Source organism: Taudactylus pleione, unplaced genomic scaffold (assembly GCF_031769625.1).
Source record: "Taudactylus pleione unplaced genomic scaffold, aTauple2 ptg000162l, whole genome shotgun sequence".
Classification (NCBI taxonomy): domain Eukaryota; kingdom Metazoa; phylum Chordata; class Amphibia; order Anura; family Myobatrachidae; genus Taudactylus; species Taudactylus pleione.
The window spans coordinates 1,284,111-1,356,199 of NW_028284564.1; the positions used below are offsets into that span (position 1 = coordinate 1,284,111).

Here is a 72,089-nt window from a genome sequence, read left to right on the forward strand (position 1 = left end):
CTGCTGTCTCACTGTTACATCGTAACAGTCTACGTGCTCAAATCAGACTGAGCAGTGGGGTTTTAACACACATTTGCACTGTTTCCAATGCTGCATGCAGCAGAGGAGGCCAGGAAGCAGTTTAAAACCATGCAGATCACCAGAGTAGAGCTGGGAGGCGAGGTCTGCGGTCCTCAAACATAGTTGCTACATTATCTTCTCTTCTGCCCAGCAGTATGTGGTGTGTGGCACATGCTGCAGCTGTCATCACAAGGTGGTGATTCCAGCATGGGGGGTATCTAGGTACCCCAAAAAAGTATACCACCGAATAGGGGCAATGCAGTCACATAGAAGCAAACAGCTGTGCATATTAGTGAATGAGTAAATAATCAAATTTTTGTCTGTGCATACAATCCAGGTGCACTTGCGGCAGACTTGTGTGCAACTGTAAATCAGTCCGAGAAATTTACTAAGAATCGTGTTCGATCAATTTGGCCGAATTCTAAAATTTACTATTGGTCAAATCACATTGATATCACACGTCAAACACGACTTTGCAAACCAAATCGTGTCAAATCACCATCGAAACAAATGTGTCAAATAACATATAGTAGGTACCAATGCAAATTACAAATTTATTAAGAATCGTGTTTACCAAATTGATGAGACTCTCACCCAAATCGCCTCTCAATGCACAAAATCAATGCACTTGTTTTTAAAATCATGTTAACATGTGTAAATCATTTTAATTAGCCCCAACTCAATCAGCATGCTTATAAAATCCCACAAATTCAGCTGCAGCACTCTCTTTCTGCTCATAAGCATGGCTGAGACAGAAAATTTAGTTGTCTGTGCACAGGCACTTATTTCATGTGGTCTGCACCAGTTGACTTATAAGGCCCAAGAGCTAGAAACAGAACAGAGAAAGCAGCAGGTAGGGGTGCTGCAGATCCTTCATAGGCCTAGGTTCGTCCATGGGTGGTTAAACCTCAATGCAGTGTTTGATGATGATATCTTACAGATGTTCTGCCTCAACTGCAACAACTTAATGAAGCTGCATGACCTCGTCAAAGCTCAGCTAAAGCCAGACACTGCACAGTCACAAGCCATATCAGGCCTATACAAACTTCTGACTGTTCTGCACTTCTTTGCTACTGGGAACTTTCAGTCAGTGAAGGGGTGGGTGGTAGGCATATTGCAAGCCACCTTCTCCCGCTACCTGGGCAAAGTCCTTGCCACACTCAAGACCCTCTCCTATATCTGCTTCTCTAGCCAGGAGTCACAGTGGCATGATGTCAGGTTAGCTTTTGATAGGATCGCAAACATGCCCAATGTCCTGGGGCTATATGCTGCACACACATTAAGCTGACACTACCTAGGGTGCGTGCACATGTATATTTGAACAGACATTACAGCCATTCCACCAACTTTCAGGTGGTTTGTGATGCAAACCTTAGAATCATGAGTGTTGTGGTCGGCTATCCTGACTCATGCCATGATTCCTCTATCCTCAGTCAGGCATCACTGTGTGCTAAGTTTGAGGCAGGCCAAATGCCAGATGGATGGTTGCTTGGTAAGTACACATTCCTCTGGTTACTTCCTCACTACACAGCTATAAATGTTGGTATGTTAACCTTCAAATACCTTTATTTTTTTGCTTCACAGGTGATTCAGGGTATGGGTGTTTCTCCTGGCTTCTGACTCCATTTTCGCTTCCTTATAGTCCTGCTGAATGCAAGTATAATGAAGCACATAAGTCAAATAGATCAGTGATAGAACATACATTTGGCCTATTAAAATATAGGTTCCGCACTCTAGATAAATCTGGAGGGACTTTGTTGTATTCCGAAGATAAGTTCTCCAATATTGGGCTCTGCTGCTGTGTGTTGCAAAATCTTTACCTTAATCAAACTTCCCCACCACACTATGCAATGCACAGTCAGTAGGCAGGGCTACTGGTTTTATCTGGTGACTTTGAAAGCACAGAAGTTGGAGGCAGATTAGGGCTTCAGTGATTGGCAACTATTTCAGTGTAAGTATACATTATTATTTTTACATTCAATGCCAATTTTTTTGATAAAATATAATAAAATAATGGGATGTAGTTCACATCCCAGTGGTTGGTATGCTGGCACTCAGAATGCTGGTACCAGAATTCCAACACTAGTCAGAATCCCAGTGTTGACTTCCCAAATGCTGACATCCCAGACTGTGGGGAGGGTTAGAGTTGGGCTGCATGGAGGGAATGTTAGTGTGAGGCTGCTGGAGGTAGTTAGGGTTAGGCTGTGGGGATGCAGGGTTAGGTTTAGGGATAGGAAACTTACTGGCAGGTGTTGGTATTTTGACCGTGTTGGGATGCCGGCATCGGGATTCTCACTGCCGGGATCTTTAATGCCGGCATCATGTACCCAACCCTTAAATAATGTTAATAATGTTAATCTATCACAATTTAACCATTGCAGTAAATGTTAAGTGATGTAAGCATGTATGTGTGTCTCACTTAACCTCTAAATGAATGTATTACTCACCTGTGGTGAACTAATTATCCAAGGTATTAAAACTCAGGTGATGTTTTGCAACATTTTGTAAGTACATGTGCAAATCCTGTAATGTGTCCTGTTGCCTATTCTCACTTCTGCATTTGTAACCATAGTAAAAAAAAAGCAATTTTTAAGTAAGGTCAATATCCATTGATAAATTAAATATCACTACCATCTGTCACTTTAAAAAACACATCAGCTATGAATTTGATTGAATACATTTCTGAAAAACACACTATGAGGGTGCCTCTGTTTCTGCAGCATATAATTGGCATGCTAATTAGTGATAATGTTAAAAACTTCACTTTACGGTGAAGTATGTGACTCTATTTGGCACACACACATTTGGCACACACACTTTTTAATAAGACGCCAGTGTGTTTACACATTTTTTACATAAAAAGTAGTACTAGTCTTTTAGAAAAAAATTTAAGGTGTGGTATATACAAAATACAAATTAGTACATTATAACAGTTTTTATAGTCTAATAGAAAATTAATAAAACAGTAAAGATTTAATTAACAAGTTTTATGTCAAAACCTGCATATGATGTTGTTACAGGCTTCTTGTCAAAGTTGTCTTGTTGTAAAAATAAAAATACCTCAAAAAGGAAACAAACAAATATAAAGAGCTCTGTTTTTTTCATATAACTAACTTTTTTATTTTCTGCATAGAAATAGAATTGTAACATATTTGTATTTTTTCAGTATACAAATACAACTGGAAAACATATTAATCAACTTTATTGTGAATGTCTCCTTTTAGGTGGCTAACTAGGGGAGGGTGATAAGTGACTTACACCTGCAGCCTAACCTCTGTGGTGTTGGTGCAGGTAAGGGGTTTAAACTGGTACTAGTGCTACTTGTAGCCTCAGGGAACCGACTCATAATTAGGGAACTAGAACTTATCATGTTTTGATTTATGTCCCTAAGAACATTGGTTTGGAACATTCGTAAAAACTCTAATTAAAACTAGTGTTAGCACTAGTTTGTGCCTCAAGCATTCTGGTCAACATTTCTAAATTCCCAGTTAATTAGGAAATCATGTGGTCATGGAGCAATGTAGTACTTTCAATACACTACTGCAACATTACTGAACAGGAAATCATGTGGTCTTATTAAAAACTAAGGCCCTCATTCAGAGCCGTACGCTCTGAGCAGAGCGCACGCTCTGAATGAGGGCCGGGCTCCATTTTCATGGAGCGTCCTCCTGGACGCTCGTATAGCTGTGGGTCACCACCCACAGGCTATACGAGCGTGCATTGTGATGGTCGCGATGGTCGAGACCATCGCGACCATCGAATTTGCGAGCCGGAGCCTGCGGTTGAGGTTTTCAACCGCAAGCTCCGGAGTGATTTTGGCTCTATCAGAGCCAAAATCACTCCCACTGGCATCACTAGTGATGTCAGTGGGCAGTCTTTTGACGGGAGGTGTTCCCGTGGGAACGCCCCCGTCAGGGAGGCACGCCCCTGGCACGCCCACCAAAGGGGGCGTGCTGTCAATCAACATTGACAGCACGCCCCCTTTGATCGGACACAAAGAGCGAAGGACTTTCCTTCGCTCGTCGCGTCTGGCGCATGCGCACGACGGAGCTCCCTCCGTCGTGCGCATGCTCAGTCCATAACATCGACCCACTTGCGAGCGGACAGCCACTCGCGAGTGGGTCTGAATCAGGCCCTAAGATTGCTTTTGAGTCCCTGAACCCCAACACCTGTGGGTGCAACTGAAACTCGATTAGTGCGGATGGATCTACCGCTGTACTTTATAAAGAATATATATAGAGCAATAAATCTAAAGTAATCATGATTACAAAATAATATTGGGCTGTGATGAGATTTGAACCCTGGACCATGGCAATGTAAAACCACAGCTCTACTACTAGGCCAAGAAGGCTTTCACATCCATCTACTGAATCCTTGTGCACTCCACCCACCCGCTGTCATTAGGGAGGGCGCAGTGAGGGAAGCATAATAATAATGATAATAATAATAAAAATGTGTCTTCCTTTCTAAATATTATACTAGTACATGTAAACACAGTACCCGAGCAGTTACCCAAATATTAATTCAGCCCATCTAATTGAAAGCTGTGCATGAGTGTGTCCCGTGTCTGAGTCCTTGAGATAAAAATATTAAAACATACTGTATATTTTTTTAAAAAGTACAGGACTTACACACATACTGTACTGTAATGATTTAAAACTTTATTACACATTCTTCTACAGCCCTGATTCCATGACATGCTGTACTATGGTGCACCAATCACAGGTTCTAATACATCCAAAAAATGTACAAACCCTATGATGCTGCACTCCAGTGCTGCAGAGATTAATAATAATTCACCTCCTTACATCTACTAGCAAGTAACAAAACAAATCAACCTCACTTATGCTCTGGATTGTTCCAACAAATCAACAATACGCCCATCAAAGTAGTAGTCCCACATCCTCTGGTATATGGTGATTCTTCGGTATTCTTCTGCAGGGCAATAGGAATCTGCATAATATTACCACATGATGGTATGGGCTTACTGCTGCATATTTTATATGGTTTTATGTATAATAAATAGCTGTCTTTCATGGTACTGGATGATGGTCTTTTCTTTTACCTTGTCCTATCACGACTTGAAAGCCCCACATTCCATTAAGGACCGCAGGTCGTGGTTTCTTTATGTGCCCATACTGTACATCACCCTTACAAGGTAAGCATACATATAAGAAATGAGCCTTATCAGCATTCACATCTGGGTGATTCTTACGGGAGTTGGGGCCATACTAAGTCGGGAGAAGATCACCATATTCTCCTCATATTCACATCCACGGGTGGCTACATCATACAGTGATGTTATTACACTATATTGTGTTACCCATTTATTTTTCATGCCGGAGAATCACCACATACCGGAGGATGTGGGACAATTCTTTTGATGGTCTTATTGTTGATTTGTTGAAATAATCCAGAACGCAAGTGAGGTTGATTTGTTTTGTTATGTGCAATCACAGGTTATGTCAGCCAATAATCGGGCGGTGATACAGAAAATGCATTGCATATCAGATGCATGCGCAGTGCAGTTTAGGAAAAGCGACACCTGGTGGACAAAAAGTTGTATTACATGCTATGACTTTTTCCAGCGCCACGGTACGTTCCGTTGCGATTAATACTGAAAGGCATGACTCAAGGTGTGAGATGCAGGGCACGCTACATGGTGTATGGAGCAACAAACTAGCTGGGCCCATCTGTAATTTGTTATTAAGCCTACTGACCTTTACATTTAGACTGGAAACATGTAATGTCACCATTTATTCTTCTTGTGTTTCCTCATGATGACCAAGTGGCTGTAAGGTTGGAGACCAAGGAACTTCAGTGTGTGGATCTAAAGGGAAAGAATATGTAAATATGAGTGCATAGATGAAAAAGAAATCTACACACAATAGAATAACCAATTGTGGACATAGGGCCTGATTCATTACGGATCGCAACTGTGAGTGCAATAGCGATTACGCATGCAGTTCTACTGCAATAGTATGATAATCCATTGCAATCGCTATGCCGTCACAGCACTACATAAGGACGCCCACTTTACCTTAGACACATCCATAATATTTAGCAACACTGTGAAACCATCGGTACAATCGAGTACCATTGCAGCCTCACGCACACACACTTGCACAAGCTTTGACCTCTCTCCGAAATTGCTAACTTCATTGCACGTTATGAGTCTTCCAGCTACATAGGGTATTGATGTGGATAATTTATGCACGCCCCTGCAACAGCCTTCAAATGAACTGGCATGCCTGCATTTCACCGCCCACCCCCCATCACCACCCACAAACATCACTTCCTGTTAATCACTCTGCGATGGGTCTGCATAGTCACTGTGATCACAGTCCCTTTTGCAGTGGCCGTTTTGTGCACGCACACTACGATGCATGCACAGAACGCAACAATCGTCCGATTGCATGCACAATTGCAGTTGCGATCGGTAGTGGATCAGGCCCTTTGACTCCAAAAAGAAAAAAATTCCAAACAGTCAGACTCACCCTAAAAAAGAGAAATTAGCTAGGCATTCCAATATGCAGATGTTTCACTTAAAGGATAAGAGGTTGATGTATGATGCTTTTTACAAGGTCGACCACATGATCTATTGTGGAGTACAGCATAGGAAACATGTAGCTGTAGACAAGCATTTCTCATGAAGCATTTGTAATTTTTGCAGTACATGCAGAATTATTCTTATATTAAACCTCTACACTGTGATGCTTCGCCACTGTTTAGAGCACATGAATCAATAAACTTGCTTTTTCTAAAGTATTTAAGAAGACATCTGCCTGAAATTGAAAATGATAATGCATGGCTTTTATCATTACAGACACTCACCAGATGGCTGTGCACAGGGAGGTGTCTGTGGTGTGGATCGTGTTTAGGAGTGTTGGGTCTCCCTACATGGTGGTGGTGGTGGTAGCTGTCTGGCAGATTGTCCTGCTGAAGATGGACCTTAAAGAAATGAAGCATGTATGAATTGCAAGCCCAAAATGTGTTTATTCATTTACCAAGGCACAATCTGAAAAATGTATTTACCTGGCCATTTATCATACTGACTTAAGGGTGGCTGGACAGTTTTTTTTTTCCACTATCACTTTTGCTTGTAATGTAATATTGTGATATTAAATCCAATTGCATTCATAGAAAAAAAACTTTTATTTTAATGACAGAATAAAACAATAAAAACATGTGCATGGACATTTGTACCAAACAACAAAACATTGTGCAAAACATTAGCAGAGCAGACAAGCAACTGTACTTAATATCGATCTAATGTTTTACCTTATGCACATGTCAACATATTTGTAATGCATTTATAAATGGCACAAACAAAAAAAATGCCTTTTTCTTTCTCACCACTAAGTTCATGTTTTCAGTTTTTTAACAAACAACATACAACATGTGTAAGAAAAATAAAATGGCTGTGTGGTCACATACTGTATATTAGTTACCATCAATAATTTTAATTTCCAGGTATGCACAAAACAATGGACATTGTTTGCTATGTACTATGGTGAATTGTTAAGAACAAAAATGACACCATAAACACATTAAAATGACATAACAAAGGTAATGATTAGGATATTACTCACTCCATTTGGGTGGTTCATCTGTGTCGTGGAAAAGCATAGCCTGAACCACCTGTGCCTCTGGTGTTGGGCATCTGTGGCCATTTTGCTTTTCACGTGCTGTTTTATGTCACTTACAGGAATCACTTTTTACACACATCTACAGTGCACTTCAGCATCCCTGCGCAGTTGACCTCCTCCAATATCTTCTGCCACATCAAGAATTTCTTGGGACCACTTGTTCGAGAGGAGTATCGCCCAAACAAATGGTTATAATGCCTCATGACCCCATTGATGAGGGCCATGCTTTTTGGAAGTCACATATTTTGGCCACTCTTGGTCTTGCCCCTGACTACTGAGTCTTAATTCTACTGCTGCACAGAAACCTCCTCCACATCAGACTTCACCTCCCCTGCCCTCCTGCTACCACTATTCTCCATCACAACACAAAACGCTGAACACTGATAAATAAAAGAAAATTAAAAAGCCTCGAACACCACCTCACCCACACACACTTCACATACACACCACAGACATAAGTAATGACCAGACAAAAAAAAGTTTAAAAAAAGACTTTAAAAACTAAAAATACTACAGAAAAACAAAAGGCAACATACACAACCAAACAAGCAACAATTGATTTAAATCTCTGGCCAAAACTCTCCTCTCCAAGCACTGTGTACACTCCAACCAATACTAATGCAACCAATGCATATGTTTTTTCCAGTTTGTGGGGAATTGGTATGACATATCACCGGACTAAAGCATGGCTGATGTAATACCGACGCCGCAAGACAGGAGAATGAAGATCCCAACAGGGTACGTATTTAAGCTATCCCTAACCCTTTCCCCCCTAACCTCCCCCCTAGTGCCTAACCCTAACCTCCCCCCCATGGGTGCCTAAACCTAACAACCCCCTTCCTGCACCCTAAACCTAATACTCCTGGGAGGGTGCCTAACCCTAACCTCCCCCCTAGTGCCTAACCCTAACCCCCCTTCCCCTAGCCTAAACATAGCCTTCCCCTTGGGGATGCCTAACCCTAAGTCCCCCCCGGGGGTCCCTAAACCTAACCCCCCATCCCTGGGCTAAGTGTACACTTACCCGGCAGAGAGGATGATCGTTCCGGCGTCAGGAGTAACATAGGCATCGGTATTTCAATGCCTATGCTAAATTCCTTGCCAGGATTACGCTGTCGGGATTGATACAGGAGGCCATGCGGCTGCCAGTCTCATAACTACATCCTGTTTGTGGGCGTATTTATACCACCATTGTGACACCACTGTAGCATGTGCAAATTCTGACCATTTGGAATATGTTTGCAATTTTTTCTAATTTGCTCCTATTTTTGCATGCAAATTTGGGGGCGCAAGTTCCATCATATTCCACATTTGAAATTTCAGTTGTGAATTTAGTTGCGAAAAACACCCGAATCGACTGATCTTGCATATGCCATAACACGACTAGTTATACCACTGAATGACAAAACGCGAGCAAACACAATTCTTTGTATAGGAAATGTGCGTTTTGCAGCAAAAAAAAAAAAGTTCCAGCGATAAGGTGTCAGAATGCATCGCATACAAATATATTTTTCGTAAATTTCCCCCCTACATTCTATGCAAACAGTAATTAAGTGCAGTTTATTGGCCTGTGTTTGTGGGTTATCTGGGGTGATGCAATCAGGGCACACAGCTAAACTAGTCGAGTTGTTAGTGATAGTGATACAGATTACATGTTCTATGATAGCAACCTGTCAAATTCTGCTTATAATAGATAGAAACAACGCTGGGACTTATTCACAAAGTGAGTGACAGGTAGTCAGTGTTAGGGGGAGGTAATGGGTGTCCTAGTGAGCGCCCAATGTTTTTGATGTTTTCACTTTTGTACGTAAGCTGCGGATGTGAGGTCCCGGTGGTGGGCATCACTGTGTATGGCAGTTGAGTCAATAGCATATTTTTGCATATCTGTTGTACGCAGAATCGCAGTCACAACGTGATTTGTGTTCACCTCTGAATAATGTCCAATATCTTCTCAGCTAGCGGGGCAGATACTATTACCTACTGTGTGACTCCGGGAACTTTTAGAAGAAGTCCTGACTAAATGGAAAATGGATTTTCACCAAGGCACATCAGTTTACAGGACAAGATGGTTTAGAAGAAGGGTCTAGTAAGGGCATTCCTAGCAAAGTATGGAGGAGGTGAAAAGTGAGTCAGGTTTTGCTGAACAGTGCATAAAGGCTGGAGAGAATACATTCTTGGTGGTGCACAACTATTTTCACTACACAAAAGAACTTACATTTTGCACCAGCTCAGCTCTCCATATCTGTGAGTCTCTTCCTATCATTTTACTGGGACTCAATTTGAGCCACTATAATGTGGAGAAGAGCATTTACAAATGTACGTACTCTGAGTAACATACAGTATTAAAAGCTTCAAATACACAAATATTGCAATATCAAGACCCACGAATGTGTACCAAGGCATTCTGCAGTGTGCATCAAGTGCGCTTTGCAAGTTACAGTACCTCTAGTAATTGCATCTTAATAACACATTTATCAACTTTTCTTATCATTCGGCACACATTGCAACATTAGCAACAATAAATAGTCAGGGCACCAGTCTTTGGTTAAATACTGTATACTAGAAACTTTTGTCCCTGTCTTTCATTGTTGAACAATTGTACATTTAATGTACTATTTTCTGCTTGCTATTTTGGCCATCTCTTATTATTATTTAGCGTTAGAACTTAACATTTATCAAAAAGTATTTAAAATGCAAAATTGTGCACTATTGTCATATGCATTAGTCACAACAACATGTGAATTATAATGTTCTAAAGCAGTAAAGTATGTCAAAACATTATTACAAATAACCAGCAATGGCTAAGCAGCCACACGTGCATGGAAAATCTGTTTAAATATTTGCAGTCGTGACATTAGCTATCTTCATAATGTTCCGTCTCTGCTAGAAGAATAAGTGCACACTAATAAAGACTTCTCTGAATGTGACAGCATTTAGGTTTGGAGCCAGCATTGTGCATGTCCTGAAATTACCAGCAAAGGGAATACCGACAAAATTACTATTATACAGCATTTGCCCTGCAGTGTCTTCTTTTGTTGAATTTCCATACTGGTGAATAAAATATGTATATATAGGAAATAAATGTGCAAGTCTGTAATACAATTTCATATACAGTGTATTTATTATCTAATAGGTCCAGGTCCTGGAGAGGCAGGGGGCAGCAGGTAGGGACTGGGAGCAATACCGCAGTCAGCTGGACAGTTTAGTTCACCGACAACTAGCTCAGGCAATGCTGATATTTACGCAGATTGAGTAATTCTGTGCCTTTACACATACGTGTAAGCCAAACTGTACATGTGCAGCGATTTAAATGCGAATATGCTCACACAGAGGATTCACTGGTAAAGTGAGTAACAGGTAGTCACCATTTGGGGGAGGTAACGGGGGGTGGTTAGAAAAACACAGGCATGTCGGATCATTTAAACACTGTTTTCTGGGCATTTATAAATTAGCCCTCTGAATGTCTGGAGACATGCTGTATCTGCGACAGCTTAGACTTACTCAGAAGGCTGATGGCTGCCTGACCTGCGTTCAATGTTTCCCATGTTTCCAGTTTTGTGCACGAGTGGCGAATGTGAGATGCTTTCAGTGGGCAGATGTCGGGTCCATTTATTTACTAATTTTACATATAGTTACAACTTTTTTCTCATTACACTGAAGCATCTACAAAATAAATGACCTTCTTGGCTGAATTGGGAAGTGCTGCCGGCACACTCAGCTTTGTGAAAAATAAATATATATTTATATGAGTAAATTATTGTATGGAGGGGAATGAGGTTCCCCCATAAAAGCTTATGTTTATGAACAGTGTGATCAACAGACAATGACCCCTGCACTACAGAAATATCATGGGGTCCAGGGATGGTGAGGATCTACCACAGGCTGTCATCCAATAATTCAGAGGAACCCACTTTAGAAATATGGGGGTCCCCTCTTTCAAATGATGGGGCCTCTTAGTGCTTATTGTGTGGTGATCAGCTTACATCCATAATTGCCCCTGTATACATAGGGGCACCAACATTTAAAAGAGAGGATTCATCTCAAATGATATGGCCCTTTAGCAGCTACTGTCTGGTGATCACAAGACAATATCACCCAACGCTACGGACAAATGTTATTTTCCAGAGATGAGGGGAGGGCACATTGTGCCCTAACACTCCCATACTGGACCAAACACACATGGGGCCACTCTTATTTGAAAGAGGGGAGTCTTTTCTGTCAAACAATGTGCCCCCTTAGTAAAGTCTGGTGATCACCATACAATGACTTAAACAGCTCACATATTAAAAAAAAATCCATGCATGGGAAAGATTTAAAGCCCAAATCTTCCTCACATTGTATCAAATAAAGGTACCCTCATTTAATGTGTTACTGTAGGTTTCCTAGTTTAAAAAATGGTAAGCCTTGTAGGGCTGCAATATTATTCCTGCACATGGTTAGGGTTTAAATCAAGGTAGCGAAAATTTCTAAAAAAACAGAGATTTTTTTTATTTGTGAAAATCTAAAGTAGACGTCTGCTGGTTGAAATTTTTAAACAGAAAATTAATGTTGAAGCAAGAACCAAAAAGTATTTCTTCGTGTTTGCTTTGATTACACTTTTTCAGTAAAAACACTTTTTGGTCATTTTGGTAAATTTGTATCTCATGTGTAAAACGACTAATGGTATTTTCTAAAAATTCTAAAGCTGGCCACACACTAGACCAACTTACATTCAACCAGACAACTTGTTGATTGGTTGGAATGAAAATCTGGTAAGGTATGGGAGTAACTGATGATCAGCAATTTGCGGCTAAATGCCAGAAAGCAGATGAAAATGGTCATCAGACAAGTTTTGTTAAATGTTTGATCTAAACATTTTATTCAAACAACAGTTTTGGTCCATTTTCCAGCGTTTGGGAGCAAATTGCTGATTGTATTCCTTACCAGATTTTCATTCCAACCACTCAACTAGTTGGCTGGTTGAACAGATAATCTTTAGATGTGTGGCCAGCTTTAGTCTTCTGGAAAAAAACAAGGTATAATTTAATATGGTATCGCATAAAAAAGTAATTGATATTGATGATGGGATTATAAGTAGAGTAATATGATGGAACACTATGAGTTCATGAACTATTAGCAGAGCAATGGTGATCAATTATAGCACATGTGTGCTGATGTTAATATGAAGTGCCAAGTAAATTGTGGTTGGTGAACTAATTCAGACAATTTGGTGCATCAGGGTATAATATATCTGGCCAGATATGAGTGGTAATGAATAGGTGTACAATGCAGTAGTTGTTGCTGGTGGAGATGTGTTACACTTTTCTAGTTTTTGGATTTCTATATCAGATGGAACATCACAGGTGTAACAGCAGTAGGTATAACATGGATGGTGGCAGCCTGGAGCTCAGAGTATCGCTGGGCATTATAGTGTGCTGACTGTGATAACATAATGGCACTGACATACAGTATAGCACTGGTGGTCTAGTGTACAACAGTGGTGGCAGAAGTACCTGTACTTGTGGATAATACAGCAACACTTCTAGGCTCCAAAGTGGTGAGTCTCTTGGATTCAACCATCCATGCAGAATGCCAGGGAGTAAAGATGAACAGAGACACCACAAATGTGGAGGTCAGACCTCCCTAGCTGAGCTCCAGCAGGTCCTAGTGAATGCTGGCTCAGTCCTACATGTCAGCAGCTGGAGGGAGGCAGCGCAGGAACGCACTCCTTCCAACAGGAATATGACTAGCACAAATGAAATAAAACCTTTATTCCAGGGTGGAGAAAGCCCTCAGCAGTGAAAGGTTTAATGCATAATGATCTTGTGTTAAATTTACCAGTCTGTACCACTATAACAACCAGCCTGCACCACTATCACATTCCAGCCCTTGCTCCATCATACTCAAGCCTGTTGTCCCTTCGCAAAATAGTCTGTGCCCCATCACACACCAACCTGTCCCAGTACACACCAGTATGTAACCCTATTAACTACTTAACAGGCTAATATTCTTTCCAAAAAACTCTCAGAAATGTTTTGAGGTACTGTAGGTCCAATATGCTTATATAATGGCAGCCACCCCATAATAAAAATACCATGTAATTTTTTTCCCTACTGATACCCTATTTGCAGTACACTCATAGATGAGTGGTTCAGTTTTACTCTATGTCGGATCTCAAAGACAGAATCATATTGGCTATCTGCCTCTTACATGGTGGCAATTGGTCTGGTATGCATAACTTAATAACTTGAAGATATAAACCTGGACAACGCCGGGTACTTCAGCTAGTATAAAATATATGTTAAAAGAAAGGTTCCCTTAAGGATCATATCATACAAAAAGTCACATTCAGATGGAGAAGGCCACTTTTTTTAGTTTGTTGTATTTATCCACAGTGACCACACCAGTGTTCTCTTTTTCTTCAGACATAATCCAACAAATGAATCTCTGCAAAGTTTTTACCAAAAAGAGAAGAAAAAATAAATATGGTGCAGAATGTTCCAAACATGTTAAGCATATATTCATATAAAATCTCATATATACTGTATAAAAATGATTACATACATAAAAACAAATAATGCAGTAACACTTGTAGGATCTAGAGTACAGATAATCATGCAGAACTGTACAGTGATAGCTCCTGTAAAAGGGGCAAAGAAGTGCGCTCAAATTTGAAAGTACCAGAATATCCCTCACTCCCACATTTTAGCGCACTTCTTCACTCCAGTCTCTGTGGATAAATACATCAAAGTTGGAGTAGAAAAAAAGTGGACTTCTCCATGTGAATGTGATTTTTCAGCAGTTTGGGCAATGCTGGGGCAGTCAGTAGTTAGGGTAGACCTGGGGGTTGAGGCAGGGAGCAGTTGGGGTAGAGGGGGTAAGGTCAGGTAGTGCTAGGGATAGGAAGGGCATGAGGGCAGTCTTTACTGTGGGGCAGTGCTGGGGGTAAGGAGGGGGTAAAAGCAAGCAACACTTGTGGCAGGGAGGGTGTAAGGGTAGATAGCATTTGGGACAGTACTGGGTTAAGGAGGGGGTTAGGGGGTGAGTGGTATAAGAGATAGACAGTAATTAGACAATGTCTAGATACCAGATGTTAGACAGTCAATAGTTAGGGAAAAAAGTTAGACACAAACAAAAGTCAGATATGCAAAAAGTTTGACAGTTACAAAAGGTCGACAGGGTCAAAAGTTCGACATGAAAATGGTCGACACAAAAATGATCGACAATTATTATTTTTTTTTAGCCCTAATCTTCACCCTAACCCTTTCTTTGGTGACAAACCCTAACCCTCCCTCCTGGTGCCTACCCCGAACTGTCTGGGTAAGTGCCTAACCCTAACCATTTGGATAAGTGCCTAACAGTAGGGAGGAGGACCCTGCTCCTTGTAGCTTACAATCTAGGGATGAATGTATAAAAAATAGATCAGGCTGAATCTGAGCGTCTTATTTGAGCAGCAAAAAACCAGTCCAAAACTTTAAAAGGATTCAATATTATGTTGTAATACTCCACACTCCTTTATATATGCACACTTAACATCTAAACCAATGTGTACCAATGTGTACACTCTATTGCCTTGATTCCACTCAGTTTTCCAGATTCCAGTGGATCATGTTTAAGAAAAATAACCACCCCATTTCATGTGATGGCTGCTAGCAAAATTAAGATACCTATTTTGATCAACCTTTTTGATGAAGGTCTCTGTAGTAATCCGACCATCTATAACCGAGAGTGCAATATCATAAAAAATTATATGTGTACTATGCACCGTGGTTGTAAATTTGATCCCATAATTATTAAAATTAAGTAAACTAATAAATTGATTTACAGAATCTAAATCTTCATCCCAAGTAAAAATAAATCATCTATATATCTACTGTAGAGGACCAGGTTTGCCCCACAGCCCAGCCAAATATGCTCATCTTCAAACTTCCCCAGGGACAGATTGGCAAACCTGTCTTGTCAAATCTAGTCTTGTCAAGCTAGGTAAGTACATTGGCCAGTAAACATTTAATTGGTTACTAATATACAGTATTGTGCTGTATTACTTCTGCAATTGATTTGGTATTTTAAGTTCTAATTGGATAGTAGAATATTTGAAAAAAGGCAACTAAATAAAATAAGTTTAATGAATATTTTTATACTATATAATTTTAAATTAGAATATTCTGGAGGCAATTCATGAATACAACTTTAAAGATCAATTTTGAATTTTAGATGTTAAAACTATTTCTGTTTTTGAGTATATTAAATAGATGGTTGTTATTTTTTGCTTCACTGTTGTGTTAGGAATAAATTCAAAAGTATATTAGAACCATTTTATGTTACTTTTCTTTCACTTAAAAATCTCATAAGGAACAGAATGAAAAAAGATAATAGTTACATCAGATTCTAATATTTAACAAATATGTTGCATACTTATTTCTATTATTATTATTATTATTATTATTATTATTATTATTATTATTTTACACCTGCCAACACAGATGCTACAAATTATGGACCTCATTTATCAACAAGTTTTATAATAATGGTGCTCAAGCTAATCAGCTCCCAACTGTCATTTTTCAAACCCGATGACAGTTGGGAGCTGATTGGCTGGAGCACCATTATTATACGCAATGAGTTTTATCACACAAAAAATGTATAAATAAAACCAAAATCTAATTTTTCCATTACCAGATTAGGTAGAAGTTCTATTGCTGAGTGTGTTTAGTTTTATTATTTTAATTATGTATTTGTAAATACATTTAAACAGATGAAGCACAGCAAGAAAGATGCCCTCTGGTCACTATACTGTTTGGCAAGTTATTCTGACGTGTTTCCGGTGTGTTTACAACCCCCTGCCTATTACGTAAGGCAAGTTACATAATGTTTAATATTAGAGACATCAGGAGGGCATGTTGTGTAATGGCAAGAATGTTTGATACGTGATTCTGGTAAGCTTGGCTGTAGTCACATTCTATTATATATGGCAACTTGAAACTCACCAGAAATACCACGGAATTTACACACTTTTGTAACCTTATTACATTTATTTCATAGTTCTGTATACATAAAGTACATAATTCAGTTTGGTTTGCTGCATGCCCCCGAAAAGGGTCAAAAATGCTAAAAAGTGGCATGCCATGAGGCTGCAGGCTATCAAACAATCAAAGCACCAAGTAAGTGACCTCTAAGTTGGTTAAGGAGGAATTTTGAAGGGAAATGTTTTAGGCAGAAAAGAAGGATGGACAATAGGAAACTTAATCCAAGATTGTTCTTTGGAAAAAAAATTAACATAGGAAAAAAATAATAAAGGAGTTCTCAAGGCAGATATAGCAAATTAAATTTTTTTTATTTATTACCTACTTTTTTTAATGATTTACATAGATATTGCAGTTCACCTAATTTATCAAAGGTACAACACCATGTAAAAAACTAAACATTTTTAAACTTCCCCAAAAAATCATAGTTATCACAATCACAAGGATTATTGCTTTCTGCCCGTACACAATATTTAGACTGCCCCTTCTGAGATGGTATAGCCAGATATGAGGTGAAAGGAATGTCATTGTGGCCCTGCCTCCCTACACAAAACCATGTTTCAGGTTATTGTAAAGCAGGAGGTGTAACCACACTGATGCAATACAATGAAATTCACATCATCAAACTGAATGAAATAGGAGGCATGTGAGATACAGGTCTACTCTCTCAGGATATAGGGAACTAAAGAGTTTAAGGAAAAAAGAATAGGCGCTTCACAGGGATAGTTAAAAGCTGCCTCTTAACCAACACCTAAAGATCTATCCCAAAAAAGACCAAGAAAGGTATCTATGAAAAATAGGTTGGTCGGTGTGGAAGATGGCGCTGATGTTTTAGCAGAAAAACACAAGTAGAGATATATACTTTTCAGAGAGGTTATTCGCTGAGTGGTTTATATCTTCCCTTGTTGCTCTCCAGGAAAATATGAGTATTTTAATAAATATGTGGAGACAAAATGAATAGAAACAATGTGTAGTATGAAGAAAATTCAAAAGGTAAAGAAATATAGACTGTATCAGATGTTTGATTACTATTGGATAATATAGCTTCGATTGATGTTTGATAATTGCTGATTTTAGACGTAGTATTGGGTCGTACCTCACTTACGGCAAAACGATATTGGATGACACATATAAGGGTATCTTTATATCTGATATTTTTGAAGTATATGATGTTTTTTCTCTAAGTGGTATGATGCATATCTTACTTACACAAGTAATGTGTCATCTAATATTTTTTTGATATAAAGTGATTGATAAAATCACCACAGAAAACTTCAAAAATAATCTCACTGGTATCTGGCGGTGAGTGAAATGTCCTGTTTATTTCAATGTACAATGAATTTCAGAAGGCCCATAGAAATACATTGTCAAATGAAATACATATGAAAATGCTATGTGAAGTAAAAAAATAAAGTTATAAGAAAAATCTAAATACTACTGTAGAATTCCAAGTTTGGAAGCAAATTACTGTTTGACATTATTTTCAGTGGGACTGGAGATCAATACTTGCTCAGCCAATCACAAACAGTCAGCATGTACGCATTGTTTGTAATTGGCTGAGCTTTTTCCATTAATTCTATGGGCTTTCTGTTCCTATTGAAATACATTGCCTATTCAAATGAATAGGAACAGTGATTTTGCTAAGCAGGGAAAGGTTGCCCCCAAATTGTCCCCCCCACAAATTGTCTGAAAAAAAATTGATATTAATCGATTGGAGACTTTGGGTATGAATAGCCTCTTTATTTATTTATGGTGACTTTAGGCAATTTTAACTTCTGAAAAAATCAACCTTTGATAGATATTCCATTTAGTCTGATATGTTTCATGTATAACCTTACTTTATCACTAGGCGAAAGCAAATGAGACAGCTATCAATGTTTATCGGCAAACAATTTGCACATGACAGCTTTCATTAATCAGTATTCATTAGAATGGCAGAAGTAGGAGCAATAGTACATGCTGGATTATTGACTGTGCCATTGCACTACTTCTCTCAGAACTATGCCTGGAAAGATCTGGATTTTGCAAAACAGTGACCACAGAAAAAATCTTATTTTACAAAACGCACTAGAAAATACAGAGAACCATACAAGAATAATGGGATGAAATTCAATAAAGTGTAAATGAGTGGAGCTTAAACTGCTCAGAGTTTCAATAAAAAGGTGGTGCTGTATAATTGTAGTCATAGATGCCCAGAACAAGTTGGCCTGTGGATTTGGGTTTAATAAATAAAGAAACACAAAGGAGAACATTGATGTTTTTAATGAACCGATCAGTTTAAATAGAAACACCAACATTCTTTTTTAATTACAGTAACTACCATATGGCATGCAGGGTTAGATTCACAATAGATATTTGGTATTGTTCCACCAAACAGGATAATTTCTTGCTGCACCTGACATTTTGTGATCAATGTCTACAATATAAAATATACATCACAATATTAGATGCCACTACTGTTTTTGTAAAATTAGTTCTGCTGAGCAATAACAGACATCCATGCGAGCAAAGATGATATATATATAAATATATATATATAGGGTGCCAGCTTCTACAATAAATGGTTGCACTTGTCATGCAGCAGCCTAGTAGTAGTTTACCTGTCCAGGTCCTTGGTACCATTAACCACAGCTAGTTTTATTAGCAACACAAAAAAAATAGAAAAGTAAATCCTGGCCTGTGTGGCTATAAATAAATATACAAAATCATTTTCTCTCTCACAAAACAGAAGTCTGTAGTGCAACACTTACATTCAGTAATCACTGTGTCTCTTAACAGACCTCTTACCTGTTCCCCAGGCAGTGGGAGACTGACTACAGAGACTTACACACCCTTTATCAGTCTCTCACAGGTGGTCTTCCAATCAATGCTGCTAATCAACCAAAATAAAAACCTGGGGCATATATATCTCCCATTTATAACATTTCAAGTGTTTTTGTAACATTTCTTCCTTCCTATGTGGACCTGTGGGGAAGAACACATTTAGCCCTTAAGCAAAAAACATGGGACATGAGCTGGCAAGTTGGCTTCTTGGCCTATGCTCTACTGAAAGCATAATATTTTGCAATATGAAGAACCATCTAGAAATTCTGTATTTCCATTTTTCTCTTTATTCTCAGCCATACACTTCAACTTAGCATGATCTCTAATCAATATAAATGTTTGCCCCAAAAGGTAGTATCTTAATATTTCTAATGCCCACTTAACTGCCAATGCTTCTTTTCCAATAGTGGCAAAATGTCTCTCATATATTTAAGTTACTACTTAAATAAATAAGATGATGCCCTTCACTTTCTTTGCTTTGAGGCAATACCACACCTATCCCTACATCTGATGTATCTGTCTGCATGATAAATTTAATTTTAAAGTCAGGTGCCATCAAATCTCGTTGGGTGCGCAATGCCTGAAAAGCCTTTTCTGCCCCAGGATTTCACTTGACCCTAACTGACTGTTTACCCTTGGGAAGGTCAGTCAAAAGGACAGCAATGGTGCCAAATTGGGTATAAATCTTCTATAATACCGTCTGATTCCTAATAAAGTTCTAACTTGCTTCTTATTAAGGGTTCGTACAAATTTTGTGTTGCCTCAGTGTTATTAAATCAGGGCTTTATCAAACCTCTGTCTATGGTGTATCCAAGATACTTCACCTCTTCCATCCTTAAGCAATACTTTTTTGGATTGGCTGTCAATGCTGTCTCACGGATGGAGTCCAACATTGCTTGTACCCTGGGTTAGTGAGACTGCCAATCAGGACTATAGATGACTACATCATTGAGATAAGCAGCAGCATACTGTCTGGAATTGTATTCATCATTCTCTGAAAGATGGCGGGTGCCCCATGTAACCCAAATGGCAACATCTTATATTGGAACAGACCATTCAGTGTAGAAAAATCTGTATTTTCTTTTGCATTGTCTGTTAGTGGCACTTGCCAGCACCCTTTGGTTATGTCTAGAGTGGTTACGTACCATGCCATTCCCAGCCATTCCAAGCCTTTCAATAAGTTCATCCACTTGAGGCATTGGGTAGGCATCAACTTAGACACATTATTCAATTTACAGAACAAACTGCAGAAGCGTAAGCTCCTGTTGAGTTACGGAATTAGTACAATGGGTCACTATGTGACTCTTTAATTATATCTAATTCCAACATTTTTTGGCTTCTGGTATTGTATAGACTTTAGGTGAAGTTTAACCTATGGTTCAGTGATTATGTCGTTTTTATTGACTGTTGTTTTATCAGGTATATCAAAAAACAAATCTTTATTTCTTATGAGACATTTAGCCTCATGTTGAACTGTTTTGAGGGTTTTGGATATTGTGATTTCTAGGAACCAAAGGTACTGTAGTTTCCATAGGGACCAGAGTGGCTGACAGAGCTACTCAATCTTTCCAAGGTTTTATAAGATTTATATTTTAGATCTGTCCTGGCTTTCTTTTCACAGGCTGGTACACCTTATAATTAACCTCACCCTCTTTTGGCCTAGAATTTACTTTCTACCGTGGGAGTCAAATAACGACTCTGGAGCTCATTCAGACCCACTCGCTAAGATGCATACTCTCGCTGCTGCAAATGGTATGCAGTCTGTATGCATCACAATGCATATGCGCATACCTTAGTGAAAGTTCACAATGCATTCACTCTCTGCGCATAGACAGCCCAGCAGAGTGAGTTGCAAGGTAAGCCATTTGTAGGTGGTAACGGGCTGGCCATTAAAAATGGGGGAGTGGAGGTGCAAACGCAGGCGTGCCTGAGCATCTCAATGGCATTTTAGAGATGTGCATAATTAAAAGATAGCATCATAGTACAAGACACATGGCTTGTTTTTACACTAAAGTGCTCACAGTGCTTGTGGCAGAGTATGGTCAACCTCAAACACTGCAATAGCATCCGATGTTACCTGATGTACCGATGGTTGCATACACTTCCTGGACATGTCGTTCACAAATGGGCATCTTAAAGCAGGCTGATGGGTGTCTGCATTATATGATCGCTCTCTAAGAAATACTGGGCGTGCTAATGCATTGCTGTGAGATAGCACTGCCTACACAATTTGCATACACATCGTGCGTGCGATCGAATCTAGCAAGTGGCTCTGAATCATGCTCTCTGTCCCCAGGAATAGAAATGCATAATTGGACATTACGATTATAAACTCTTTGCTGTGCCTATTGGGCTTGTTCCAAGTGATCTCTCATTATAAGCATCACTGCAGCTATTCTTACCTGCATCTTAGAAACATGCTCCATAAGCATCTTAAAGACTAGAGATGATGGTTTTGGCTCTGATTTTCCGACAAGTTCGTACAAATTCGGATCTCAGAATAAGGCAAAATTTCATCTTTCACAGGCAAAACATAATATTTGTCCGTGAAAGATTACATTTTTTCTTGTTCTGAGATCCAAATTGGGCCAAAACCCAAGCCAAAACTAAACCGCTCATCTCTAAAAAGGACTAGGTTGCCCCTTTCATGTCTCTTTTGCAATATTAATTAATCTTCTTGGGCACAGCAAATCAAAACCCAATGGAAGATTATGGAACCTCTCTAATGATCAGCAATAAATAATGTAACAAATAATCCCAATCTTTCCCATCTTTTTCCACCACTTTATTTAGCATATTCTTTAAAGTTTTGTTAAAATTCTACACTTACCAATCAGTCTGAGGGTGACACAACGAGGTCCTTAGCTAAGTAACTTAAACAGGCGACACAACTCTTTCTTGATTCTTGACATAAATGGAGTACCTTGATCAGTTAGAATTTCCTTAGATATTCCCACTCTGCTAAAGACATGTATTAGAATGCAATTGTCTTTATTATTACTGTAGAATAAATGGTTAACTCAAAAAAAGCATGGGGTCCCCCTTCCTAAAATCAGTAACCAGCCACAAACCTCTAAGCCTGGTCTGTTATTGAAAAATAGGGGGAAAAATGGCATGGAGTCCCCCCTATTTTCCAATAACTAGCACCAGGCTGATACAGCCAAGGCGATAATACTATAGCAGGGAGACTCACAGCATAAGGTCTCCCTGCCCTAAATGGTCAACCCAGGGCTGGAATCTCTCAGAAAGTTGAGACCCCACACAACATGGGGTCCCCCCTTCCATGCACACAACATGGGGTCCCCCCTGCCTTCAATGCAGCCCCTCAGCTTTAGATATTGAGGTCATTTATAAGTCTTGTTCTGAATGTCATCGCATTCCAGCCAGCTTAGTGTTCTGGTTGATAATTCAACAATGAACATAACATCAGCTAATATTTTCATAGATCACTCAAGTATATCACTCCTTGGCCAGAATTACAAGATATCCCAAAAAAATATATTTTTATAAAGTTTGGCAACATGGTGTAAGAGAAAAGCTTTGTATTATTAGCCATAATTATAATCAAATAGAGGTGAATGAATTTTTTCAAAACTGTTTCATGAAATATTGTGTATTCCCTACAAAATTTTGCATAGTCCACTGACAGAATATGACTATGGGGGAAATATAATAGCCTGTGACTAGCAGACATCGGCAATATCCCGGTGAGTGTGCACCATGTTTTAGATTGGCAATCATTTAAAAGCCAAAACTAGTTGGGTTTTGACTTTGTAATGATTGCTACTTTAAAACATTGGGCTGATGCCTGCAAGTCACAGGTTATTACATTTCCTCCTAGGTGTTCCCACTACCATCCCAGAGGAGGCTCCGCGTACATGCGCATGACATCTGCTTCTAGGGGCTGCATTCACTGCAGCTCCACGAAGCCGTGTAGGGCTGCCTGAAAGGAAGGTTACCCAGATGTCCGATGTTCATGCAGTTGACCTGATGTTGTGTCTTTGGACTCAGCAGCGGATCAAAGTCGTCTTTTTACACAAGACACCTCTTGCGGCATGTACATATTGTCACACAGCCACTGCATACAGAGTCGCATTAGCTGCCACAATAGCATCCATCTCTCAATCAGCCCCATAGAACAGTGCATGTACCGTCAAACAGTATCAACTGTCCAAATTAATTTATTGGTGAAAACAAGTGATTAATTATTCTTTTTATAAAATACAAAACTTACCCAGTTATTTAACTTTTGTTGTTTGTATATAAATACAGATTCCAGAACCTCCCACATAATCTTCATAGCTTCCATATGTAATTACATCCCCTTTTACAGTCCACACATAACCTCACACATCGTCTTTCTCTCACATCCTCATGACATTTGGTCGACATTCCTGTGTGACTGGATCATGCAGCCAACTAAGAAACTGTGCATTCTGGCTGGACCAAAGTCCAATATATAGCACCTGTCCTTGTGTATCAATGCCTATTTCCCTATAGATTGTAAGCTTGCGAGCAGGGCCTTCCTACCTATATATCTGTGTTATTATCCTGTTTTGTTCTATTAATGCTTACAATTGTAAAGCGCAACGGAATATGCTGCGCTATATAAGAAACTGTTAATAAATAAATAAATAATCTTTATCAAACTGACACAATAAAAAAGATACATTTGATAACTGTAAGATTTTTTTTTAATTAACAAAACTAGTTTATATTATTTACATAGATTTCATATAATATTCATAGCTGTAGCTCATGATACGAAGAATATCTAACCTGGTGACATATTTATAGAAATGATGCTAATATGTTATTTTTCCAGAGGTAGGACAAATTGCCTAAAATATATAGTATTTAAATATACACTTTCACAGTTGAGCACAACAGTTATACATATCTTAAGAAACAACTTTTTCAGTGTTGTATTGTAATCTTATCACAGTAAGCGGTCATAGCTGAGAATGAATGACTACACAAAACTAAATATCTCAAGCTGGGCAAGTAAAAGTAATAATATCCTACTGTTAAAATAACTTTATCTACTAGATAATGTTTATAAAAGCTCTGAAACATTGTAGTGCACTCACCTTACCTTGTTAGGCTGTGATAAGTTATTTTTACATTTCTATTTGTTTGAGATATATACATATACAGTAAGTATATGAGCCTGTTGTTTCTGTGTGTATGTTTATGTAGTAGATACAGTATATATTCCATTACATCCTGATGTCATAATTTGTGAGGTTTATTATGATTTAATCATTTTATAGAGCCACTATATTAAAATTTTCATATATGACCATGAAGGTAAAATACAATCTTCAATGTTATCATGGCATTCCATTGCATTTCTATTATAAAGTAAAGTATTACCTGCCCACTCCATTAGAGACAACTGAAGTCCCTTTCACATCTCTTGTAAAATACAATATCCTTATGGGATTAATACATGCCAACAAGCTGGGGTTCCTGTCATTGAAGTTGCTGTGACATCACTTCTCCTGTCCCAGATACTGTATGAATCCAAAAATACACTCAAGGGCTGATTCAGAGTTGGAAATAGATTAAGAAATAGCAAGTAACTGTGTACCTGGACAAACCATGTTGCAATGTAAGGGGTGCAAATAATTTTAATTTTTTGCATGTAGGGTAATTACTGGCTGCTTTTGCAGGTATATACAAAGAAAATAGTACAGTTGACAACTGTGCAAAAAAGGGTGCTGCAACAGGGACAATGTCAAGGGGGGGGGATCACCACCACCCCAAAGAATACTGATCAATCAAAAGAGTAGACAAAACCCAACTTCTGCGCACTTCAAATAACACCCGTCAAATTATAAGAGATGTGGATACACTAATGATCGTTAGTGCAATAATACTCCGCCCGGGATCGAAACCCTCAATGGTATACAGGAATGGTCATCAAGGTGAGTAGTGAAGTCCTTCTTGCATGGATGCTTGTCAAAAATAGAAAAAAGAGAAAAAGACAAAGAAAACAAAAATAGTGTAGTAAGTCTTGACCAAGTCCTAAGTATGTTGTAATGGGACGTAACTTCTTCTCTCTTATATCCAAATATATGAAGTGATCGTACCGTACTCACATAGAAGTGTTACGGTTCCCTCCTATAAAGGTTTCTTTAGCTGGAAAATGTTGTCACCAGTGCATCATTTATCCAATGATAGTGCTCACCATCGTGGAACATAGAATATAGTATCAAAAGAATGGGCGTACCCCAACTCACAATTAGAGATTAGTTCGTATATTCGTAAAGGTATCTTTAGAATGCTGGAGTCCTGTTCTTCTATATTACCCTGTGTTTCTCCCTTGTGTCAGAAAGACACTGCAATTTAGATTTCAGTTTGGACACAGCCCTCCCAAATCTAAATCTCTATGAACATTTTAAATCTGCCCCATCTGCAGTGCAGCATGGTTTTACCAAGATGCACAGTTACTTTGAGTCCTGATGAAGAAAAGCGCTATATAAATAAAATTATTATTACTTGTTCTTTCTTACTCTTTTTCCAGATCTGAATTAAGGCCTTAAGTGTGTTACTGATAAAAAAAAGGTACACAGTGTCAGAACTGGTAAGCGATAGGCCCACGTGGTATTCAGTGGCAGACCCCCCCTACATGCCCACCCCCTCAATGTAACCCATCCCCCATCCCCAAAGTGGCTTGCAGAGCAGACTCCCTGCCTGCTAGCTGGCTTTCTTCCCTGAGCCTCTCAACGGCCAGCTGTTGACCTAGTAGCAGGAGGTACTCATCTCCCTGGTGCCCTCCTCTTAGTCCAGTTACGACACCAGTAAAGTTCTGCCACTGGGCCTACATAGTTGCTAGTAATACTCTGTCTGCTCATTTAAGGAAAGCTCCCCCCCAAAAAAATTAAATTAATGATATCTGCTGTAGTGAAGACATTGAGAGCATGGTGGACATACAGTATCTAGTTAAGTATGTGTCTCAAGTGTTGTGTGGATATTATTTAGCCTAATAGTATAAAATCTTAATGTGAAATTGTGGTTTTATTTGCTATTTGACATTGACCTATTCCACAGGTAGGATGAAAAGACAGATAGGAAGTGTTTAGATGCTATTTTGCACGTACTGTAGCAATAGAAGATGTATACTTAGATTCTAAAACGCATACAGCATTCTAATTTCTATTACAAGAAAGCACCTTTTCCAGATAGATTACAGTATATTATTTATTTCTGCTTTCGTGTCACTGTTACTTGTTTCCATGACTACAAGTCAAGTCCTTGTGCAAATTACTATACAATTTATCAATTTCTATTATTTTGTTTCTATTTGAGTTATTTTAATGTTAAATATGCTTATTCTATAGCAATAATGACAATGTTAGCTGGAAAATACATAGGATAAAAAAGAATGTCAGATCTATTTATGCATTCAATTAAATATTCCTTATAGAACCTATTCAGTTTATCCTTGTAAAGGAGGCATGATGTGGTGATTTAAGCTACAATGTGTTATCAGAACAAACTAAATGTGTCCATAGACAATACAGTAGGATGCATCCAGTATTACCACTTTTACACCAAAATCCCGGGTCCGATCCAGAAATCTGAACACTGGTCAATCCTGGGTCGAACCTGGCTTCAGACACCGTTTACACTGTACCTCGACCTGGGTTGTTCCCAGGTGCCATGATCTGGCTTATGTGATTATCTGCCATGGTATTAGAAGACGTGGACCCAGGTTGAGGACGGAACAGGAGGTGAGGGGCCTGGATTAGTGACTTCCTCATACACCAGTACCGGATGTTGACGAGACCTGACCAAAGGCAAGCAGTCTAACTTACTGGGAGGTGTTCACCAGTGACCCCTCCAAGCGGAATTTGGGTTTAAGCTGCTCCCAGTAAGCAGGTCACAGCCCTTTGTTCAGGTATCCCGCACAAGTGGGAAAATGGAAGAACCCTCTCACAGGGAAAGCACAGGAGAAAGATTTTGGAGGTTTGTACTGAAGGGGTGTATTGAGTACACACTTAGTGGTTCCAGTCGCAATGCTGGCACAGGAGATTAGCACTAGGAGATAGTACTTGGATAACGTACTAAGTACACACTCGATGGCTTCAGATGCAGAGCTAGAACTGGAGAATGATATTAGTAGATGATACTTGGATGACGTACTAAGTACACACACTGTGGCTTCAGACGTACAGTAGAACTGGCACAGGAGATAGGTATTATGAACTGGTACTTGGATTATGCACTAAGGGCCTGATTCAGAAGTGCACGCTAATTGCGTGCGCTCGCTCTGAATCAGGGTGTCCCTTTTTTTAAAATTCCAGCCTCCAGACCACTCACACAGCTGTGGGTGACCACCCACAGCTTTTGCGAGCAGCCTGGCGATGGTCGCGATTATCGTGACCATCAGCATTGCGAGGAGACCCTAAGGTAGGGTCTCAGCACTCGCAATGCCGAGTGGGCTTCCAGTTATAATAGAGCCGGAAGTCCACTACTGACATCACGAGTGATGTCAGTAGGGCCGCCCACAAATGGCAGGTGTTCCTTCGGGAACGCCTCCGTTTGTACAGCCACCCCACCTCCCCGCCTACAAAATGGGGCGAGCTGTTGATCAACATCAACAGCCGCCCCCTCGCTACAGGGCTTGCGCACGCCATGCGTGCGCTTTGGCACACCATCGACCCACTTGCGAGCGCAATCCACTCGCGAGTGGGTCTGAATCAGGCCCTAAGTATGCACACTGTGGCTTCAGACGTAGAACTGGCACAGGAGATAGTTATTATGAACTGGTACTTGGATGATGTGCTAAGTACGCACACTGTGGCTTCAGACGCAGCACTGATACAGGAGACTGATAAAAAAAGGTACACAAAAAGTATCACAAGATGGTACTCAGTAAACACGCTGAGGATTCAGACGCAGCACTGACACAGGAGACTGGTATCACGAGATGGTACTCAGGGCCTGATTCAGAGCCGGACGCTATTTGTGCTCGCTCGTTCAGAAAAAGGGGCCGGCTATTTAAATTGAGCGCTTGCTCTTCGCGGTCTGTTGACGCCTCTATGTCTGAGCAAGCGAACGAAACATGCGCTCGCTATTTTGTAAAGACGCCCCCTGGCCGCTCACATCCTACGTCATCTCCGCTATTTATTAATCGAGTACATCGAAGGCATCTGAACTGCTCGCAGTGCTTGTGGTTGGATTTTCCTACCGCAATCATGCGAACAGTTCAGACTAAGAGACAACCAAGTGACGTGGCCGATGACGCTGCTTTGTTAATTATGCACACCCTTAAAACGCCCGTTTTGACCGTTTGGCACGCCTGCGTTCGGATCTCAGCTCCAAGTTTTCAAGCACCTTCCCCTGTTACCACCCACAAACGCCTCATCCTGTCAGTCAAATTAACAGGCACTCGCTATTTTGCGAACATACGATTTCCTACCGCAATGACTGGTTGGTGCATGTGCATTATGACCCATACGCATGAGCAGATGTGCGAACATCGCTCGGAGCGAACGAGCGGCCGCTTGCGAGCGGCTCTGAATCAGACCCTCAGTACACATACCAAGGATTCATCTTGTGTGCTAGCACACATGATGGATATAACAGATTGTACTCAGAAGACATTCTGAATACACACACCATTGGAAAACACTAGGAACAAGTCACTAGAAGGAACGGAGCTTGGAACCTGAAACACTGCAACCCCAAGTATAGGAAGTAATGACCTTGTATAGGCAACTTCCTGTTGTCTAGAACCCAGTTATATACCCTAAGATAGCAGTCCATTGGAGGACACTGTCAGCTGACAGCAACCAATGCTACCATTGGGTAAAGGGTTAGTCAGGTGAAAACAGACTGCCATGGCTGCATCCATGATGGTAACTGCAGAAACCATATCAAGAAACAAGCACATGGATATACTAGCAGACCCCAGGTAAAATCCTCAGCGAGTCACTTGCCACTGCACCTGTAGTTTAACCGCTAAAGAGATCAGGGGAAGTCGGTGCTGAGATGAGTAACAGCCAATCTTAGGCCGCAACCTGACACCAGGTTGGTCCCGTTTACACTGAACCCAGGTAATCTCTGCTTTTCTCTATAGGGGAGGGATGTCCTAAACGGAAAATGTGGTAAAAATCCCGTTTTCAGGGTTTTACCATATTTTCCATATGTATCATCAGCTGGCCGCTGGGTTTCCGATGAGGAGGGGTACCCTATAGAAGCCTATGGGCTTCTACCGCATTGCGCTGCTATGAGGGATGCCCACAGCCGCTGCGTCACTCTGCACATGAAACCCAGAAGTCCCCGGCACAGAGCACATCGCAAAGGACAGCTCTTATTGGAAAAGCTGTCCTTTGCGCTACTGATTGCATATGTTAGTGCATATGCGAACAGTAGGAATGCGAAGCAAGGTGGGATGTACTTCGCAAGGTTAGTACATCCGGCCCTAGATGTCATTAAAAATAGGCTTTTTAAAATAAAATTCAGGGATGAACTTACCAGCCATCGGGGACAAGCTAGGTGCCATAATGATTTTGGTCCTCCTGTTCCCTCCCTAGCTGCTCTGTGTGCCTGTGTCTTTAACACGAGTGAGAGATCTCACAGGCTGAGGCTGCAGCAGGGGCTAACAGAAAATGGCTGCCCCCATAGCAGGCTACAGAAAGATGGCTGCCATCGACCAATGGGGAACCAGGTTTCCTTTCCCAGGAACCCAAGGGGCTGGAGAAATCAAAGGGGGGACTTATTGGGAGAAAGAAGAAGATAAGTAAGGGGAACTATATTCTGTGTTGCATAAATCCGACAGGCAGGTGTGTTGGTGTGGGTGTCTGTGCATGTGTGTGACAGAGGGGAATGTGTGGAGGGGTCACTTATACACACAGTGGAATGTGGGGAGATCGCTGACAGACAAAGGGGAATGTGGGGAGATTGATGAGAGAAAGGGGATTATGGAGGGGATTGCTGAGAGAGCATGGAATATGGAGGGGATCACTGAGATACAGAGAGAGAGGAATGTATGGGGGTGTCAATGAGACAGTGGAATATGGGGGATCACTGAGAAAGAGGGGAATGTGGGGAGATCACAGAGAGAAATGTGAGGGGAGGGTTGCGGCTGCCTGGTACAAATATATTATTTTCTTTCTTGCTGCAACAAGGCGCACATGATGTCATGACATCTCATGCGCTACACAACCAACATAGAGGCCAGCCGCAGTGTGAAGAGAAGCAGCCGGAAGACACAGGAGAAGGTAAGTGCCTGTGGGCTGGAAGGGCTGAATGTGGGGGCTGTCCGGATAGACAGAAGGGAGGCTGTCTAGGGAGACAGAAGGTGTGCTGGCTGGGGAGACACTGTAGGATTTGAGTTGCAGAAATACGGGGGGGGCTGCCTGTTTTGTCAGTCCTGAGCCCCACAATTTCTGATGGCTGTCCTGGGGAGGTGATCCCGGGCCACAGTATAAATTATGGCTTTGTAATTTATGAAAATATGTTTTCACACAATAAACATTATGAAATTACCTTCACAATAGAAAAAATAATAATATAATACTAAAGGTGCCGTTTGGTACAATGATAGAATATTTAAGGTAGACATGTTTAGGGCAATTGCCTATGTACCGTATACTCTGGTGACTCTAGGTTTGTTTGTGTTGTATTAGTGCCAGTGTTGTAATAATTGGGTCCCCTATTGTACTGCACATATATGTGTACTGGGTATACTGGGGCCTGTGGTATTTGCTGTGTTTGGTTTGCAAAACCACGAGCAAACGTGCGCTCAAAAAAACCCGTTTGTCTGTCCTGCATAGCCACTAACTGCGTCATAAATGACTGCTGCATTTTCCTTTCTGACTCTAGCACCTCTCCATTCTAGCATCCTTCTGTATCTGTATGTCAGCGTCCAATTCACAGAGATGCTCCACGATCACAGAAGTCATCGCTCCAGCAGCTTGCTCCGACCTGATTAGCTTCTTCTTTCTGGCCGGCACATTGTAGAGTGCAAAGGGGAGAAACAAAAAACAAATGGTAATACGCACTGAGGCGATATAAAGATAGCAGTGGTGTTTGCGTACATGTACTTTAGGCCTTGTCTCCACCTGCACGCCGGCAGCACCCTGCAACAGTTACCATTTGGATTTAAGTGAATGTAGTGTGTGTGTGTGTGTGTGTAATGTGGGTGTTTTTTTTTATTTTTATACTTACTATTAGACCGTAGCTGAGGGGTCTTTTTGAGGTGTGCAGTCTCCGAGCTTGCCTCAGCTACATCATCTATGGTGGTATAGATACAGTCAGCATTCACAGACGAATCCATCCCACTACCTTCTCCAGGCTCGTCAGTTAGAAGGAGCGGTGATGTTGGGCTGCATTGCTTGGACAACAGGGTAGCCTGTGTAGCTGGTATCTCTTGACTATCCTCCCGCTGGCTGGAGCAGGATGGTGAGCTTGAGTAGGACAGTGCTATGGGGTTTGTAAGTGCTGTATTTCCAAAAGCGCTGTAGCACAATTTGTAATGCATCTATTCCTTGTATGCTGCACCACTTTTTTTGCGGTTATGATCGTGCACTTTACTAAACTGCTTACGCAAGTACTACTTGCTGCTGTGTGCATTTTATCCCTCGGGACTCCAACATCTGGGCTATATTACAGTACACAACCGCATCTTTAACTGTGCCATTCATCGATTGATTACTTTCCCCCCCTCAGTGGCAGTAACACAACTGAGGGAAAAAAACATGTTTTTCCCCCATAAGGGGGTGTGGCCACAGACCCGCGATTAAGCCACGCCCCCTTCTTGATCCTGCCGGCTCTCTACAGGGAGTGCTCAGGAAGAGGAAGAGCCTGAGGAGCAGGCAGCGCACACTACACAGGCTGTCGTGGTTGGAGCATCGGGACGCCAAACAAAGAAAAAGGAGCAGTGCAGCTGTCGAACTGAAGGTAAGTTGGAGGGGGCCGGGGAGCTGGTTAGTTGTTGAGGCCACTCGGGGCTGGAGGCAGGAATGACAGGGGCCTGGAGGGGAGACAGGATGACAGGGGCCTGGAGCGGAGACAGGATGACAGGAGCCTAGAGGGCAGACAGGAGGCCGGAATGTTGTGAGGCTGGAAGGGACACGGGACTGGAGGCTGGAATGACAGGTGGCTGGAGGGGACACAGAGGGCTGAAAGCTGAATGACAGGGGGCTGGAGGGTACACAGAGGACTGAAGGCTGGAAAGATGAGGGGCTAGTAGGCTGGAATGACATGTGGCTGGAGGGGACACAGAGGGCTGAAGGCTGGAATGATGAGGGGCTGTAGGGGACAGGAGGCTGGAATGACAGTTGGCTGGATGGGACACAGAGGGCTGAAGGCTGGAATGATGAGGGGCTGTAGGGGACAGGAGGCTGGAATGACAGTTGGCTGGATGGGACACAGAGGGCTGAAGGCTGGAATGATGAGGGGCTGGAGGGGACTGGAGGCTGGAGGGGACATAGAGGGCTGAATGGCTGGAATGATGAGGGCTGGAGGGGACAGGAAGCTGCAATGACAGGTTCCTGGAGGGGACACAGAGGGCTGAAGGCTGGAATGATAAGGGTCTGGAGGGGACAGGAGGCTAGAATGACAGGTGGCTGGAGGGGACACAGAGGGCTGAAGGCTGGAATGATGAGGGGCTGTAGGGGACAGGAGGCTGGAATGGCAGGTGGCTGGATGGGACACAGAGGGCTGCAGGCTGGAATGACAAGTGGTTGGTGGCTGGAATGATGGAGGGCTGGATGGTACACAGAGGACTGGAGGCTGGAATGACAGGGGACTGGAGGGGACATAGAGGGGTGGAAGCTGGGGGGAACATGGGGCAGGAGGCTGGAGGGGACACAGGGGGCACATTTCTTGTTGAACTTCTGTTGTACAATGATGGTTATATTCCAACACAAACAGGCATCTTCTGGACCATGTGATCTTCAACGTGAATAGTGACTACTGATTGAGGACATTGTCTGCCCATGGAGGAACAATTTCTTCAGAGGTTCCCCATTGCTGAGAAACCACCATATAGGTAAGGTGAGTTTTTATTTAGTACACACAACTACAGTATTGATTTTTTTTGTCCTTTTAAGTGAGGCACCAAAAGGAATTTTCGTCCTGGGCTCTACTTGGTCTAGCCCGGCCCTGATATGACACACAAGGTCTCCCTCCTACAGGTGACTAAAACAGGATTAATGAGGAGTCTGAGCACACAGGCAACGTGTACCTCACTGAATGGGCCCCCATTGGGATCCATGATGATGGACGGATCGCCGACGTGGTGGCAAGCACATCCTTGCCACAACTGCATATACACACACACCGCCTCCCCAAAGCAAGCGTCTAGATCCGCCCCTGCCCCCCCTGATGAGCAGTAGCTCTCGGATCTCAGCATCAGTCCAGTTCGAGGGAGCAGACATGCTGTTGTGTGACAGGCTGTGGGTCAGACTGAGGGTGAGGCTATGGGGTGAGGCTGAGGGTGAGGCTCAAGCTGGAAGGCAGGCTGCTGTTCTGCATTTGTAGATGCTGGTCAGGCTGCAGTTCTGGCTGTGGCTGCAATCAGGCTGTGTATCAGCCTGCGTTTGTGGCTGCCGAGCAGACTGTAACCAGGATGTGGTGCAGACTGCAGTTCTGGCTGGTCTGTGATCAGTCTGTGTATCAGGCTGCTTTTGTGGCTGCTGGTCAGGCTGCTGTGGTGCAGATGGATAGGCAGGCAAGCGATGGCTGCATGTGCTGTCTCTCTCTGCAGGGCACTGAGAAATTATATCATCTGCCAACGTCCCAGAAGCTCCAATCAGCGTCTTTCCTGCCTAACTGGGTCAAATAATCCGGCTAGCACCTGTTTACACTGCTGCTTGCTGCTTGGACCAACCCATTTTTAATGATGCTCTCAACCCGAGTAGAATTGCCGGGTAAATCATCCCAGGATATTTTTTCATGAACCGTTAACACTAAATTGGGTTATTCGGTTGGTGTAAAAGGGGTATAAATCTCCCATAGAAATACAGTTCAGTTAATATCAATTTATTGCTATATATTGCACATCTATAGAGCTCTAACCATTAGTCTAGGAGTCTCACTTATTGTAGGCATCAATGCTTTACATACAATTGACAATTCCATTCTGTACAATTGTTACATCCCAAGTACAGAAATTTAGCCTGGTTCTCTTCTGTTTGGCATGTATCATGTTTCATGTTATGAACAATCTCATAGAAATCAGATCAGTGTACATATGTCTCTCTTCAGTTCATACTCTACATTCATGTGAGACAATATAACTTTTGGACCACAGTCCTAATTAAAAAAAGTTTGACTTTGTTCTTCCATTGAAACTACTCAAATCTCATTCAAATAAAATTAAATCAGATAAATATTTTATTTGCACATTACATTGGTTTACACCTCTTAGGCAGCCTTACCCATAATCACTGGGATCAACAGACACCAATCCCTGCTATGTACCTGGGGTGGCGCAATGCACCAATGATTTCTGCTGGTGCTCCAATCCAGCATTGCTATGTCATTGGCCGACACCCAGGAAAAGGCAGGTGAGTGGCCTGTGTTGGGGGCGTGGATATGTGGAGGCGTGGCTATGTCGCACACACCCCTCACGAAGACCCTGTGAACAACTAGTGTCATTATTATAATTATTATATTGTTTATCTTCACCCATAATGCAATGGTGAAAAGACATACTAGTGATGCTTTAGTTTTGATTTCAACATTGAACCTAAATATTCTATGCTGTATGATTTGAAATTCACCATCTTTGTCTGTAAATATGACTTAATATAGATTTAATAGTCGTGTAGCTATGATTTGTTAGCTTAGTTTTGGAGTGACACAAACGTACGCTCTCCAGTGCTTAAGATCTGAAATATGACTGAAGATGAGGTTAATTTTTTTAATGTAAGTGCTTGAAGTGATGCTCACATAGTCAGGCATACTCACACGTAAAAGTTATATTAGAAAATAAATAGAGAAGAAAAAAAAACCTATTACAATTTTAAGAGGAGTCTAAAGTGATGTGAGTATTATGAAGTGATAACGTGCACTGCAATGGTAAATTAGATTTTAAAGCTTTTCTTGTGCTTTATGTTTTACTTATAAAAATCCAAGAAGACAATGCTATAAGCGCTCTATCTTTTATTATGCTAAGCTATCAGTCAAAATAAATGTACTCAATAACATCATATAATGCCTAGTTGTAATGTGTTAGGAAAAACTCTAGTCATATGAGAAATGGCCATTGACGTAATGACTTTAATTCCATACATTGTGGTAATGTGTACAATCTACAAAACAATAAATAAAAGAATAAAACAATCAGTACCTTGCATCATTAATGCTATGAAATTAGTATCAAATTAAATTTCTGTGCACAATACTTTCTTCTAAAACATTGGGCCGAATTCATAGGCGGGCGCAGAAGCAGGTTTAGACACCCACTTGCAGCGGCGCTAGTCCATCTTGGTGCGTCTTTAGTCGCACCATCTCTGCACCATTGAAGTTAGCACTAGCCCTATAGCAGGTGCAATTTCTTCATCTAAACATGGCGTTCTGTGTCAGCGCTATTGCGTCTTTAGACACAGCCTTGTCAGCGACACCCCCATGTCTGCCTAACTCCCTGTTATTTCCCAGGAATGCCCACTGAAATCCAGGAGCCTGTGTGCATGGCACACCCAGCACCCATTATAGAAACGTCACTGGCCCATTGGTGGCACCAGTTCTCCTAGTAAAAAAGAAGGACAGAACTCTTTGTTTCTCAGTGGATTTTGGCTGAATCGCTGCATGGAGGAGTCCCTGGTGACCATAGGGTGAGCACAGTATTTTTCAACACTAGACTTGGCAAGGTGTTATTGACAAATTCCTATGGCTGTAAAAGATAGAGACAAGACCACCTTCATCATGCCAATGGATCTGTTTGAATTCTGTCAGATGCCTTTTTTCCTCACCACTGCTCTGCCACCTTAGAGCAAGTAATAGAACATTGTTTTATGCACCTCAAATTCAGTGGCATCCTTTTTTATCTGGATGATATCATGTTTGCCACCACCTTGGACCAACATCTAGTTTTGTTGGATCTAGTTCTACTGCATATGGAACTACACAGCTGAAACTGAAGCCAAGGTAGTATCATCTCCTGAAATGTACCTCAGAATACTTAGGCCAGGTCCATGATATTGGCCCAATTTGTCATTTCTGAGCAAATCGGACATATCGTACAGTGTGTATGCCCGATTGCTTGCGTCCGCGAGTCACATGCGATATCATGTGATTGGTTGTGCTGCATGGTCTATCACACAATATCGCATGCATGGCTGAGTAGTTTAATAAAGGACAGAATTGTTCCATCGTTCATTGAATCTTCCTATTGTGTACCAGCAATCTTGCATGGTCCAGGGCGAAGGTTAGTCGCACCGTCCATCAGCAAGTTTGCTGGTCATTCTAGTGTTTACCCACCCTTAGACTATAGGTGTAACCTGACCCTCAGCTGATATGGGGAGAATTGGAGGACATTTGGTACAGCCACTGAGCTGCATACTTTTCTGGGACTGGTTGGATTCTACAGTGCTCCATGAGTTACTGCGAGGGGTGTATATGGATGTCAATGAATGGAGAATAGAGTTGAATGTCATTCTGGCAACCATCTTCGTGCTGAAGCATTGACATTTGCCCAAATACTGGATCACACTGATTTTGAGAGCCCATTCCCCCTTTATACTGATGGTGGACTCTAGGTTTAAGAGCTTTGCTGGCACAAGTGCAGAATGTACAGGAACAAGTATTCATCTACCACAGACGAACCTCCAATCCTGAGCAGTACAACTTGTTGGAACTGGAATTGCTGTTTGTAGTGAGGCAATCAGTGAGAAATTTGCAGGGTACCCTCACTGGATCGGTCATTAAGGTTGAAACCAACAATAACAGCTTGGTCTACCTGAACACTACCAACCTACAGTAGATGCCTTTGAATAGTGCAATTTTTAACTACAAGATCCCCTCTCAGCCAGGAATTCATAACAAAAACGCAAAAGCCCTGTCTCATTTTCCAGTGGACACAATAGTCCCCAAACAAAGATAGATTAGTGGTGAAAATTCCTGACTTCATTCAAGAAGTCAGAGACATGACCACTAATGAGGCCATTACCATGGCCAAGATCCTATCTAAGTGGTCCCAGGATCAAGATGAAGACCTGGGGGTAAATTTACTAAGAATCGAGATAGGTCGAGATGACCATCTCGGATGATTTATAAATTTTTTTCCTGCTTGCAAATTTGCTGAAGGCAAAGTCGGGTGAGTTAGAGAGAGTTTTCTCTCATCACACTCGTAAAACTCGGGTGAGATAGCAATCTCAAAGCAAATCACCATTGGGCCAAATCGGAAGTACTTTTTACCTAATACATACATCTCTCAAATTTACCAAGAATTGGGATGACAAGCTCTGGTGAGATAGGAGCAAACTCTCTGTCAAAATCACTTTTCAAACTCTCAACCCCCTGAGCTGCGAGATGGTCAGAAACATACACAAATCATTGTGATTTGTGTATGTTTATTTCTGTCAATGGTTAAAATAGGGTTAATTTAATAACAAAAATTACGTGAGGTCCCCCCGCAAAAGATTAACCACCCCTGGGCTTGCCAGCCTGTCCTGGTTCTTAAATTTACAGGTAAAAAATGTGTAGGGTTCCACTGTAAATTTACGAACCAGCAACAGGCAGCAGGAACAGAGCTGGTTTTAACTATACGGAGAAAAAAAATGGCATGAGGTTCCCCATATATTTAAAACCAGCCATGGACCCTTTCTAACGGGGGACTGATGCCACAGCCAGGGGTGCCCTTTCACCAGGCCCCCCAGCCGCAGCGTAAGCCCTGACCATTAGTCAGCCCAGACCAGGGATCCCTGGGGAGTTGGGAACTCCCCCAATAAAGGGGTCACCCTCTCCAGGGCACCCCTGGCTTAGGCTGATAGCCCGGGGCTACCCCCGGCGCCCAAGGACGGTGGTTGCCGGGTTGATAATGTATGTGTAGTGTAAAAGAAAGGGTTAAATATTGTCTTTAGTTGTGGAACAAAACGTACCAGCAAGCCTCCCCCCGCATGCTGGTATTTGGAGAACCACAAATACCAGTATGCGGGCCCGCTGGCACTTGTAGTTCCACAACCAAAGCAATACGTAATAAACACAACATACACCGTGACAGTAAAATGTTATTATAACATACATGCACACTCACACTCACTATCACACTCACTATCACAAGTGCCAGTGGGCCTGTAATGTCCCGCATGCTGTTATTTGTGGTTCTCCAAATACCAGCATGCGGGGGAGGCTTGCTGGTATGTGTTGTTCCACAACTAAAGACAATATTTAACCATTTCTTTTACACTACACATATGCTAAAACCTGGCACCCACCACCCTATCAGCCTAGGCCAGGGGTGCCCTGGAGAGGGGTACCCCTTTATTGGAGGGGTACTCAACTACCCAGGGATCCCAGGCCTGGGCTGACTTGTGGTCAGGACTGATGCTGCGGCTGGTTGACCCGGTGAAAGGGCACCCCTGGCCGTGGCATCAGCCCCCCACTAGAAAGCGTACAGGGCTGGTTTTAAATATACATGGTACCTCATGCCATTTTTCTTCTCCATATATTTAAAACCAGCTCTGTCCCTGCTGCCTGTTGCTGGTTCGTAAATTTACAGTGGAACCCTAAATTTTTTCCCCTGTAAATTTAAGAACCAGGACAGGCTGGCAAACCCGGGGCTGGTTAGTCTTTTGGGGTGGGACCTCACGTCACTTTTTTAAAAAAACATCTAACCCTTTTTTAACAAGTCTTAACACACAAGCAGCCAACACATCTCTCACTGATATGTGCAGGCTGCTAGCTCGGGAGAGATTTGCTGAGAGAAAACACTGCAATCTCGGGTGAGTAATCTCCTGCAAAACGAGATACTCGGGAGAGATATCTCATTCAGCTTCACCATCGGCCAACTTGTTTAGCCTCAAATCGCCTGTTGGTAAATTTGGTAAAAAACAAGGGATTAAATTACCCGAATTTTGGTGAGTTCCAGCAAGATTAATCTACTTGAAAATCGGGACCATCTCGAATCTTAGTAAATTTACCCCCAAGATCTCTGGATTCTGAATCAGTGGAAGCAGACTTTGGCATTTTTGGAGGAAGTGAAGCTGACTTACTGGCATTGGGAGGAAACTGCTCCTTCATTGGAAGACGAGGAGGAGTTGATGTGTCGGCATGATTATCTGAAGCAGGAGGGTTGACAGATATGGCAGATTATGTTGCATAAAATAGGGCAAGACAGGTAGAGTAAGGTACCCATATGCAAGGGGCTGATCTGGGAGTAGTCAGGATGTATAAGTGGTTACAGAGGCAAGGCTTCTGACCAGGAATTAGTGGAAGACATACAGTATGCACAACCTGCCTGAATTTTAGTTTAGCTAAACCCTCGGAATAATAAGCACCTGTTAAATTCATCAAACTAGGATAGCTTTAGAACTGCCCATGGTGGATTACGTCTTCATCAGGTAATCAGTCAGTATGCAACAGTATGGAATGGTCATGATGTAAAGTTCATTAAATTTACAGTGGTGGTACCCACTCAAGACCAAATAGTTTTACAGAGTTCACTGCCCAAGTTAACATGGGACAATCATTCCATTCTGGCCAGGAGGCTTAATTCCAAGGATCACTGGGCTCGACTCAGAGCCGCTTGCTAGATGCGTATGCTCACACCCAGCGTATGCAAATTCTGCTAAGTGACGGCATGGCAGGCGAAAAAAACGGCAAGGCATAAGCATGTAGACGCCCACCAGCCTGTCTTAAGATGCCCACTTGCGCACGTCATCTCCAGGATGTGTATGCAACCATCGGTACATCGGGTACCATCGGAAGCAAACGCAGCGTTTGAGATTGACTATAACCTACTGCAAGCACTGCGTGCACTTCAATGTGAAATACAACCAAGTGACGTGTACAATGACGCTGCTTGTTAATTATGCAGGCCTCTGAAACAGCGTTAAGATGTTCAGGCATGCCTGCGTTCGCACCTCCACTCCCCCGTTTCTAGTGGCCTGACCCTGTTACCACCCACAAACGGCTTCTCCTGTCACTCACTCTGCTGGGCTGTCTATGCTCAGTAAGCAACCTCTTCCCGATCTCTTGCACTGGTTCGCACAGGAGCACTGCGATGCATACGCATGCACAGAGTGCAGACATCGGCCAGCTATGAGCGAACGCTTCTTAACGACTAGGTCAGAATCAGGTCCACTTGTCCAAGAATTGGGACAGGTCCCTAGAATGAATCAGTCATACTGCGCCCACCAGGGTAATGCAGTGGTGGGTGCGTGGCTAATGTGATGTCTGTAAGGATGACAGGGGACACACCAGACACCAGAGTATATTACTGCCACAAACACACACACAAACATAAAAGTAACACACTAACAAACATATCAAACCCCACAGTATAATAATATTAATCAATGGATTTGCACATGCATTTGTTTTAAAAATACTCTACAGATGCATAACAAGGAAAACACATGTTATTCATGTAAAACTATAATTGTAGTACAATATAAGTAGGAGAAGCTAGTTGGCAGTGCAGAATCCTTTGTAGTTATAATATTATTTATTTTGTAAGGACTTTCTACACTGCTAAGGTGTATTGCATTAGACAGTGTACTCTGCTGTAGGCTTTACATGCAGTTTAATGGAAAAGTGTAAATAGAGACTCGTTCAAAACAATATACTGCTGACTTTTCATGTTAGAAATGTTTGTTATTTTCATATTAACCTTACCGTAATCATGAAACATTGATATTTATAATTAACTTAGCATGACATAAAGTAAAGCTCATAATTTATTTTGAATCCAGCAGCGTTTTTTTTTTTATAAGCAGGTCACACCTCATGTACTTTACTGATGAGCAATTGAAAATAATTTTTCAAGTCCATGCCATGTATGGTGTCCTGTTGGGAACCCATTGTAGTTTGGTATATGAACAAATGTATTTACAATAGCTAAACTATTAATTATTAACATATATATCTAAAAGGATCATTATAATCTGACATAATGATGTAATATTGTATCTTATACAGCTCTTTATTTGTTGTAACTCAACAATCCAAATTGAGTGTACAGTATCTCAATGTATATAAAAGTATACCAGGCATATCATAATTAGAGATGAGAGGGTCCAGTTCTCTGAGAACCAGACTCACCCGGACATTGCAGATACGAACCGGATCTGAGTCTGGCTCGGGTCTTCCCGTCTTACTCGGATCCGAAAACAAGGCCACAAGTCATCAATCCTACTTCGGATTCTTGCAGCGTTTTGGATTGCATATAAGTCCCTCCCCGCGCTGATCGGCGCCATTTGCTTCACTCTGGCTGTGCTGTACTCTGCTGTGTGGCTGAGTTGCTGTGCTTGTCCATCCATGGGCTGTGTGCTGAGTCCATCCAGGGGCTGTGCTGTCCGCTCAGGGGCTATGCTGAGTCCATCCAGGGGCAGTGCTGACCGTCCAGTGGCTGTGCTGTGCTCCCCCAATACACTTCAGTGGGTGCTCCTGTGCTCAATGCTGTGCTGATGTCCATCCAGTCTTGTGCTGCCGACGCACCTGTCCAGTGTCCATCCGCTCCAGTGCTGCTGACGCTGCTGTCCTGTGCCCATCCGCTCTAGTGCTGCCAACACACTTGTCTGGTGTCCATCTGCTCCAGTGCTGCAGATGCACTTGTCCAGTGTCCATCTGCTCCAGTGCTGCCAAAGCACCTGTCCGGTGTCCATCTGCTCCAGTGCTGCCAAAGCACCTGTCCGGTGTCCATCTGCTCCAGTGCTAAAAATAAATAAATAATTATAAAAAGTAAAAAAAAAGTTAAAGAGAACAATTTTACAAAGTCAAGAAAAGTAAAAAAAAAAAAAAAAAAATAAGTAAAAAAAAAAAAAAAAGAAATATAGTTTTTTTTTTGTGCTGTACCCCAGTATATCCAGACAAGTACTGTGACACTGCAGGCCGTACCCCAGTGTATCCATATAAGTACTGTGATGCTGCATGCCATACCCCAGTGTATCCATACAAGTACTGTGATTCTGCAGGCCGTACCCCAGTGTGTATCCCTAACACACAACTACTGTGACCCAGCAGGCCGTACCCCAGTGTATCCATATAAGTACTGTGACACTGCAGGCCATACTCCAGTGTATCCATATAAGTGCTGTGATGCTGTAGGCCGTACCCAAGTGTATCCGTATAAGTACTGTGACTCTGAAGGCCGTACCCCAGTGTGTATCCCTAACACACAAGTACTGTGACGCTGCAGGCCGTACCGCAGTGTATCCATAAAAGTACTTTGACGCTGCAGGCCGTACCCCAGTGTATCCATACAAGTACCGTGACACTGCAGACCATACCCCAGTGTGTATCCTTAACACCATAGTACAGTGATGCTGCAGGCCGTACCCCATGGTGTATCCATAGAAGTACTGTGATGCTGCAGGCCGTACCCCAGTGTATCCATATAAGTATTGTGCACTGTTTGGGGCATTGCTGTCTGTCTTTTTGCATAGACAACAAACATTTTTAAAGTTTATTATACTGCCATCCTGTCTACCCCTGCAGTGCCACTCTTGTTTCCTAGATGTGCCATGTTGTAAGTTGCACAGCCACAGCCGCTGAAATCTTCTAAATGTAGTTGATGAATCCCAAAAATGTCCAGAAATTGTTATGGCCACAGATAGCATCTCCTGCATGCCCCTTTCATTTAAAAAAAAAAAATTCTGAACCATCAAGTTGTTTGGGTGGGCAAAACATGGTAGACTTTCAAATTTACCCAGTTTTTTTAATTGCTCTTCCCACCCACCCCAACCGGTTGCCCCAGGACCCAGGTGAATTGATAGGCTGTTATAAATAACAGTTCAGCTCAATAAACACCTGCCTCCATTGTATGTAGGTGGCTCTAAGTGGAATAACTGGATATTGTAGATGGTTGATGTCATGCGAGAGACCAGAAATATGAACAGCAGCACAGAGCATCTTCCTGCCAGGATGTGTGCAATAAAGTGTACATACATTTAATACAAAAATTAGTTGTGTATATTGTTCACATACATACAATACATATTTACATGGTACATACTGAGCATAAAGAAGGCTGATGTAACCTGAGGCACTCCACCCATTATTCACAAACAACATCCAGCAGGCTCATCAAACAGCATGGATGCTGGGAGTTGTAGTTCAGCCGGAGAGGTACAGGCTGATTTTCTCTGATATAAACAGAAAGTATTGGTCCCATTATCCCCAACAACCTCCCTGAGCATAACATAAATGTCTGTTTACAGTGTGTTCTATTTAGCACCTCCACAAGCAAGGCCATCACATTAGAAGTTTAAAAAATATACAGCGTATATGGGCTGAATCAATATTCAATCAGGATGTGGAACAAAATGGCTGCCCTTGTCACTTAGGTGATCAGATTTTAGCTGGTTGGTTCACATAGAATTGGACACAAGTGGGCTTCAGTGATCCCGCTCCCATATACACCCAAAGCATCTCTGTGTGACGGTGCAGACACTGCATAATATCTTTTGACAAACTATCCATGCTCAAATAGCAAACCTTCTCCAGATCAAAGGTGAATTTCAGGAACTGAAGAACTTGATCCTACATTGATCCTCCCTCATACATTTTCTTCAGAATCAAATATTTTTAATACATTTACAAACTAATCAATCCTTCCTTCCTTTCCTTGCCTTCAAATACTCCATAAACATACTCCATCTCCTTCAGGCCTTTGATCTAGTGCTTGATTAATGAAAACATTCAGGATTCTCTATGGGATTGTTTACTTTATTAAACTGCCATACTGTCTGCCACTGCAGTGCCACTCTGTTTCCTAGATATGCCATGTTGGAAAATAAAGTGCCACATGTTTGTGACGCCCACTGCTGTCACTTAGCTTAGTAAGCCTGCTTGCTTGGTGTAACCTTTTGGCCTAAACTGGATGAAATCAATATTGTGAGTTGTGAGGTGGTCAAAACAGACTGTAAATAAATGTCATGAGGTTGATAATACTATAAGAACAAAAACAGGCCCAAATTAGAGTTCAGCTGTTTTGATGATTTTTTAGAAAAAAATACATATCCAAAACCAAAACACGCAAGGGCGGTTTTGCAAAACCAAATCCAGATCCAAAATAAGAAGGAGATACAGATCCAAAACCAAAACCAGCAAAAATGGCCAGGCGCATATCTCTAAATACAGTAATAGTAGTGACCACTGTTGAATGATGGTCTGGAAAAACATGTATTGTCCTATCAATTCATTTATCAAATGTCAGCAAATTTTCTTTATGATATTGAAGCTTGAAAAACAGCAGAAAACTGCATTACAATACAACAATACATCATACCAATCAATGGTATACAACAATACAGCTTAAGCATAACACTACAACAATACAGAATACCAGCCAACGGTCTGAAATTAAAGTTCAGTTAAATGGTTCTATTCTTTATTTTATGCAATGATTGTTTTATAGTATATCTTTAGAAAAATATCTTAGAACTTGTAAGCAGCAGGGTATTTTTTCTGTATCATTTATGAAATTATTAAGCTTTAACATTGAAGAAAACTTCTGTCTGACACTGAATATTCAGTGTTTGGTGTATTATCACAGTTATATAACATCCGCAAAGTTACCTGGTTTCATAGTTAACATGGTTCAATGTGTCTTGTGACGTTTTGCATTTATCTGCCGCTGTTCTTCTGCCTCCTGTATGCTCTCACAGACAGCATATCAGCTGTCTGAAAAAAGGATTGGGTCAGCATGAGTGAAAATATAACAATGTTTGTAGCACTCTAATTACTAAAACCATCCACAAACGAACACCCTGTACAGAGTAAGTACTTTTCTCAGAATGTCACCCATATCAAATCAAACACTATGTGCTACTGAAGCTGTGGGGTCCAGCAGTATTTGCATGCAGGTGGATCTGACTTTTTAAAAATGTCCTCTAACCTTACTTACCCTCATAAAATGTTTATTATTCTTTGAAAACTGTCTTTTTCACTTTAATTGCATAATTTGCAATCAGTCATGTACTCCGATGCCAATGAAGAAGGGCACCACCTTTTAAAAGTATCTTCAGCGGTGACAATAGAGCACCGAAAAAGATTTTTTATTGCAAATCATGGCAAAAAGAAGAATTTTTTTTTAGGGGGGGTGGAGTTATCAACAAAACCTTGTTGAGATGGAGGGTATGACAATGGGATCACTTCATCGCTGGGCTATGAATCTTCCCATACGCAGTACTGTAGCTGCCATGGGTGCACAGAGAGAAACCAGAAGATCCCTCTCCAGTGATGGTCTCCCCGTAGAGGCAGATTTATGATTTAGGTCATTTTGAGACAGACCACAGTCCCTTTGAGAATAATGGGGATTACAGACTACAGCTGCATGCCGGGTATACACTAGAGGATATGTAGTCCAACCCGGCAGATCAGACGACATATCAACAACATCAGCCAGTGTGTGTTGGCTATGAGCCAAGCGATGGACGCTCCCGCACATCGACATTGCCCGTCGGATCTGCATGCATCGTCTAATGTGTACTGACCTTTAGTTAATCTAATCCAGCAGATATCTCTGATTGGGAGTATGCATCTGCACCTTCTTATTGGGAAACACATCATCTGGAAATTTCCGATCATACTGTACCTGAGGCATAACATACTGTACCATTCGATATAGCTGCATTGTTCCCGTACATTAATTTACTTGTTGCTTCTGTGGCCAATGCTAACTGCAGTGGTCACAGAAGCATCCTTCAACTGCATTAAGTTTCTTCCAAGCTCTCCCCCTTTCAGAAAAGTGTACTATTACCTCTAATGTTATGCCTCAGGGATTGTCAGGCCAAGGATTACTAAGCGGCCAACATACTTGTTTTTGTATTTAAAATGATTGCCCTTTTAAATCCAGGAGCTGACACCGCCAAAGAGTCAGTGGTTTTGAAAAGCGCTGTTTAGTAAATTGCACCCAAGTCTTAATTGGTAGTCTCAGCCCAAGTTTGTGAGCAGAGATGATAATTCATTATGCAAGGATACCATTGGTCTGCTGACTAAGTTTACAAAGATGTCCCATTTATATTAATATTGGGAGTTTAGAAAGCATGAACATTAAGCAACAGTAATTCAATTAAAAGTAAACAAAATGTCCAAAAAGAGCTACTGTACAAAAAACTAATGAAGAAAAACTATGCCCTTCCCTCAGACATATTACACATTGTCCACCTCTCAAAAAAAGTGATGGAGGGGGGTGATTCTGGTTTTTTTTTTCAAGGAAAATGAATGTTTTTTTATATAAACATTGGGTGTCACCAGTCCCCCTAAGCAGTTACTCTACTAGGCTGCAGATTTCACCTTTCAAACCATGACACTGCCACTCACGTTGCTGTGTGCTGGGCTGCACTGGGAGACTGCTCGCGGCGGCTATGTAGCAGACGCAGCAGTCTCCAATACCTGTGGGGGGATCGATCACACTGATCACGCCCCCCACTGGCTATGCACCGGGCTGAAGGGCTCACAGCGCAAAAAATGTTTTGTTTCCCCCGCACGCGAGCGTGATTAGGCCATGCCCCCTTCGCCCGGCCCGGCTATCGGCACACCTGCCACCAAGTGCAGCCGTGCCCAGGGTCTGCGTCATCGGACTATCTCTGACAGCTAGGCTGAGTATGCTTCGGCTTACGCAGACTAGCCGAGGGCCACAACCACCACAACCGATAATTGTGATGGTGATCCAGCACTCGAATGGTAGATTCAGGAGGCATCTATCTCCTACAGATGCCTCCTGCTACATTTGCATTTTAGTTGTACGGTATTGCACAGCCGCTTCCCTGCAGCTGAGCAATACCGTACAAATTGGAATCAAGCTCCAAGTGCATAAAGCTGTGTATACACTTGTCAATATATTGTTTGTTCAGACGACGAGCAATGTATTGCTAGTGCTTCAGTGGGTGTGTACACCCGATATGTCTGTAAATGATGTCGTTCCCAGCACTCACCCTGGTGACAGCTGGTGCGGTCTCCTGAGAGGCTATAAGTGCACGCAGTAAAAAGGGGCGTGGCCTGGCTGCCCGATCCCCCGTTTTAGTCACTCCAGGGGTCTGGAGGTGCGGACTGCCCCCGGAGACCAGCCTGTGTGCAGTGACAGCTCCCTCACTGTGGGCGGGCTGCACTAACATAGTGCGGTACTTACCGCCAGACACCACATTTGTACTAATCACATATACACTAACATATGCGATAAGCACAGCAAAGGACAGCTCTTCCGATAAGAGCTGCCCTTTGCGATCCACGCCGCCCCGTGGATGTCCGGGTTTATGACCCGAGTCCATCTGCCCATGCGCAGAGTGATGTGGCGGCTGCGGGGCATGCTGGGAGGGATCAGATCCCTCATACCAGCGTGATTCGGTAGAAGCCCATATGCTTCTATAGGGTAATACCAGGACGTTACCCTCCGCATCGGAACTCCGGCGGCCACACTATAGTGCATATGGAAAATGCGGTAAATCCCCGGAAACAGGGTTTTTAGCGCATTTTCCATTTAGTGCATCTCGCTCTGTGTCAGGAGCCAAGTGCTGCACGTGATGCTACAGTACTCGGCTCCTGTCATTGAGGAGGACTCTGGTGTCATCCCTTGTGACGCCACTGGTTCACAGACATATCAGGCCCTGCGCACAGTTGATGCCGATATATCATCCAGATATATCGGTACAAAGGAATGTTGTGGCACAAATAAAAATACATGGTAAAAATAAGTGAATATTTAATAATCACAATGAGATAGACTCACAGGAGTAAAAATTACAGTAAAATAGAAATAATTACTCAAAAATGGAGAAGACAATATAATAATACATTAAAAAGCTCTTTCCAAAGATAAGCTTGTTGTACTTGTAACTGGTTCACACTGGATAGATCCCCTAAGGAATAATGTTACAGTGTAGACAATAGCAGAAACGTAACAATACACAGTTGGATATAAATAGTATAACTATTGTTCTGCTAAAACCATACTGATAAACAAAGAATTCTTTGACAGCCTTTAGCACAGCAGGAGAATATGAAGTAATTGGCGTGCTGATACTAGTAATCACTGCAGGAAACTGCTCCCAGCGGCAGCAATAAATATTCTGAGGGGGAACAAATAAAAATACTGAGGGGGGACAATTGTATAGTATTTTTAAGGGGGGCGGGGTGGGGGAGTACTGGAGGTGGCCCACATGAGCACCAGGATGTCCGCATGTGTGAAATGCTACTTAAAGCATTTCACACATGGTTACAGTTGTACAGTATTGGGCATAAAATTATGTAAGTACTGTAGCATTTCACACTTGCTGGACCTGTGCACGGAGAAGAAAAAGGACTTGGCTGATCAAAAACAGTTTGTCAGGTTCCTATGGAGATTTGTTGCACCATGCTTTCCTTAATCGGCTTCACTTTCACAACAGTCACCTTGTCACGCTTGCATATACAGTAATTCGGTGTAACTAGACAGCAACAGGGTGTTTGAATGTAGAATAAGTTTGCTGTGAATGTGTCATGGACATTTTGATGGAATTGTGAGCAATTCAGAGGTGAGCATATGCAGAAATCCGACTGCTCTCAGTCAGAGAAATTGCTGCTGCCTGAGACTGGCTCCCTTGCCAGTCTCAGGCAGCAGCACATGTATATTTAGGCTGGTAGATCACTAATAAACACTGGCACTTCCAGCGCATACTGATCGGCAGAGGCATTTTAAGAGAGGAAGGGGCCCGTGTGCAACCTCCAATTGGATCCCCTACTCTCTGTCAGCGCACACTGAGCGCGGTAGATTCTGGCTTCATGCCAGAATCTACTGCGCATGAGTGGGTATATGAGAAAATTGTGCCCGCGCCTATTTTCCCGGGGACATGTTTTCTGCACATGCGCAGATCACTGGGAAAATGGCTGCCACCATTTTCCCAGTGATTTTTTTGCTGCTCTGGAGCGCAGCTCTGCGGAGAGGTAAGTATATATTAACTATGGGTGCAGGGTGTGCGGTGTGAGACCCCCTGGACCCAGTGTGCACCGCACACCTTGAACCCATTACAAAGACGCCTATGCTGTTGGGGGAGATTTATCAAAGCTTGGAGAGAGATAAAGTAACAACCAGCTTCTAACTGTAATTTTTCAAACACATCCTGTAAAATTACAGCTGGGTACACGCGATGTGTGTACCATGTGATGGCAGATGAGACAGCATGATACGGTGGGTGGTCTGTACACACTGCACGATCTGGGGTACGATCGCCCAATATATCGTTCCCCCGTTGCAACCAGAACATGGTGTCGGCCGCAAGATGTTCATATTGACAGTGCAGAAAACGGGCAGGAACACGCTGGGTCTATACAATATATTTGTGTTGCCAACAGATATGAGTCACATTAGTGGCATCAGGCATGGCTGGGCACACTCCATGACAAAAAAAAAGAAGTCTAATAATAAGTAAAAATCAGGGCCCTTTACTACAGTATGTGTTTGCTTTTCATTTTATTGATATAAAAATTCCCCTTTTTCAGTCCCTATTGCATGTACCTAAGTTGGTCACTGACAATTGCTTGTTTCCAAGTCTTATATTTGTAGTAGTAGAGGTGTCTGGAACTGACTCTAGTACTAGATACTGTATATAGGAGATACTGGCCACATGATATTGTGCTATAAACAGGAAATGTAAGGCTGGAGCAGTGTCTTTGCAGTACTGTAGTATGGCAGCCTTCAAATAGTAGTTCCACCTAGTAATTCAAATAGATGGCAATCCAGAACGTATTTGGGTTCAAAAGCAAAAATCAGGGCTGGCAGTGACCCAAAGGGCAGTCTGTAGCCCAAATCAAAGGTCAGGGCAAGTAGCAATCTAAAAAGTAATCAGGATCCAGCATTCATCTCACAGGAACAATGTGACTGCACCTATAATTGTAATAGAAGTTCTGCGCTGTCTGCATTATAGAGAGCAGGGATCCAATTATTATGTTCATAGCAGGTTGATCACTCTCCACTTCCCTCCTGGCTGATCACATGCATTCATAACAACCAAGAAGCCTGGAAGGGAGGAGGAGCAGTGGTCAAAGTGGACAATTTGAAGTGAGGCTATGGAAATATCAGGAGAGCTTTACTTAAGCAGGCCCAAATCCTGAGCCCCACTGACATTTCCATACCCCCACTTTAAATAATGATAGTGACCTGGGCCTAATGTCCAGGGGCATGGGCTTTCTGCCTGCTTAACAAGCACAGGCCTGAGGACTGACTGTGCCCACGTGCCTAGTGCCCAACAACCCTGGTGGTCTAGGGAGGGTTAAATAAGTGAAGGTGGCCGAAGCCTCCTACCATGGCGCTGGGAGAGGCTGCAGTGTGGAGCTTCATTTAGCCTTTTTTCTTTCCACCATCTTGGTGCACCCAAGTGAAGCCATAGTTATTACACCTGCTGGAGGCTCCTACTGAGGCTGCGCAACAAGTTGAAAAGTCTTATCTCTACAATGGCGCATTCTCGAGGTAATAGTTTAAAAACTGTAACTTTCTAATTTACCTGAACCACAAAAGCACGTACCCTGGCAGAATAACTACCTAATAAAACAAACCCCAAGTCTAAATTCCATCCCTACCCTGAGTTATGCCTTCCCAAAAATCCCCCATAGACTATAGCAGAAAAGGATTCCTAATTGAGAATGTCAGAAAAAAATGACAGTTGGAGATTTATGTTACTCCCATGTCCTCATTTTTTATGTTTTTGCCCTGAAATTTGGCATACAGCACCGTGCGACAGTTCTACCCGTTCCCACAAAATTCCAACTTGGTAACTGCTATAGCTTTTGAGGTGTAGCCCCTCAAACACCCTCCCCCCCCTTTGGAATTCTCTATGGAGAAATCTGTTGTATTAGATGTAGCCTTAATATAAGGGCACGACTGTGCCCTTATAATGTAATAAAACTAACCCCATATATATATATATATATATATATTCCAAGTGGTTCCCGCACTCCCGGCAATGAAATGTCAATGTCAGGGTGCTTCCACGGACATGTGAGTCCACATATAAAAAGAATTTCCAAAGGAAAGATGCACTCTCTGTGTAAAATAATCTGCACAATTTATTCGTCTTCAAAACATCCAGGTGGTACAGAAGAATTCAATATTCATGGTCGACGTTTCGGTACAAAGCAGTACCTTTCTCAAGACCTCAATTCCAAAAGTCATACAAGTAATGTCATGTTCAATTGATGTAACAATATCTGTGAAACATACAAGAAATAAACAAACAATGATCCGTCTATCAGGCTCCCTTCAGACCATAAACAAGTGAGCACAGTGGAGCTATATGTCCCGCTAATATTATATACTGACACCTAAGTGACTATTCACAATATAAAACAAGTGTATATCACACCTTAACCAGCACACACCATGTGAGTACACAATCGACTATACGCTGCACAATTGTGACAATTGCAATGCTTACATAGCATAACCGGAGATATCCACAAAACAACCATAAAGTGTTGAAAGACTATTTATGGCCTCACTCAAGTGCCAGAAACATATAAACACAATGCACAGATGCATATATAGATACCTGTTGAAGTAAAAATTGTGTGGCAGCGTTGAAGACTGGGTATAATCAATGCATTCAAACCTATGAATATACAAGGTATCAGAATGTAATATATGGATAACAAACCTTGCGTTCTCATTTAGAGCAAATAATTTACCTGGTGTGTGGTGGTGGAGGGAGACCCAGCCGGGCCCACGGCGTCTGGCGTGCACGTGTGTGTACACGGGGTCACCGGGCGCTGATGTGGGAATACTACTGCTCACTGCTAAATACCGCTAGACCGGAAGCACGTCATGTCTCGGCTTCCGTTTCCTGGTGGTTCTCTGGAACGCAAGCCGACCAAGGTAACTTAGCAATGGTCGGGACTTGCGGAAACCATTTAAACTGATCAATAATGTCAAGAAGGGAACCTGAATGACTAACCAAGGTGCAACTCAAAAGCTGTATATAGTGACATAATAAATATCAATAAATTCAGCTATGTCAACATACATTAATATATGGTGCGTTCGGCATGTAGTTTTATACATACAAACAAACACACAATCAATAGTAACTATAATGATACAATACTGACAACAAAGTGAACCTTACAAAAACACATTTAAAGGATTGTATTCATTTAAACCTTTTGGCATTACAGTGTCTAAAATATGAATCCAATAACATTCCCTACGCTTCAGACATAAAAGTCTGTCATGTCCTTGTCGTGGGGGGATCCAATCAATGAGTTTGCATTGTAATGATGCTGCGGGATGCTTCTTCTCATAAAAATGCCTCGCGACAGGTTTGTCGCTTTTACCGGTCTGTAGTGCCGTTCTAATCGAGGCTCGATGGTTCGCCATCCTGTCTCTAAAGCGTCTAGCTGTGAGGCCTACATAATATAAGCCACAAGGGCAGATAAGTATGTATATTAAATGATCTAATGCACAATGTAACCTGTATTTTATAGCTATTTTTCTCCCCGTATGTGGATGCGGAAAATTAGGTCCAATTATCATAGAAGAACAGGTGATACAATTTCCACATGAATAACTCCCAGGTCGTGACTGAAAAATTGCAGAGACTTCACTTTTCTTATTAGGGTATTCGGTAGGCCTCATGAGCATCTGCCGTAGATTTGGTACTCTTCGGTAGGCCATCATGGGAGGTGCCATACGTTGAAATGGTAATGTTCTATCACTTTGTAAAATCGGCCAGTAGTGCTTAATCGATTTCTCAATGTGCTTGGCATGACCATCATAAGTGGTGGTATAAATGAGACGTGTACCATCTTTCTTAGATGGTAATGATTTCTCAGTTGTTGTAGAAAAAATATGTCTAGCTTTCTGCAGACTTCTATGCAAAATGGCTCGCTGATAGCCCCTCTCACGGAATCTCTTTGTCATTTCTTCCAACTGGAGTTCTCTAATTTCAGAAGAAGTGTTAATACGCATGACCCGGAGATATTGTGATACCGGCAAGTTGTCTTTTAGCGCAATTGAGTGGTGGCTTGAAGGCAATAAAGCTAAATTTCGGTCGGTAGACTTCCTAAATAAGGTGGTCGTGAGTTTACCATCGAACAAACTGATGGTGACATCTAGAAAATTGATCGCATGGCTGTCAACCTCGGATGTGAAGCGTATCGGTGTGTTCAATGAATTTAAATCTGTAATCATTTCATTGAAACTGTCTACAGTATCTTGCCAAATAATAAAAATGTCATCAATGAAACGAACAAAAAATCTAATGCTTTGGCCATACTTGGAGATGATATACTTTCTCTCATAGTCAGCCATGTATATGTTGGCATAGGAAGGTGCCAAATTGGACCCCATGGCCGTGCCTGATACCTGATAATAGAATTTGTCCATATACTGAAAATGATTTTTAGAGAGAACTAATGTCGCCAATTGAACCAAAAATTCAGTAGGAATACGTTTTAAAGGCCGAGTTGACAAAGCCCTTCTTAAACATTCAAGTCCATCCGCGTGTGGTATGACCGTGTATAATGACTTCACGTCCAATGTTGCTAATAAGACACTATTCAAATTCCCAATTACTCTCAATAATTGTAACAAGTGACCAGTATCTCTTAAATAGGTTTCATGCTTATTGACTAGTGGTTGTAATTCGTGATCAATGAAGATAGCCAATGGTTGCAGAACAGATCCTTGTGCAGAGATGATTGGTCTGCCAGGAGGTTTTATTGTAGTTTTATGTATTTTAGGTAATGTATACAAGATAGGACATCTTGGATGGTCAACCATCAAAAATAAAAATTCATCATGGTCAATCCATTCATGAACCAGAGCTTCGCTGAGTGCTACATCAACCAGAGCCTTAACCGCTTGAACGGGTCTCTGGGCAACTTCTATGTATGTATTCTTGTCAGCTAGCTGTGACATAATCTCTGCATCATAGTCTGTCCAATCTTGTACCACCACAGCACCTCCCTTATCAGCAGACCTGATCACTAAGTGTGGATTTTCTATCAGAGACTTTAATGCTTTTTCTTCAAGAGACGTCAGATTGTTATACATCTTTGGTGCCATGTTAGACTTAATGTCATTTGAAACTAACCTGCAAAAGGTTTTTAGACTGGCATTATCCGTAGATGGATCAAAAACGGATGGTCTCTTAAACCTATTGATGTCTGTAGTAGTGTTCCTATTACAAAAAAATTCTTTCAATCTTAGTGATCTACCGAATTTATAAAAATCAATGGCACTTTTAAACTCACTGTGCTTATATGTAGGAACAAATGAAAGGCCTTTAGCCAATACACTTAACTGTGTCTCATCAAGAATGGAACTAGAAAGATTAAAGACCGTGCTCAAATCCGCCTTCCACGACGACGTCTCCTTGTACCCCCCAGGTTACATTGTGCATTAGATCATTTAATATACATACTTATCTGCCCTTGTGGCTTATATTATGTAGGCCTCACAGCTAGACGCTGTAGAGACAGGATGGCGAACCATCGAGCCTCGATTAGAACGGCACTACAGACCGGTAAAAGTGACAAACCTGTCGCGAGGCATTTTTATGAGAAGAAGCATCCCGCAGCATCATTACGATGCAAACTCATTGATTGGATCCCCCCATGACAAGGACATGACAGACTTTTATGTCTGAAGCGTAGGGAATGTTATTGGATTCATATTTTAGACACTGTAATGCCAAAAGGTTTAAATGAATACAATCCTTTAAATGTGTTTTTGTAAGGTTCACTTTGTTGTCAGTATTGTATCATTATAGTTACTATTGATTGTGTGTTCGTTTGTATGTATAAAACTACATGCCAAACGCACCATATATTAATGTATGTTGACATAGCTGAATTTATTGATATTTATTATGTCACTATATACAGCTTTTGAGTTGCACCTTGGTTAGTCATTCAGGTTCCCTTCTTGACATTATTGATCAGTTTAAATGGTTTCCGCAAGTCCCGACCGTTGCTAAGTTACCTTGGTCGGTTTGCGTTCCAGAGAACCACCAGGAAACGGAAGCCGAGACATGACGTGCTTCCGGTCTAGCGGTATTTAGCAGTGAGCAGTAGTATTCCCACATCAGCGCCCGGTGACCCCGTGTACACACACGTGCACGCCAGACGCCGTGGGCCCGGCTGGGTCTCCCTCCACCACCACACACCAGGTAAATTATTTGCTCTAAATGAGAACGCAAGGTTTGTTATCCATATATTACATTCTGATACCTTGTATATTCATAGGTTTGAATGCATTGATTATACCCAGTCTTCAACGCTGCCACACAATTTTTACTTCAACAGGTATCTATATATGCATCTGTGCATTGTGTTTATATGTTTCTGGCACTTGAGTGAGGCCATAAATAGTCTTTCAACACTTTATGGTGGTTTTGTGGATATCTCCGGTTATGCTATGTAAGCATTGCAATTGTCACAATTGTGCAGCGTATAGTCGATTGTGTACTCACATGGTGTGTGCTGGTTAAGGTGTGATACACTTGTTTTATATTGTGAATAGTCACTTAGGTGTCAGTATATAATATTAGCGGGACATATAGCTCCACTGTGCTCACTTGTTTATGGTCTGAAGGGAGCCTGATAGACGGATCATTGTTTGTTTATTTCTTGTATGTTTCACAGATATTGTTACATCAATTGAACATGACATTACTTGTATGACTTTTGGAATTGAGGTCTTGAGAAAGGTACTGCTTTATACCGAAACGTCGACCATGAATATTGAATTCTTCTGTACCACCTGGATGTTTTGAAGACGAATAAATTGTGCAGATTATTTTACACAGAGAGTGCATCCTTCCTTTGGAAATTCTTTTTATATGTGGACTCACATGTCCGTGGAAGCACCCTGACATTGATATTTCATTGCCGTGAGTGCGGGAACCACTTGGAATATTTTGAGTATTTTCTGAGAATTCAGCAAATGCTTTTTTCAGACACCCGGCGTTCTATGTATAATATATGTGGACACATGTATAAAAATTGTGAAATGAGAAATAACATATAGGATCAGTCGACTATAAGAGGTGATCCTTTTTTCTATGGCATACTCAAATCATTTGTGAATTATTTGTTCTTGTATTTTGTTTAAATTTGTTACAATAGTAATATTTATATGATACTCTATTGTCACCTTGGTTCACCCCATTATCTACTTTAATTAGGATAGCTTCCGGTGGACAAGGTCTATTAGATGAGGCTCTGCTCTCTCAAGCTGAGAGTGGGGCCATCTCCTTTACCGATGACGAAATCAACAAGGTGTTATTTGATAAACTAGATTTCAGCACACTTCCTGCAGAAACTAGCGCAGATCTGTTTTATCGATTATTGAGGTTACGGAGGAGAGAGGTTGACCTACTATTACATGGTCAATTTCTGTCCGAGTATCATTGTCGCAAACAAATCCCCAGAGGGTTTAGGATACACAATATACCCACTTTGGGGAGAAACAATCCGGTATTCTGCAGTAGGTGGTGTGCAATCTTGAACAAATGTTCACTGGATTTATTGATACTGGTGATTGAAGAAGTTGGAGGCGAACTTCAGAAAGTCCAGATTGAGAGAGAACAAGTTGAGATTGTCACACTACCTACATTGCGAGATGACAAAGGAACCAATTGGTTAGATAGATTACACACACAGGTGGAGACCTACAAAAGGGATTTAACTGCCTTTAAGCGGAAAAAATTAAATGCTGTTACTTCTGACTATTAAAAACACACTGTATATCGCTGGCTCTTGGGTGATAACATACCATCTAGACCCCGACAGTTCAATCAGATGTCCAGACGTAGACGACATGTACAAACTCCGTTAGAATCCGGATCATCGTTATCAACTTCAGAAACTGAAGCCAGTTATGAATTTGATAGATCGAGTGGTAATTTTTTAGAAGTCGGTCCACATCAGGACCGTATTCCACCCGACCTCAGCGAGGCAAGAAACATAGACCCCATCCAAGGCGTGGGGGGTACAAGGAGACATCGTCGTGGAAGGCGGATTTGAGCACGGTCTTTAATCTTTCTAGTTCCATTCTTGATGAGACGCAGTTAAGTGTATTGGCTAAAGGCCTTTCATTTGTTCCTACATATAGGCACAGTGAGTTTAAAAGTGCCATTGATTTTTATAAATTCGGTAGATCACTAAGATTGAAAGAATTTTTTTGTAATAGGAACACTACTACAGTCATCAATAGGTTTAAGAGACCATCCGTTTTTGATCCATCTACGAATAATGCCAGTCTAAAAACCTTTTGCAGGTTAGTTTCAAATGACATTAAGTCTAACATGGCACCAAAGATGTATAACAATCTGACGTCTCTTGAAGAAAAAGCATTAAAGTCTCTGATAGAAAATCCACACTTAGTGATCAGGTCTGCTGATAAGGGAGGTGCTGTGGTGGTACAAGATTGGACAGACTATGATGCAGAGATTATGTCACAGCTAGCTGACAAGAATACATACATAGAAGTTGCCCAGAGACCCGTTCAAGCGGTTAAGGCTCTGGTTGATGTAGCACTCAGCGAAGCTCTGGTTCATGAATGGATTGACCATGATGAATTTTTATTTTTGACGGTTGACCATCCAAGATGTCCTATCTTGCATACATTACCTAATATACATAAAACTACAATAAAACCTCCTGGCAGACCAATCATCTCTGCACAAGGATCTGTTCTGCAACCATTGGCTATCTTCATTGATCACGAATTACAACCACTAGTCAATAAGCATGAAACCTATTTAAGAGATACTGGTCACTTGTTACAATTATTGAGAGTAATTGGGAATTTGAATAGTGTCTTATTAGCAACATTGGACGTGAAGTCATTATACACGGTCATACCACACGCGGATGGACTTGAATGTTTAAGAAGGGCTTTGTCAACTCGGCCTTTAAAACGTATTCCTACTGAATTTTTGGTTCAATTGGCGACATTAGTTCTCTCTAAAAATCATTTTCAGTATAAGGACAAATTCTATTATCAGGTATCAGGCACGGCCATGGGGTCCAATTTGGCACCTTCCTATGCCAACATATACATGGCTGACTATGAGAGAAAGTATATCATCTCCAAGTATGGCCAAAGCATTAGATTTTTTGTTTGTTTCATTGATGACATTTTTATTATTTGGCAAGATACTGTAGACAGTTTCAATGAAATGATTACAGATTTAAATTCATTGAACACACCGATACGCTTCACATCCGAGGTTGACAGCCATGCGATCAATTTTCTAGATGTCACCATCAGTTTGTTCGATGGTAAACTCACGACCACCTTATTTAGGAAGTCTACCGACCGAAATTTAGCTTTATTGCCTTCAAGCCACCACCCAATTGCGCTAAAAGACAACTTGCCGGTATCACAATATCTCCGGGTCATGCGTATTAACACTTCTTCTGAAATTAGAGCACTCCAGTTGGAAGAAATGACAAAGAGATTCCGTGAGAGGGGCTTACAACGAGCCATTTTGCATAGAAGTCTGCAGAAAGCTAGACATATTTTTTCTACAACAACTGAGAAATCATTACCATCTAAGAAAGATGGTACACGTCTCATTTATACCACCACTTATGATGGTCATGCCAAGCACATTGAGAAATCGATTAAGCACTACTGGCCGATTTTACAAAGTGATAGAACATTACTATTTCAACGTATGGCACCTCCCATGATGGCCTACCGAAGAGTACCAAATCTACGGCAGATGCTCATGAGGCCTACCGAATACCCTAATAAGAAAAGTGAAGTCTCTGCAATTTTTCAGTCACGACCTGGGAGTTATTCATGTGGAAATTGTATCACCTGTTCTTCTATGATAATTGGACCTAATTTTCCGCATCCACATACGGGGAGAAAAATAGCTATAAAATACAGGTTACATTGTGCCTTAGATCATTTAATATACATACTTATCTGCCCTTGTGGCTTATATTATGTAGGCCTCACAGCTAGACGCTTTAGAGACAGGATGGTGAACCATCGAGCCTCGATTAGAACGGCACTACAGACCGGTAAAAGCGACAAACCTGTCGCGAGGCATTTTTATGAGAAGAAGCATCCCGCAGCATCATTACGATGCAAACTCATTGATTGGATCCCCCCACGACAAGGACATGACAGACTTTTATGTCTGAAGCGTAGGGAATGTTATTGGATTCATATTTTAGATACTGTAATGCCAAAAGGTTTAAATGAATACAATCCTTTAAATGTGTTTTTGTAAGGTTCACTTTGTTGTCAGTATTGTATCATTATAGTTACTATTGATTGTGTGTTCGTTTGTATGTATAAAACTACATGCCGAACGCACCATATATTAATGTATGTTGACATAGCTGAATTTATTGATATTTATTATGTCACTATATACAGCTTTTGAGTTGCACCTTGGTTAGTCATTCAGGTTCCCTTCTTGACATTATTGATCAGTTTAAATGGTTTCCGCAAGTCCCAACCGTTGCTAAGTTACCTTGGTCGGTTTGCGTTCCAGAGAACCACCAGGAAACGGAAGCCGAGACATGACGTGCTTCCGGTCTAGCGGTATCTAGCAGTGAGCAGTAGTATTCCCACATCAGCGCCCGGTGACCGCGTGTACACACACGTGCACGCCAGACGCCGTGGGCCCGGCTGGGTCTCCCTCCACCACCACACACCAGGTAAATTATTTGCTCTAAATGAGAACGCAAGGTTTGTTATCCATATATTACATTCTGATACCTTGTATATTCATAGGTTTGAATGCATTGATTATACCCAGTCTTCAACGCTGCCACACAATTTTTACTTCAACAGGTATCTATATATGCATCTGTGCATTGTGTTTATATGTTTCTGGCACTTGAGTGAGGCCATAAATAGTCTTTCAACACTTTATGGTGGTTTTGTGGATATCTCCGGTTATGCTATGTAAGCATTGCAATTGTCACAATTGTGCAGCGTATAGTCGATTGTGTACTCACATGGTGTGTGCTGGTTAAGGTGTGATATACACTTGTTTTATATTGTGAATAGTCACTTAGGTGTCAGTATATAATATTAGCGGGACATATAGCTCCACTGTGCTCACTTGTTTATGGTCTGAAGGGAGCCTGATAGACGGATCATTGTTTGTTTATTTCTTGTATGTTTCACAGATATTGTTACATCAATTGAACATGACATTACTTGTATGACTTTTGGAATTGAGGTCTTGAGAAAGGTACTGCTTTGTACCGAAACGTCGACCATGAATATTGAATTCTTCTGTACCACCTGGATGTTTTGAAGACGAATAAATTGTGCAGATTATTTTACACAGAGAGTGCATCTTTCCTTTGGAAATTCTTTTTATATATATATATATATATATATATATTTATATATATATATATGTGTATATATGTATATATAAATATATATGTGTATATCTGTGTATATATATATATATATGTATCTGTATATACACTTGTGATATATACACATGGATATATACATATACTATGTGTATATACATATATATATATATATATATATATAAAATTAATGGAACAGGAATGTGAGCGCCAATTGTGCTTGTATAACCTTGTATAAATGATGTGCTAAAATATAAAGTGCCAAGTGAATAAATATAATAATGAGCTCCCAGAAATGACTATCTGATCGCCATATTTCAATAAGTGTTACCACAATGCATAAATGTATAAAATATACGTGAGTAAATAAATACATAGGGTGTATAATATATAAAAACAAATTTATTTATAAAAAACAATACACCTTCCCCTTATAAAAAAGGGTGAAATTTATACAAACAACATAAAATTGTGCTAATACAGGGGTAAAAAATACTTTTAAAAGATACAAGTAAATGAGATTAAAATAGGCTTAGCTGATTATACAAGGTTATACAAGCACAATTGGCGCTCACATTCCTGTTCCATTAATTTTATCTGTTTTTGTGTATCAGATCACCACTAATACATTCCCTACTGGTTGTGCTGACACCCATATTTGCAGGGAGTGCTTGATATTTTTATTCTATATAAGTAGTAAAACAAGATACAGAGAGTGGACCTATAACAAGAAGTCTCTAGACTGAATTGGCGCTGTAGTCTTCATTTGCACATATATATATATATATATATGCATATATAGCATATATGTATATAGATTGTGTGTGCAGTTCCCAACCAATGTCAAACAATCAATTGTTTGTATCGATGGTTGAACCAATCGGCCATCGTTGGTACAGCAGTCAATGACCAAAACTACAGTATACCAGAAAAAATATATTTTTATGGTATATGATGTTTCAAAACAAAAAATGCATTGGAATAGTTTTAAAAAGATGTTCTTGACCTAATTCAATCATAAAAAAAAGTAAATTTCGGAGTGGTTTTTGGAAAAAAAAATTGTCAGTTAAGTGGTTACACGCACTGGCACGCCTACGTTCCACCGACCTCCTACTAGTCACCACCCACAAACGGCACTTCCTGTCAATCACTCTGCGATGGGTCTGCGTAGTCACTGCCATCGCAGTCCTGATCTAAATGGCTAGTTCGCGCACGCACACTGCGATGCGTATACATGTGCAGTACGTAACAATAGGCCAATTGTGTGCGTATTAGCAATTGTGTTCCTTGCTGAATCAGGCAAAGTGCAAAGTGGAGTCCCAGTCACTTATTTAATGCAACCAAACTCATTAAGATTTTAACTGGCACAGGAGGAAATAAATAACCCCCAGATAACAATGAGGGCCTCCAAAGTAGTGTCCTGCAACTCAAGCATTAGCAAGGTATTGTGCAAATGCCTTGCTAATGATTGATTTGCATGACTCTACTTTCAGACAGTAGACACATGTACACACTTTTTTTGTTTCTTTTTGTTTGTTTTTTTTAACTTGCACATATTATAGAACATCCAGTTTTTCTAGTTTGTAATTTGCAGTTTGTTTCTTCTCTTATCATTATTCTCATACCATTCTGCAAATGATTCTGTAAATGTCACAATACATCTTTTAAAAAGGGAAAATATTACAGCACGGAAGTGAGATTAAAAACAAAGTGTTGATAACACTGCAGATGTATGCGCTAAAGACAGCCATAGATCATCTCCTGTGGAGTTTCAAGAGACATGGAACGTTTCTAGGTACTTGTGTGAATGCTGCATAGAAAAAAAAACATTTGAACTGGAATTGATTTAAACAGGAAATCTTTATGTTAGTTACATATAAAGAGTCAGTGCTGAAAAATGAAAAATAGGAGCATTGTAATGATTAATTACATGTTTTATGCTCGACAAGTATTTGATTATGAAATTGAGTTTTTAAGATCCCTCTTTGATCTATAGAACAATGTGATACAGATAAATAGTGATGGAAGAGAACATACCTCTGTACATCTGCATAGCTATTGTTATCTAACCATTGTAATAAATTATACACTGCTATTAATCTTTCTTACCGGGATCTATCCGTGTAGGTTATATGTTTCACCATGCAAAAACGTACAGGTAGTTTGATTTGCTGCAGGGAAATTAGACCCTAGTGTGTTTGTGTGTGTGGTAGAGAATTAAGACTGCGCGCTCCCCTCACGAATGTAATATGGTGACATTATATAAATATAGAATGATATTAACAATAATGGTATTATTATTATTATTATTACTAATAATAATAAGTATTATTATTATTTTAATAATGTTAATACATTCTTTTTAAAATAGAGTAGCTTTCACCACTTCTACTCTTAAGCTCGGTACACACTATAAGATATATAGTACAATATATCTCTCAGACGAGGATCAGAGCGATATATTGCGCAGATGGTATAGAGTGTACACCTGATTGTGCATGGGCGCCAGTCGTTCATCGCATCGTCCCATCGGCTGTGCAGCACAGCAAATGGGACAATGCAATGAACGATGCCATGATGCTACATGAAGCATGTAACGATATATCATGGTATCGTACACCGGATCATGTAGTGTGTACAGCGCACACAAAATATCATTACATTGCGTCATTCTGTCAATGGGTACACACATGGTATAGTGTGTGCCCAGCTTTAGATCTACAGCACTACTGAAAAGTAAAGTGATAATGTTTTCAAGAGCCTCAGTACTCACCACCATTCACTCATGGGAAGTAGTCAGCATCCTTGCAGACGGGATGCTGACTGTTAAAATACCGGCGCCGGAATCCCGACAGCAGCCGGGATCACGGGTTCAGAATCCCAACCACCGGCATCCCAAAGGTAAGTGTCAGGGGTTAGGGGGAGGGTTATGGTTAGGCACTAGGGGAAGAGTTAGGGTTAGGCACTAAAGGGGGAGAGAGGGTAAGGGTTAGGGGTAAGGGTTAGCTTTAGGCTACTTACCTAATGGTGTCAGGATTATGACTGTCGGGATGCCGCTGTTGGTATTCTGACCGCCGGCATTCCGACCGCCAAGATCCTGTACCCAACCCTTCACTTTTATGTGATCCACCTCTTTCTGTTTCCTCTATCAGTTAGAGTACTATAAGGCTTAGTCTTATGCATTCTGATCTTCTCTACTTATACCATTCCCTTGGAATATTAATAAGCTTGAATTTCAGTCTCATTTCTTTGCATATGACACCCAAATGTATCTACCCTCTCCAGGTTTCTCATTCGTAGGGGAAGCAATCCCCAGTGATTGGCCAACGTCAGCTACTGGCCACAGTGGAGGAGGTGGTTTCTGATTATAGCTCTCAGCTAGGCTGCTACTGAGGGGAGTGAGCTGGGAACCAGGGGTGTATCTAGGGGATCAAGCGCCCCTGGCAAAGTAGGGGACTGGCACCCCCCTCAGTTGGCAGTTAGTAAACATACACTGTGGTGGCTGTATAGGCTGCAATCGCCCCCCTCTTGTGCCAGGCTGATGCTTCTGACAGAAAGATTGTCAGCAGCACAGAAATTTGACAGACAGAACTGGACATGGGTGGCACTGGCGGGCACGTGCCGGAACCACATCCCGGTTGGCGCCCCTGGAGAATGACATCCTGACTAATAGGAAGATACGCCTCTGCTGGGAGCACAACTTCAGCAGTGGCAGCACCCTCCCTCCCCAGCCCAGCTCAGCCCACAATGCGTGCCATGGAGAGAGCAGAGACTTGCACTACTGTGTGCTGTGTTCCCAGCTCCCTCCCCTCATCAGCAGCCTTGCTGGGAGTTATACAAAGGAGCCGCCTCCTCCACTGTGACCTACAGCCACCACTGACCTATAACCGGAGACCCCCTCCTCCCCGGATCCGCAACTGTTCTCACCATCTACTGTGTATGGTATGCAGTCGGGAAGCCGACGGACCTAATGCCGACAGCCGGCTTCCCGACTGCTTAATCCCGGCAAGGGTTAAATGACAGGCATCTAAATCTAGACGCCTGTCATTTTACTGATGCCGGGAGACCGGCACCCGGCATCCCGATCGAAGGGACGCCAGGCACCGAGCACGGATAGCCGCTGGGGGAAGGGTTAGGTTTAGGGTTCCTGGGGGGAGGTTAGGTTTAGGCTAGGGGAAGGGGGGTTAGGGTTAGGCACCCGCAGGGGGGGACTTAGGCACCCCACCCAGGGGACTTAGGTTTAGGCGGCGGGGAAGGGGGGTTTAGGTTTAGGCACTTAGAGGGGGGATTAGGGTTAGGCACTGGGGGTTAGGCACTGGGGGGAAGGTTAGGGATAGGCACCCCTAAGGGAGGGAATGCTTACCTTAGGGACAATAGGGATTTTCACCCATGTCGGGCAGCCGCTGTCGGGATTCCAACCGCCGGACAGGCATCCAGCGGTAAATCATACAGATTCCCCGTGTATAGGCCTGTATTACTGAATGTCATACTATTATTTTAACTTGCATGTTCTCTTACCACTGCAAACTCAATCTTTTAAAAGCTGATATAACAATGTATTAATCAGCCACCAGAAGTTACCTTCCCAACAGCTTTATTTTTGTTGATAAAACAACAATAAACACTACTCTCTCAACCTCAATAACTAGGCATTATCTTTGATTCAGATTTGACCTTTGTTCCCCACATATTTTCCAACTCTGAATCTCTTATCCCTACTCATTATCTGCTCCCATTAACAGTAACAGGTCCTCTCTTGGGCCATCCACACTCTGTGGACTTTTTTATAGATTGTAAATATTCAAGCGTTCTTAAAGATTTGCCTCTTTAGCTGATCTCATCAAATTGCTGAACCATTCATTTCACCTTCAGTCCTTCACGCTCTCGGCCCCCCGGTAAAGCAAGCAAGCCTCCCAGCAGGGGGGGGTCGATGACGCAATTCACGTTGAATTGCATCATTTTGCCCTCACCCCCTACTTCAAAATGGCAGTAATCTCGGTATTGTGTAGCGGGGGCGGGGCCAGAATGATGTGATTGTGTGGCCACACCCCCGCTCCACCCACAAATGCTGACCACGCCCCATTAATTTGCCAATTTGGCTGCCCCTTTTTATATGTGGAGGATTGATTGTTTGTAAGCTAGCACCTTCCCCTAACAGTACTAAGACACTCACTAGACCTTTCTTAAAAAGCACCACATCTGCGTACACACTTGGAGCCGAAACGCAGGCCAATAATCAGCCATGTGATTAACCCTATGGTCACGCACCAGGAGCACCTGTCCTAAGACGTTGGAGCCATCTTATGTACGCAGGGTATAGCAGCCGCCTGCTGCGACACGACTCCAAAACGGCATAGACCTGACTGCATTTGCCAACCACTCCCCCATTTTCTCCCCCAAACTGTACCTTCCTGTCAATCACACTGTGATCCTTAAAGGTATGCGTGTGCAGGATCACAGAGGGGGCTTGGCGCATACGCATTTCAATGCATGCACATACGCAGTTCATCGATAATCGCACAACTGCCTAAAGATTGGAACAGCGTACATCTTTGAATGAGGCCCTAAGTTCTTTTCCAGTTGCAATCTGCTGGACCAATATTGTATGTACTTTGTGGTTCTTATGTTTCAAACTCCTATTCTCCTATGGATGAAGGCAGGGCATCTTTCTGTTTGTGATACCACAATTCATTCAAACAATATTTTTTTACATTTAGCAATACTCAGACGTGTGGAAACACATTGGTAATTGTAACTGTTTTTTTTTCTTGTATAGAGTTCAACCTTTGTAACTATGATATTATTTCAGCCTTTGTTACTTTGTTACTTTTATTTAATGTGTGTGTAATATGTGTGTATCTTATGTAAAACTTCCATCCACAACATACTCCTCTATTCTTTTTCTGTGCTCTATAATATCTGGGCAGGGAAAGGTCTAGGTGGGAGAGGTGGCAGCGTCGTGCCATGAATCACATCAGTGAGACCCCACAACATAAGGCTGCACTTGGCAGACTTCAATGGAGTTATGTATTCTCCCAGGAGATCTGTCCCACATTCAGTCATCTCCCTGCAACTTTATGAGCAGGCAAGTATGATCCATATGTGTAATCTTACTTATCTTTATTCCCTAATTGCATGTATTTTCCTCATTGTGTCTACCTTGTGCTAACTTGTGGGAGGGCCTTTCTTTTCCATCAGAAATCCATACAGAAAGAGGCAGAATGGAGGGTGTTCCTGCCCTTGTTGTCCGCAAAGTCTCAGCTACAAGAAGTATATGTTTTCATTGGGCCTTACACATGGCCTGAACTACTGAAAGGCATTCCTGTGGCGCAGCCTATGGTGCCATGGTTTAGGAGGATGCCTACAATATGGAACAAGTGACATAATGTAATATCCTGCATTGGCCACTGACATAATGGGATGGAAGCCCGCAGCTTCTTATCTGAGATAAATGATCAATGTTACTGACTGTGAGTATGATGTTAGAGCTCAGCCGTACACTGTCAGTCTGACAGGAGCTCTGAATGCTGCCTCGATCCTTCCCTTCTGCCTGCCAAGGTAAAGGACACTGACCCTAACCATTTAGCCTCTTCAGTCTCTTCCAAAATAAATCTCCTATTCGTGATTATGTATTTATTTAGTGCTGTCAATCAATTATGTAAATATTGGAATATCATTTAACAGAAAAATATTACATTCAATAGAAAATACTAGAGCACACAGTTAGGGCGTAATCAGCCACAAGGCTGTATAAGGGGACTCCTAGGGCCTGGCGTGTCCTAGTGAGCCGACTTGCCAAACGCTGTTGTCATCTCTTTTAGGGTGTCTCTATGCTTATAAATAGCATATGGGGAGGTCTGAGGGCACAGCGGGGGCTCTGATTAGCATACAGTATAAATGGCATTTGGGGAGGTCTGTGGGCACATCAGGGGGTTTAATTAGCATACAGTATAAATAGCATATGGGCAGGTCTGAGGCCACAGCGGGCGCTCTGATTAGCATACAGTATAAATGGCATTTGGTGAGGTCTGTGGGCACAGCCGGGGGTCTGATTAGCATACAGTATAAATTACATTTGGGGAGGTCTGTGGGCATGTGAGAGGTCTGATAGGCACATCAATGGTATATGGTAAAATCTAAGTGAATGTGTGTGGGTTTGAGGTGTATATACATTGCATGTGGGGAGGTTTGTGGGCATATGGGGGACTGCCAGCTGGAGTGGAATTGCAGCAAATTTTTTACCTGCACTGCCCTTTACCCCATGGTAAGAGAACTACATCCAACTCAGTAAAACAAATAAATATTAGCCAACAGTCTGGTTGAGAATCAGTTAGGTTGATCATATTATCAAATTATGATTTTATTCCCTAACAATTTAAACTAATTCTTTAATGATGTTACTTATAATGCAATCTATACAACTTGTTTTCTTCAGTGTGGCCTATGAAGGAATTTGCATAAACCCTTGTTTGAAATTCATCTGTACTGGAGATGGTAATAATAGGGATATAGGCCCTCATTCAGAGCCACTCGCTAGCGGCAGTACGCTCGTTCCGAGCGATGTTCGCACATCTGCGCATGCGTACGGTTTTTAGTACGCATGCGCGAACCAGTCAGTGCGGCCGAAAATCGTTGGTACGCAATATAGCGAGGGCCTGCTATTTTGAGTGACAGAATGAGGCGTATGTGGGTGGTAACAGGGGAAGGTACTTGAAAACGGGGAGTGGAGATCCGAACGCAGGCGTGCTTAAAGGTCAAAACGGGCGTTTTAAGGGAGTGCATAATTAATACAGCAGCGTCATTGACCACGTCACTTGGTTTTTTTCAACTCAGAACTGCTCGCAAAATAGCGGTTGAAAACACCAACCACAAGAATAGCGAGCAGTTCATACGCTGTACGATGTACTCGATTAATCTAATAAATAGCGGACATGACGTATGGTGCGTGCGGCCAGGGGGCGTTTTTATCAAATAAACGAGCGTATGTTTTGCTCGCTCGTTCAGACTTAGAGGTGGGAACAGACTGCAATTTGCGAACGGATCATTTGAATAGCCACCCCTTGTTTTTGAACGAACGACCACAAATAGCGAACGGCTCTGAATCAGGCCCATAGCCTAAAGAACTAATAGGCGTGAGACAAGAAAATCTGCTTAGTCTGCCAACATGCAAAAACAGAAGCCAAACGCCTGCAGGATGTGGTATGGTTGGAAATAATACTGCATGACTTTTTTCTTTTTATTCTAAATGATGACTGTCTAAAAAATAAAATCCTTTAAATATATGTCATATATGCAGGGACAGAGGCCCTGATTCAGAGCCGGATGCTCTGACAGAGCGCTCGCTGTGAATCAGGGCCGGCCCTTTTTTTTTAGAGCGGCCTCCTGGCCGCTCACATAGCTGTGAGTGACCACCCACAGCTACAGCGAGCGGCCAGGAAGATGGTCGCGATGGTCAAGACCATCGCGACCATCGGGCTTGAGACGAGACCCTTGTGGTAGGGTCTCATTGCCGCAAGCCCCGGAGAGAATTCGGCTCTAACAGGCAGCCACTCCCCCGGCCCGCCCACCAAAGGGGGCGAGCTGTCACTCAACATTGACAGCTTGCCCCCTTTGTTGCGCGACCAGGAGCGACGGAGTGCCCGTCGCTATCCGGGTCCCGCGCATGCGCACTGGCCCACCATCGACCCGGTTGCGAGCGCACAGCGCTTGCGAACGGGTCTGAATCAGGCCCTTGTAGCATATGAAACAGTCCAAAACAGTCCCTTGTAGTATATGAATTAGAGCAGTGGTTCCCAAACTGTGTGCCGTGGCACCCTGTGGTGCCTCAGGACACTTGCAGGGGTGCCTCAGGTTGGTTGTCCAGCACCAAATCAAGTTATTTATAGTTAATGTAATGTAAATATGTGGACAAAAATAAGTGCAAACCTATCCACCACATAACTGAGCCTAAGGATGACAAGGAAGCACAATATACTTCACTTTACTACATTACTAAATTTTTTCTGACTTCTCAATAACAAACTTTTGGCTTAGGGTGCCATGAAAACAATGCTGATACTCTAGGGCACCGTGATTCAAAAAAGTTTGGGAACCACTGAATTAGAGATTTGCCCTGATCCCCGTGTTTTGGTTTTGGATCTGGATTCAACTTTGTGTTTTAGGTTTGCAAAACCACTCATTAGTGTTTTGGTTTTGGATCGGGGTTTTTTAAAAAAAAATTGATATAAAGTTTTTAAAAACAGCTGAAATCATGTAATTTCTGTAATCCAACACCCGAAATTCGGATTTAAAATCCAAATTCCAAAACCACGGGTAGATCTGAACCGCGACTCGGATCTGATTCACAAAATGTGGGTGGATTCGGAACCAAACCTCACATCTCTAATATGAATTAATCTACGTGCTCCTTGTTGAATATGAAGAGGAAAAAGGAAAAACAATGGTGAGGGCATGTACAGGGTAAATAAATTAGGGTATGAATGGAATGGACTAGGGCAGTGGTTCCCAAACTGTGCACCGTGGCTCCCGGGGGTGCCTCAGGACACTTGCAGGGGTGCCTCAGGTTGTTGGTCCAACACAAATCAAATTATTTATGGTCAATGTAATGTAAATATGTGGACAAACAGAAGTAATCTGTCCACCACTACATAACTGAACCTAAGAATGACTGGTATGCACAATTTAATTCACTTTACTACATTAGTAAAAAAAAAATCTGAATTTCTCAACAACAAACTCTTGACTTAGGGATGCCGTGAAAACAAAGCTGATACTCTAGGGCGCCCTGATTCAAATTGTTTGGGAACCACTGGACTAGAGGATGCCTAAATCTGTACAGCATCTTGCCTAGGGCCCCATGCTGTCTTAATCCAGCTCTGCGTGCAGTTTTTAAAACTACAGTGTTCTGAATTCTCTTATGCTATGAAATAGGAATTTCCATGTAAAACGTTTTTTCAGAGTCAAATTGATCAGTTTAGAGGCTGAACCACACATGAAGTGTGGCAGATTGCCACACTGCAAGAAAAAAAGCACTATCAAGTAAAACATTTATATTTCATTTGTCATAAAATAATACATTTATATTGCCCCATTATAAAATAATGAAATAATTTACCCCTGTAATAAAAAAAATATTTATATTGGCTCCTTATTAACATTAATATTGCTTAATGAACACATTAATATTGCCCCATAATTAATACGTCAATGTTGGCTCCCTAATAGAGAGGTCGGCTAATTTTGGTGGCACCCAGAACTGTACAAATTGCAGCAGCATTGGCTAGACATGGTTGAGGACTGCTATGCATGGCCTGTGTGGCAGTGTAATTCATTGAAAAGGTATTGGTCCACCAGACTCGCTTAGCCTACAGGAGCCCTGTTGGACCAATACATTCTTGGTGAATGATGTGAGGGTCTCTAGGAGGAGAGTCTCCAAAGCCTGGCATAGTTTCCTAGAAACCTGGAAGGACTACATAGACCTTGTTGCTTCCCTGCTGAAGCTCGGTTGGGATTGAGAAGCTGCAGAGAGAGCACAACAAGCTGAGCGAGGAGTGGGCAGATCAAATCAGATCTGATACTTAGGGTTCCATTTATCAACGAATCTAAATACCAGCGGCATATTTTGTTTAGTATTGACACTGGTGTTCATCATTACTTACCCCTGCAGCGAAATGAACATTTACTTTCATCTAAATTCTGATCTGAAAGGCCAGATAGCTCAAGCAGCATGCAGTATAAACTTTCTGACTTTTTTCTGTGAGTTTCAGTTCTGTTTTACAAATGCAAACTACAAACTTTAACTTGATACATTATACAATTTGTGCACTTTCAAGTGTAAAAGCTTTGAAATAATGTAGTTTGATATGCTGTTTTGTCTTGAATAAATTGCAGGGTTAAACTCCTCCTTAGCTTAAATTCTGCTTTTATAAATATGTATGAAGCATGTTTGAATGGGTTGACATGCTTTTATACATCTAGTTGCACAATCTTTAATTTATTTAATGTAAGTACCAAAATCCTACTTTACAACAGCACATCTTATTCTATCCCCTCCCCTCTATACAGTACTTTCTCCCCTGACTCATCTCTCTCTTTGGTCCTTCCC

General features: G+C 41.7%; 1 long non-coding RNA gene and 1 pseudogene across 1 annotated transcript; one reads left to right on the plus strand and one right to left on the minus strand.

Annotated features, from left to right (window-relative positions):
* Positions 1–5,809: 5,809 nt before the first annotated feature.
* On the minus strand, positions 5,810–33,927 carry LOC148521429 (uncharacterized; annotated as a pseudogene).
* A 28,794-nt stretch (positions 33,928–62,721) lies between these two features.
* On the plus strand, positions 62,722–67,558 carry LOC148521430 (uncharacterized). The gene is made up of 3 exons (XR_015878822.1): positions 62,722–62,780; positions 66,913–67,070; positions 67,184–67,558. It is a non-coding gene; the product is annotated as an uncharacterized LOC148521430 (long non-coding RNA).
* The last annotated feature ends 4,531 nt before the right edge of the window (positions 67,559–72,089 follow it).